This window comes from Chenopodium album, chromosome 14 (genome assembly GCF_948465745.1).
Source record: "Chenopodium album chromosome 14, dcCheAlbu1.1, whole genome shotgun sequence".
Taxonomy (NCBI): domain Eukaryota; kingdom Viridiplantae; phylum Streptophyta; class Magnoliopsida; order Caryophyllales; family Amaranthaceae; genus Chenopodium; species Chenopodium album.
The window spans coordinates 11,507,663-11,579,751 of record NC_137847.1 but is presented as its reverse complement, the minus strand read 5'-3'; the positions used below and the strand labels follow the sequence as shown (position 1 = coordinate 11,579,751).

Here is a 72,089-nt window from a genome sequence, read left to right as displayed (position 1 = left end):
AAAAAAAGAGAGAGAATAGAGCGAAAAAAAAAATCAAGAAACCATTCTAAAAAAAAGTATTATACAAAAAATTTTATTCTCAACAAAAAAAAAAAAAAAAAAAAAGAGAGAATAATGAATGATAAAACCGAGAAAATGATTTACTCATTACTTGGATTTTACGTTCGGAGACAATCATTCTTTTTTCAAACAAATAGTAATTATCCTTTAAAGATGAGCAATATTAGAATCATCATAAAAAAAAATAAAGATCTTTATTGTAATATAAATGATCAACAAATATCATAGTATATTGATCATTTGAAGGAGTGTACTAAGATTGACTAATATTTCTAAAAAGTTGATGAGCATGTCAATCCAACTTTCTTTTTTTCTTTCTTTTCTCCCTTTTTCTAAAACAATTCACTTCAAGTAAATCCTTAGATGATTACCTTGTTGAAGTCAACACAAATCATGACATTCCATTATAGATTGTTTGTGAGTTTTTTGACATTTTTATCAATAAACTTGTTTATAGTGAATTCGTATTACAAGGACAAAAAATAAAAAAAAATTAAAAAAATTAAAAAATAAAAAATAAATAATTTTGACTTTTGATCGTTGTTTGAATGCTTGGCAGAAAAGGTTTAAGTGAACGCGCTCAATTTCTCGTGATACACATTACTAGATCATCTTCCACATTCGCAGACTAGTCCAATCATGGGTGACAAAGCAGCATTGGAGAAACTTAGAGAGGAACTCCAAAACCTAAAGGCCCTATGAGAAGAAGAAGCCCAAATAAAGACTCTTAAAAAAGCAGAAAAGGCTAAAATAAAAGCAGAGAAAGAAAAAGAAAACATTCTGCAAGAAAAAGCAAGAGCCGAAAGAGTAGAGGCCTTGGAGAAACTTGTCCTTCGAGCTAGCTCAGGGAATAAGTACTTCAATTATGAGCTTGCACCACAACTTAGTGGCAAGACTCTCCCAAAAAAGTTCTTGACTATGGATTTACCAACCTTTAAGGTTGCAGACAATCCTAGGAATCACTTAATGAGCTTTATTGGAATTATGGCATTGAAAGGGGTTGAACCAAGCCTATATGCATGTACTTTTCCTCTTTCATTAGACCCAACTGCTAGATCATGGTTTTATAACCTTGATGCAAAACAAAATTCCACTTGGAGTGACGTTGTAAAAGCGTTCTTAACCCAATATGGAGATAACATCGAGCTCACAACTACCTTGTGCAATCTTGAATTGCTTAAGCAAGGGGAAGAAGAAGGCTTTACAGACTTCTTTTTCAGGTGGCGATCAAAGGTTGCTCTTCTTTCACAAAGACCTTTGGATCATGAACTTGTCCCAAAGTTCATAGAAAATATGTCTCCACCATACAAGTGTCATTTACAATACCTTGGTTTAGACACATTTCAAAAAGTCTATACTGTGGGAACATTAATTGAAAGGGACTTGATAAATGAAACCATGAATCATATAGATGGACAAGATTATTAGAGTGGATTTCACCTACGTTGGAAATGGATAAAGCTCGAAGATGCAATCTCAAGAAGTTGTCAACAACTCAAGATGTAGCACCCTAGGTCTTGTTTTGTTACTTTTTCTTTTGTTTTGTTTATGATGGACTAAGAGATTCATGCTTTCGAATCTACTTATTATGTACTCTCATTAATTAATGAATAAATTTTTTTCAAATACGTCTATCTTGTTCTCTTTTCAATCTCTTTGTTGTTATTAGCTCGAATTAAAACATATACATGCAAACAGGCAATATAAAAAAAAAGGCATACATACTCAACACTTTAAAAATCTTGATTAGCTTTGGCTTACAAGATTTACCGAATGAAAAGAGGCCCCTGTAGGGAATAATTTCAAGCATCCCACACTTGAGCCCCACTATGATCATACACTTAAGTATGGTGGCGTCCAAAGGGAAGGAAGCTAGAGTAAAAGAGTCGCCAACAAGTTTCAGGAACTTGTAAACCTTTCACAGGGTGAAGGTTACACCCCTTCACGATTCATGAGATCGCTAACTCCATAGTGGTCTGGAACCATGACTAGATATTCGGGGATGAAGGTACAAATCCAACCTAAAAGAGATTGAACCTGCCCTAAAATAGGCCTCTACTTCATTCTTCTCATATTCATGTACGCTTTCTGACTAACATAAAATCAATAGGTTAACCCTAAACCTGTTTAATCTATGTTGGTTGAATATTAATGCACAAACAAATCTATTATTGGCGATCACTTGAATTATAATCACATTAGCCTAAATAAAATTATTAATTATCTTATTAAGCGTGATTATAAATACAAATTCCCTTTAATCCTGCAAGAGAGGGCGTGATCAAGCAATAACAACAATAATATCAAGCAACGTATAAATATATTAAGACAACAAATCATCATAATCATAATAATCTCAATCTCAATAAAGCATAATAATATTAGCAAGATCCTAGGCATGATACTAACAAGATTAATAACAAATCCTAGCATATCACTAAACAATAAAGATCAAATCTTTACCCTAACATGATACTAACATGATAGAAGAAATAAGAAGCAACCTAAACATGATACTAGAAAGCAATAAAGACATCCTAACATGATAATAGGAATTAAAATAATCTAAGCATGATCCCTATATCAAAAGAATAATTAAGCAATTAAATAACTTACTTCGAGCCTCGTATCTCTTTCTATCAAAACAATACACACGTTAGTAACTTCAAGGAAAATATTAAATAATAAATTTAATTAAAGAATTGAAATAAGATTTGGGACCAAACCCTCATAAATTATCAACCTTTCACGTCTAGGGCGAAGGAAACTTCGAACTTGGCTAGGTGTGTCTAGAACTCGTGAATGCAGTATTGTGTTTGAAAAGGGAAGGCTTATAAAGAGGAGAAAGAAAAGCTTATAGCTTGAGAGAGAAGAGAATAGAATATTGTTGATGATTGTTGATGATTAAAAACAGGGAAATACGTCCCTATTTATAAGAAAATAGCCCGGAAACGATCAGAAAAAAACTGAATCCTATTAGGAGTAAAACTGCCTCTGTCGCAGAACGACAGAGTCAAGTACGATGCGACAGACCTGTCGCTGTGCGACAGGCTTGTCGTTCAGCGCCAGCTTTGTCGTTCCGCGCTGATTCACGTGTTTTATAAAAACCTGTACGAAATCCTTAATCTAATTAAATTCGATTAATAACGTCCGTACTTATCTTTGCAAATCTGATTTAATCTTTTTTAAAAACACTTTTTTTTAAGCCAAATAGAATTCTCTATTTTCGTAAAAGATATAATGATTATTCCTAATCTCATTAGAACTCAAAACAACCTTCTAGATTATTCTAGAAGATTAAAATTAATCCTAATAAATTTAGGAATATTAATTAATGGGCTCTCCACTAGATCATTGGGCCATAAAACCATTTCAGGCCCAATTTAGTATTTTGGCCATAACTTCCTCATTATTCATCGGAATTGGACTTATAATATATCGTTGGAAAGCTCTTTTTGAGCCCAATCTAACTACACCATTATTGGACCCTTATCCGGACCAAAATAAATTGGCCTGGACATATTCATAAATAGAGTTCATTTTCGAAAACAGAAAGAAGAGTTATTTTATTAAAAACAACTGCATCACAAGACTTTTCACACTTTCACTTCGTTCGATAATCAAATGACGTGAAAGGTACTCATCACTAGGTTTAGTTTTTGGGGAGACACAATTAGGTGTCTACAGCCCCTTTATTGGCCCACTAAGAAGAGATATGATGATTACACCAACACAGGAGGCAACTTAAAACTTCACGTAGATAATCCTATGTTAATAACCTTAGAACAATCCATCTTTTTGTTAGCCCTTTTGATTTTCGTCAATTGAGCCTTACTTATTCAACCTACATTATTCAAAACCTTGGGATGAGAATGGTGCAAACAGATACAAATGAAAAAATTGGGGGAACGAAACATAAGAGGGGGACACAAAATTAGTCTAAACCCAAAAAAAAAAAGAAAAAAAGAAAAGGTTGAATGCAAAATCGTTCTAAACCCAAAACCAAGCTTGTCATAAAAGGAGAGAAAAGAAAAAAAAAGAAAGAGAGGGAAGACAAGGAAAAGGCACCTAATGTAGGAGTTGTCACACAAATTAAAAGGATTTAATTGGAGAAGCACCAAAAGTAAGGGATTAAGGGAGTATATTTGAGCCTGTCCATTTTTCATAACCTTGAGCTTAGCCACGTTACAACCCTGGAAAGGCCCTCCTTGAGGTAGACCATAACCATGTACCACGAAAATCATCATTCTAAGAAAATATGGCCCACCTTAGGCCTTTGCACATATGGACCTACTATTGAGTAGTTATGCCCATACATAAAATGCATAAAGTGTTGAGTAATGATTATAGAATCATATAAAAAAAATCAAATAATTTTGATGATTTGACAGCCATCGGCTTGATTACATCATGTTAGTAAAGCAATCGAATCAAACTAAATTCGATGTTTTCCATATCCTTTGCCAAGAAAAATGAGATGACTATCACTTTATTTTCTTTTAATAATAGGGCTATTTATTACCAAGGTGATTCAAGTTCTATATACATTGCCTAGAAAGAAAACGAGTTAATACAGTAAATTGATTATTAGATATATCGACAGCCGTGACGCCAACTTTAGATGTCTTTTACAATTCTTGAGCATTGGTCTTCTCACTTATCATGAGCAACTAATATGTCCGCATGTGTGGGATATCTTCATCCGCTCTAATCGAGGAACATTGATTGAACATGATCGCTACATGAAAGAAATGATCGTTATCGCTATTATACGTATACCTTACTGCCAAGTCATCATGATGATTCAACTATTAAGTCGATAATCCTTGCTTATCGAAGACATGTCTAAAACTTTTCTTTATTCTTCTATGGGAAAGTTGGATTCCCCTTCTTTTTTTTTTTTAATGCAAATCCGTCTTTTTTTTTTTTTGTTTTTCTTTTTTAGGGGGTAAGTCGGGACGATCCCTCCCATTTGGCAACTAAAATACTTGAAAAAAAATATAGTATAATTTTTTTCACTCTCTGCCTCAAACTGGGGGCTAAAAGCCAAGACATCCCCACTTCTCTCTATTTATAGATTTGAACACTATATTTATGCGACGAAAGCAATGTCAGGCAAAGCTTATCATCTCAATAACTTTAAATGACAAAATGAAGAATACCACTTCCTATTATTTGACCAAGATAATTAATTATGTTACTTGATCAAACAGTTCGTGATAAACATATGCAATATTCCACAAATTGAAAGTACAAATCATGGGACTACAAATAAACACGAGAAACATCCCGTAGCATATGAATACGTGAATTACGAAAGTCACCTAAGTCTACTTGGGGGCTACAAAAACATAGGTTTCACCTTAACTATCGTGAGACCATATTTTGGAAAGTGATTCGAATGATTTTATAAATTATTCTAACACTCCATCAAACCTAAGTTTGATAATTATTCATTCTCAAACTACGGTGCTTATATAATTGGAAGAACTTCACTTTCAAAATATGACAATGATGACTAAAACTAAAACTAAAAAGAAAAACATAAACAAAATTTCATATATGAAAGTTTGCTCACATTTTCATATATTTGTTGAAATAAGTTGCAAATTCCAACTTACCTTCATCAATCTTGGACAAAAAAGTCACACTCAATTACGAGCTAGACTTTTCTTCCATTTTGGGTCCAGTTTCGAAAATAATATGATTATGTATTTTGCCCACTAGAAGAGTTGCTTCATTTTATTTTCAAAACAAACTTTCATTAAATTTAATGGACCCCCTAAAAATTTTGAATTCTAGTTCGAAATAACATGTTTCTAAAATATAGTCTTCAAAATTTCCTTTATGAATTTTTGCTTCATTTTCTTAAATAAATAAATTTTCAGATTTTCAATAACCGTTTGGATAATACATGTATATACATAAATATTTCCAAAAGGAATGAACTAAGATTCAACTTCTTCTTGACTCGAACTTGTTCTCGCCTAGTCATCCTGCGAATATTGGCTTAGGGATGGTAAACGAACCACCTACAAGACCAAAAATAAAGATTGATAAGAACGATGAAATCATTTGATCAAATTTGAGAATAATATCACCATAATGATGTTTACGAACGTTTAGACATTAAGATTACTAAACCTTAAATGTAATTGTTTTGGGTTTATAAACTAGGAAAGAACTAACTTGCTTCCTTAAAACATGGCTTTAGCTAAAAGGTGTTAGCCATGTCTTTGTCCTAAAATGTTCTCAAAACACAAAAACATAGGATACATAGGCTCATTCCAACATCATGATGATATGAATGGCCTAAACAAAAGCGAGTCATTAGAACTACCCTAAATTGGGGGCTCCAAGACTTGTGAAATAACAAGAATGCGCATAACCCGACACATGGGGGATCCAATGTCTACAATAAACAAAATGATATATTCATGCCATTCGAGCTACTTTCGAGAATCTCCTAAAATACAAATGTTTTACGTAGATCTCGAGCCTTACAATTTTCAAAAGCATCACAATGATTCAATAATTATTTTGTTCCTTTGAAAACTAAGTTTGCAACTAAACTTGGCCATAGAAACAAACTACAAACATATCACATATTCGAGCCCTTTTCAAGTTCAACTTCAAAAACTAATCTTAGTGCATAATTGTTGTTTCAATACTTCAATTTACTCTAGAGATTAGAGAGTATGACTAGTATAGAGCGAAAGAAACAAAACCATGAGTATCAAAATAGAGTCCAAACGTATACAACATGCCTGCTCATACGAAAGTTAAATACTCAATCATTCATCATGAAAATTGTATCAAGACACTTTATTAACATAAGACAAACAATTTCATGAATTAGAATGTAAATAAAATACTCCTAAATTCTAAATTAAGGAGTCTTCATTTTAAATTGTTCTCCATTGTTGCACACATTGGAATTTCGCAAGGAGGATAACATGTACTTTCTCGAGCTTCAAATCAGTAACAAAATTTGAACTCAAAAGAAAGAATTCGAAAGTAGCAAGAATAGATGAAAAATTTGAACAACATTTCATTTTCCCTCTTACTTGTTCTAATGAATGACCAATATTACTAGACTTAGCAAATTTCCTTTGTTAAAACTATGAATGGTCAAAAACGATCTAAACACACTAGTTTAATAGTTTCCAAGATCCTAGTTGTTATCATAATAAGATGAAACACAGGATTTCTAGAACCAATTCAAGCAACATGAAAGGGTCTAATTATTTAAAACAAACAAGTCTTCGAAGTCACCCAACATTGGGGGCTACAATATTCGAAAACATAAAATGGGGGCTCAAAAGCCTGAAGTATAGCCAATCTACTCTAGTTCGATGATGTTTTGTGCAAATCTTGGAATCACAGTTTTATAAGTGAATAATAATAACCATCGGTTATATATTTTTATCATTGATAAAACCAATTTTGCAACTTACGCATGAAAAAAATAAACATGAACAATTTCATGCTATCATCAAAGTTCAAAATCATTTATAATTTTAATGCATAATTGTTGTTCTAAACACTTCAATTTACATTAAAATTAACAAGTATAGTCTATGTGAGCAAAAAAGAGAAATAAAGTTCAAGCACAAATTCAAAATTAAATGAAAAAAAGAAAAACACATATATGCTTGTACATGCTCATACATGATCAATACTTTACCACTTCACATGAAATTTGTTGCAATATATTGCTTAAACATGTCACAACAACAAAACAAACAAATTCATGAAAACAAGTCGAATAAAAAACTCAAACTTCTAGTTAGGATTATTCATTCGGCTTTCTTCATTTTATTGACCAAGTTCAAAGTCTGGTAAAATAAAAGGAGCAACATTTAATTTCCTTAGCTTCAAACGACAACTAAAAATGGAAAGAGATCGAAATTGGAGAAAGAGGAGAAGAAGAGAGTGGGCTACAGATCGCGCTTCTCCAACTCTTTTTACTAATTAAAATGTTGCGCGCAACTCATCAAATTGCGCGTGGTATCCTAGCGCAACCCAGTTTCTTGCGTGCGCCTGGCCAGCGCGACCTACTAAGGTGCGCGCGAAAACTGGTCACTTAAAAGACCGGTACTTAGATTTTGATCCGTTTTGAACTTTTTTCCCAACGGTTTTGTATGTTGTTAGATGTAATAACGCGCGAATTATCGAAATCTTTCAAAATTTCTTTGCATCTTGTAGTTTATTTTCTTCTTTGATAGTTTTTTTTGCATCATCCTGCATGCACACTGTGCTTTGCACCTTCCCTAAGCATACGTTTTGGACGTTTTTCGTGAGCGTGTCTTAAGACGTTCCGTAGTGGTGCTTTACGTAAAAGCTCCCATAGACAGGTTTTTCATTTTACTGTACTGACTTTAGAAATGTCACGTTCTTTTCTTTTTGTTTGGCGTCCACAGCAAAAAGGATGGTGTTATCATACAGCGTAAAATTGTATGGCGTAGGTGTTGCGTAAAATTTCACCTCTTCCCAGCAACGTGACCTACCTCTCGTAACTAAAACGGTAGAATTACTATCTTTCTGTAGGCTTTAGCTAAAACGAGTCGACTGGCGTGCCGAACCAATCGAGAACAGACACTTCTCGATTGAAAGCAAATACGGTAGTTAGTGAGCTTACTGGCTTACTGGACAGTTACGGTGTCCGTCCACCCCCTGTATAAAGAGCGACGTGCGATGTCGCATCTATTTAGGCACGTGCCCCCAATCTTGAGACAAGTGTTTTCATCTTGTGGACAAAACTGCTGAGAGAGTTGCCGATTTTCTCCTCTCTCACTGGATTTGGATATGTGCCTCTAGTCCTGAGACATGTATTTCTATCTTGTGGACACCGAATACTGCGTTTTGACAAGCGAGTGTCAAGAACTTTATTCACGTGTTAGGCTACGAATTCCAAAACACCTCTCCTTTTATCATCCTTTAAACTATTAAAATCAGACTAAAGTTTCAATGACGTATCGAGGGACTTTAGATCAACGATGCCACAATTGAGAAGATATCATACTCTTTAATCTTTTTAAACCGATATATTCTCATGACATGACATCACTCAGGACAGCCTTTACTTGTAAAAGCGTTCTACATTTGGGATCAATCTAGATTCTTTAGCGCGTTAAGACTAGAAAATACTTTTTCTAGCCTTAATAGCTATTTGTCTCAAACACTTAGCGAATCAAGGATCGTTTCGACATCCTTAACACTAGTGAAAGATTCTCTGTTCTTAGGGAACTTCGCAGAATGAGTCTCGGATTTATTTCCTTAGCTACTTTAATCATCGTCTATTTTAGACTCGATCAAAGTGGGGGCTAACTGTAGACAACTACTTTTGGCCTCCTATCCCGACAGGAAGTGCTATGACAATAAGTAAAACCATCTTTGTGTTGGATCAACGTGAAGAATTCTTATGGACAACTAATTAAGTCACAAGAACGCAAAATGACTAGCCTAACCCAAAAAAAAATGAATTAAGGTCTAAATTAACTAAGCCCGATCATAATTAGGATTAAGCCCGAGGTTAAAACCTAATTATGACATATTTAGAGGCGCCTAGGATAAAAATCAATGCTGCCGCAGAGAAATCCGTGCGCATCTCAATGAGTCGCGTTGGTCTAGTGCGCGCAACTCACAAGGTTGCACGTGACACCCAACAGAACCTCTAGTGATGCGCTTGCGGAAGATTCAGAATTTCATAAAAATATAAAATCGAATCTTACTATAATACATAATACCGTGCGCAAGTGATTTAGATGCGCTGCTATACGCGTAACCCATTCTGATGCGCACGACACCTGCTGCGGCAGAATACTCAAAACCCTAAATGCATCCATTCCCTATAAATAGAGGCTTAATACGAGGCTGAAACAGACAGAAATTAACCTAAAAACTCTAGCAGAAACTTTGTGAACTTGTGTACTCTTAACCCTCTTGTCCTAAACACTCACCCCCCTTAATACTTATTACTACGGTGGAGGTTCCCGAACAAGGAGTCCACAAGTGTTCTAAACGAAGATCTAGCAAGGAGAAGTGGTAAATTCCCGAGCACTTAGATCAATCACCTTAGTTTTCTTGTTTAAATAACCTTTAATTAATTTATTAATTAGTGTTGTTTGATCATTTTAAACGAACTTTTAATTAATTAATTCCACATAGTATCTTGTGTTAAATAAAGAATAGAATCAAATAATTAATTGTTGATTGATCACCTAAGTCAAGGCGAATCTTGTTTATTTATCGTTCTTTTCACGAATATAGATTAAATAAAAGTAACGACCTTTGCAATGTAATTCCTACACGATTGATGCTTGTAAATAAAATCAACTAACTTAGTTTTTAGGTATCACATTACACATATTGTTTAGTGATGAAATTGTTAAAAAGGAAGAGCTAGTAGAGGCCGTACTAGGGGTAGGATAGCGATTCCCCCCTAAAGGGAACGTTATTTTAGTAACCTCGCTCCCGAACTCATTTCTGGTACACGTAGACCAATTTGGGCATGGGCAAACTTACAATTCGTGCTAAATATCCCTTGAACTCTACTTGGGAGAAAGGCATGAATGAGGTTTATGAGTTTTCCTAAAACTCATAAAACTCATTGGCGAATCCTACTTGTTTCTTACAAAAAAGTGTAATGATAGAATCAATTCTAATTCAAGGTCCCCCAAACAGTCAGGAATTAAAATCCAAATACACCCTAACAAGTGTAAAGTCCAAGGCTTTTAAAGGGCCATGGACATTTAAGAAGAAGGATCCCCTACAATGGGCACACCCTCCTTACACATCCCTTCCACCCTTGTAGCTTCTTCCAAAACTTCTCTTTAACACCCTTAGTAATGAATTTCTTTGATCTCCCCACCACCGTTGGCAAGCCCAAATATCTATCATGCACATCCACAACCCGAACCCCTAATAAATTAGCAAGCTCACCATGACTTAGCTCCGGAACACCCTTACTAAAAGAAATCGTAGTCTTATCAAAATTAATTTTTTGACCCGACGATAATTCATAACAATGTAGGACATTTTGAATAGCCTAAACATCCATCACCGCTGCATTCGAAAAAATAATACAATTGTCAGCAAAAAGTAAGTGGCTAATATATGGAGCCGAAGGTGCCACTCAAACTCCTCGAAGGCTGCCTCTTTCTTCTGCCTTTCTAATTAAATGGGAAAAAATTTCAGCACATAGAATAAAGAGATATGGGGTTTCCCTGGCGAATGCCTCTACTTGCAGAAAACTCCTCTGTAGGTTTGCCATTGATCAAAACCTAAAAAGTCACAGACCTCACACAATCCATCACTTGATTACACCAATCCTCATTAAACCCAAATTTTCTCAATACTGCCTCCAGAAAATTCCATTCCACCCTATCATATGCCTTCAACATATCTAGCTTCAAGGCCAAACAACCCTCCTTTTGCGTCAAATTTTTCATATGATGGAACATCTCAAAGGAGACCAAAATATTATCCGTAATCAAACGCCCCGGAGTGAAAGCACTTTGATTAATTGAAATAATTCTATCTAGGAACAATTTTAGCCTATTTGCCAACACTTTCGAAACCAATTTATAAATCACATTACACAAGGAAATAGGTCTAAAATCCATCATTCTATCAACATTTGCTTTTTTCGGAATCAAAGCAATAAAAGTTCTATTCATAAAGGAAGGAATAGGCGCACCTAGAAGAATATCTAGCACCGAACTAGTCACTAACTATCCTACTATATGCCAATATGACTAAAAGAAGAGGGGGCACATCCCTTTCGGGCCCGAAGCTTTGATAAGATGTATCTGACTCAAGGCAATCTTCACCTCCTCAGCTCTATATTCTACTATCAAAATAGCATTCATCTCTGCCGTGACTCTACTTTGGAAATCTTGCAGCACCTGATCAACCAAAGAAGGGCTTGAAGTAGTGAATAACAAACGAAAATAATTTACAGCCACCTCTCCCACTTCCTCATCTCCTGAAAAGCATACATCATTATCATCAAACAACTTCCTAATTTCATTCCTTCTCTTCCTATTTGAAGAATGCTGATGAAAGAACTTAGTATTTTTCCCCCTCTTCCAACCACAAGATGCGAGATCGCTGTTTCCAAAAAACTTCTTCATGGTGAACAAGCCCCGCTATGTCTCTAAGAAAACGCCGTCTCTTCTTAAGTTGGGCAGCCATGAGCTTACCTCATTTAAGTTTCTTTAATTTTTTTCCTTTTTTTTTTCTCAACTCACGAAAAGTAGCCCCAAAAGTATGAGAGCTCCAATCCTTTAAGTCACCTGCGCACAATGCTAATTTGGCCTTTAAAGAGAGCCACCAATCCACTCATTTTCAACAAAATTCTCGCACCCATCATTAGCCTGCCAAAACTGCTCGCAGCGAAATGACCTTTCACCAATTTTTCTATTCAACAAATTGCGCAACACAAGTTTGATAAGGGAATGGTTTTACCACTCCCTATCAATATGAACAACATGAGTATCCGAAAACAACCCCTTCCAGCTATCAGTAACCGTGGCTCGATCAAGGCGACACTGAGTATTCTCCTCTCCCTCTCTACCATTATCAAAAGTGAACTCATACTTTGAGTAAACAACACTACTCAAACCACAAAAATTTCCCGCATCTCTAAAGTTTTCCATTTGCCATTTGGCCTGATCATTCTTACCCGGTTGCTCCGAAGAAAAAAGAATCTCATTAAAGTCACCAATGCATACCCAAGGCATCCCCGATTGAGCAAAAAGATCCTTCAACAAACTCCAAGAGATATGTCTATTATGAGTTTCTGGCCAACCATAGAAACCAATCAATCTCCACCCATCCACCTCTAACCCCCCCACCCACCTCTACATTAATATGATGAACCGACATAGAACGAAGAGAAATAACAACCCCTTTTCTCCGAAGAAGAGCCAAACCTCCCGACCTCCCCATAGAATCAACTGCTTACCCCTCAAACTTCCCAAGCTTATCATGTACCTTCTTGAACTCCACACTACTAAGTTTCGTCTCTGACAAGAAAATCACAGGCGGGGCCTCTCTTCGGATTAAATCCCAAAGACCAGAAACTACAGAGGGGTTGCCCAATTGACCCTCTACAGTATAGGCTTAAAATACTCATTGAGCTCGGTGGAGCTTTTCATCGACAGCCTCCACCATCCGCAATCCAATTCAATCATTTTAACAGTTGATCTTTTTAGTAAAATTTTCCAATTCCTCACTGTCCCCTTCTCTCTCCCTGCCTCTCTTCCCCAGCTCAGAACTTCCTTCAAACTCTATTTTATTTTCTTTACTGATCCCCTGCACCCTCAAAGCTTTTCTCCCTTTTTTTGCTATATTTTTTCCTCCCTTATCACCCAGCTCTATCACAAACTCCCCAACACTCGACACATCATCCCCAACAATTTGTGAACTCCCACCTGCTCCACTCAAAGATTCAAACGCATCTGGTAAGACCCTGAAATCCGAATTACGATGACTGATTTTTTTCAAAGCAAGCACCCCTACGCTCGTATTTACTTCGTCTTCACCAAAGTCATCCACAGCTTTCTCTCTTGACTCCTCCACCTTCTCCCCTGCTTTTGAAATTTTCATGATGAACAATTGCTTTCTCATAGCAAGAAAAGCATCTAACTCCTCCACCTCATTCAGTCTATCATTACGAGGTAAAGCTTTAAGCTATGTTCCCCATCCCATCTTCTTCTTCTTGCTTTCTTCGACACTTTAACACAATCTCGCTCCGAGTGCCCAATTACACCACATGCAAAACAGAAGTGGGGAAGCCTTTTATACGAAAATTCTACATAAGTCTCATTCCCCTTCTTATCCCGAATTCTTTGAAACCTCCTCAAAGGTTTTGTCATGTTCAGTATTATTCTAACACGTCGGAATTGTTCCAGCCCTAATATATCCTCTTTGATTTCAATAACATCCCCCAAGTTACTCATCAATTCCCTCACCTCACATCATTGTCTGATCTACAATTGAACAGTAAGTTTTTAATACGTACCCAAACCGGAAAGTGATACAACAAAACTTTTTCGGGCTGCTCATCTCCTTCAAATTCCTTCAAAACAAGCAGCATATTATCAAAGCACCAAGATCTACCCTTCAATAATAATTTCTCCTTATCCCTCCATTGGAAGAATTGAAAGGCATAAAGATTCGGGCTAAGCACCCTAATAACAAGTTTATCAGCCAACGCCCACACTTAGCTCATTGTCAATTTGAAGGCTTCTACGTTATATGTACGTTCAGTAGCAATCCTCCTAATAAGCATGAGGTTAAATTTCTCATTCGAACCATCAGACTCAACGGCCCCTTTATTTTCCTTTCCCTTTATTTCTCGTATTTTTAGTAAATTTATTTTAGTTTTTAAATTTTATCTGAAATTTTCAATATCTTTATGTGTTCCTTTTTTTGTTTGGTAAATCTTGATTTATTTTTGATTACTAATAATGGGTTGATGGGAGAATCGAATATACAGTTTATATGTATTATTCTATACCAATTTTACCATTTTTGTGATTAATATTACGATCTTAAAGATATGTTTCTCTATAATTTGTAGGTAATAATTTTTGTGAATGTATGTTCATCTGCCAATTGTGTTTGCTATCATATGTATTAGTATTTTTTAAAAGTTTCAATTGATTCCTCACATTATGCTTAATTTTATTCCACTACTTAGAAACAATTTTTTTTGTACACCCATTTGGCAAAAATTTAGTATAAGGACTAATCCTGCAAATGAACAATCCTTAAGAAAAAAAATAGTAAATAATTTAACCCGTGCATTGCACAGGCTAAATGCTAGTTTTATTCAAATCATAAGATATGATGATGACACATTCACACTAGATAGATTTATTTCATGTTTACAAACATAATTTCAACAGTGAATTTCCCTGATTTCGAGAACAATCAATTTAAATATACTTGATACAACTCATAAAAGGATCACGTACTAGAAACAAAAACAAAATACTTTGTAAGTAATTTGAGAAAAATAAAAGGAAAAGAGTAAATGCAACAAAAGCAGCAATGCAATCCTTCTGTATATTGTAAAACTTAAAGCTTCCCAATTATTTTTTTCATTCTTTAACAAGGACTCCTCCACGACCTCAAAACATTGATGAATCGATGCCAAAGGATCCAACACGCGCACAATACACTTGATAACCCAAATCAACATACACAAATGGTCGAAAAGAGATATACTCCTCCGTCTCTAAAAGTTTTTATTTATTATTTTGTCTTTTTGTGAGACAATCATTGTCTAAACAGGATGAACTTTTGGAAACAAAGGGAGTATTTATTTCTTTTCATTCTTATAACGCTTATACTTTTCTAAGTAAAACCGTGACAGCATAGTGCCGAACAAGCTGATCTTGAGCCAAATGTTGGAATACACAATGTGTGAATTTTTCATGGAAAAGGGTTATTATTTCGTCTCCAAAATGATGTGAAATTACTGATTCCGAAAATGCTCTAATGAAGTTGGTAACTATCTGTGATCTTTCCCATTTGTCCTCAATTTTAGATGCAATATCAAGTGGCCTTGTCTCTGAATGTTCAAATGCAAATGACCCTTCCTTTTGCACTATGCTTTCTAGTTCATCTGTGCTTGCCAAAGAGCAAGGGAAATCGAAATTATCTAGCTTCTCTTCCTTGATTAACCCCTGAAAAATACCCATTGTAAGCTATCTTTGATAATTTCGTGTGACATCCAAAAATATTAATCTATAAATATACACCAGTGTTATATTTTAAAATAGTCATTTTAGAGAAGTATTTGCAATTAAAAAATATTAAATTGATATTATTGGTGCCAACAAGGTCACAACTATCAATTAACACATAACAGTCTTAACCGGGAGGGGGGGTAGGCTTTTTAAAACAGTCCTAATTTTTAGAACAATCCCCCTAAAGTTAGAACTACTCTGAGTTATTGATAGTTGTGACTGTTTAAAGATGACCGACCATAGTTGGGACTATTGGCATCAGCAGTTCCTAAAAAATGAAGGGAGTAACATTTCCTAAAAAGTTATGATAAGAGGAGATAGTGTAAGACCTCTGAAACAAGACAAAGAAGGGTCTTAGTCAACAGTTTAAACACTTACAACCTCCAAATCGATGAACTCGTAGAAGAACATGGTGAGCCAGTAAGTGTTAAGAGCATAAATCCATTGGATACCACTTCTTTGGAGCGACATTTGAGAAACAGGTTGAAGTCTTGTTCAAATTGATCCCAATAAGCTTTTGCTACTAGTTTAGGACTTGTTTCGGCTATATAAATGTTTTTCTTGTTTATTGACATACCTTGATCATCATAAAGCGCTGGTGGTATCTATACATTTTAAAAAGTCGTGAAATTGATTGATCGACTACAAATAAATATACTCTCAATTAAAAGAAGAAATAGAACGAACCTTGGATAACTTGTGAAGAGCATAATTAGAATGAACAAAGTGCAAACTGTTGCGAGGAAAAAGCATGTCATAGTAAGAACCGGGAACACCCATCAAGAAGCACAAGGGCTCACGGTCGTCATCTTTTCTTTTTAAAACCTCCAAATTCAGCAAATTCTTAAACAAACAAGCTAAAATCATTTGAGGGAAGGTCATTCATATACATATGAAGTTTAGGTTGTTGATGAACTTGACTATCAAGCTTCAACTCCTTGTACTTCCTTTGCATGATTTCAATCACCAATGATACTAGAGCCAATGGAACTGGGCCCACTCCACATCTTAAATCAGCTACATTAAGACCTTTTATTAAGCCTTTATTCTCCGAGATTAGAGATTCAATTGACTTCTCTAATATATGTTGGTTCGTTAGCCATACTCCCTTCTGTTACAACAATATACATGAACATAAATATAGTTGCAGAAGACTTTTAAATGATTATTTCAAAATTGTAGTCATTATAACTAAAGATTTAAACCGTTTAATTTATATAAGATCTTGTTAAATAATTTCATTGAAAGTTTCATATATTTAATAAGTACATAATAATACAAATCTAATGAAATCTCATTTGATGATTTTAAATCATTAGGATTAATGTAAAAAAAAAGTCACAGCTTATACAAAGACAAAAACATACATTATTTTAGATAATGGATGAGAGTGCTGGAATTAGAATGCAATGCATAAAACATAAAGCAAAACTTTGAAATAAATTTACTGCATTCTCATTCAAATACTCTAATTGAGTCATGCCTTTTTATAGGTTACAAATGTAACTGACAAATAAATAAAAAGCAACTAATTGGCATGCAAATCCTAATTACGTGGGATTGTTGTTCATAGTGCCAATATTCTAACCCACTACTACTACCATTACTAACTTACTAGTTTGACTAAGTAAATAACAATATTAAAAACTAAATATCTAATAACTAACTTTGAAGCACTAACTCGCTCTAACACACCCCTTTGCTTCAAAGTTTGATAAAAATAAATTAATGAAGCACTTCTCTTCATCTACACAAATGTTGTTGTTGCACATTATCATCAACCATCAATGTTTACTTGTTGATGCACATCTCATAAACACACTCTTCAAATTTTGGAGTACTTCCCTCCATGGTGCACTTCTCACCCACAACCTAAAATAGATTCTCTTCCACGGCCACTTGTGCCATGGTCTCTTGCTCTTCACCTTTGGACTTACAATTTCTTGCCAAATGCCCAAATTTTTGACAGTTGTAGCACTTAGGTTTCCCCTTACGCCAACAATCTTTTCCCTCATGGCCAGTTTTATGACAAATGTTGCATTGGAGGGACTTGCCTTTCCCCTTTTGATAAGGAGACCTTGCTAGAAATGCTTTTTCGTTCTTATTTTCACCATTTTCATTTCTCATGGACCTCCTTTGATCCACCGCATGTAGTGAATTGATCAACTCAGAAATTGTCAACTTTGAAAGATCTTTAGTATCTTCAATTGAAGAAAGTTTAGTTTCATACCTTTTTGGAAGACTAACAAGAAGTTTGTCCACCACTCTTTGATTGTCAAATTCTCCACCAAGTAATTTGATTTGATTTGCGATGGACATTAGTCGACTCCCGTATTCCTTGACACCTTCACTACTATTCATTCCCATCATCTCAAACTCCCTCTTAAGGTTCAAAATTTGCATTTATTTGGTTTGCTGATTTCCTTCAAACTCCTCTTTAATTTTCTCCCATGCTTCTTTGGGAGATTCACAACTCATAATAGTTGTGAAAATTTCTTCCGACACGGCCCCATCTAGACACGCAAGTGCCTGTGGCTTTCTAGCCATCTCTTCATCATATTTTTTGATTTGGGCTAGTGTGGGATTTTGTGGAAGAGAAGTAGGATCAATATCACTCTCAATTACATCCCATAAACTCACAGCTTTTAAATAAGATTTCATTTTAACAACCCATGATTGATGATTTTCACCTTTGAAAATGGGAATTGAAAGAGAAAAATTGTTTGAGGACATTTTGGTTTTTATTTTTTAATGAACACTCACAAATTTGTTAAACCTCACAAGCCCTAGAATAACCTGGCTCTTGATACCATGTTGGAATTAGAATGCAATGCAAAAAACAGAAAGCAAAACGTTGAAATAAATTTACTGCATTCTCATTCAAATACTCTAATGGAGTCATGCCTTTTTATAGGCTACAAATGTAACTCACAAAATAAATAAAAAGCAACTAATTGGCATGCAAATCCTAATTACGTGGGATTGTTGTTGATAGTGCCAATATTCTAGCCCACTACTACTACCATTGCTAACTTACTAGTTTGACTAAGTAAATAACAATATTAAAAACTAAATGTCTAATAACTAACTTTAAAGCACTAACTCTAACAGAGAGGTTTATGGGAAAAACCTACATCACATGACATTCATGCATGATTTTATTTACTCTATAATCTATATGTACTTAATTATTTGGAAATTTTGACATTTGTTACCAGGGAAAACACCTTGCTTCACATTTGTTACCGGTTAAATTTTTTTTTTTTTTTTTTTTTACTTTGCTACCGCCTGAATCAGAGTTTGTTAAAAATCACTACTGATGTCTTACATTGTTACTATTTCCGTTAGTGGCGCCCAACCACCGTCCAGCCACCACTCCGTCCCCAACTACCTCCCTTTTCCCAATCAACGCTGCCCAATGCCGTCCCCACCCGTGGCTGCCGGCAACCACTACATCCACCACCCCCTCCCTCCCTTCCCCCTAACCGACACCCAACCATGCCGAAAACGACCAAACTAACAACCCGAACTACCTAGCAGCCTTACGCCACTAATCAGTTACCCCTATCCTCTCCCTTCCCCCAAACCGACACCCAACCATGCTGGAAACACCGTCAGCTGCAAAACAGCCGCAAATCACCCACCAATCAGCCACCATAGCACCGGAATATCAACCCGCATCTTTCTTCACCGTAATAGAGCAGCAATCAGCCGCGTAAAGGAGTTCCCCAGCCACCCAAAACCACCATAAGAGAAACCCGAAACCCTAAAACCCATTTAGGGTGGTTCCGGGCTGGTGGTTTAGGGTTAGAGGTTTCAGTTTTTGGGTAGGGGAAGCCGGGAAGGGAAGAGATTCGATTCAGGGGCGTCGGCCACCGGCAAGGGGAGGGGGAGGGTGGCTGACGAGAGGGGTTGGGGTTTTGTTAATGGTGGCTGATTTTTTTTTTTTTTTTTTGAATAAACTTAACAGATTCCGTTAAGTGGTAGTGATTTTTAACAAACTCTGATTTAAGCGGTAGCAAAGTAAAAAAAAAAAAATTTAACCGTTAGCAAATGTAAAGCAAGGTGTTTTCCCTGGTAGCAAATATCAAAATTTCCTAATTATTTTTATGGTAAGGAAAAAGACTTTAACCATAAGATATCGAATTTTTACGGATCATATCTACAAAAATAGACGTGGTTAATAGACATTAATATTGTAATCTAATAGAGTATTGCACACAATTACACAAGTGATCATCTTAATTGATCAAGGAGTACATAAAATTAAACAATTAGTAAATATTGAGATATAAAAACCAAATTTAAACTTAGAGTTACCTGGACAAAGGAATTCTGAACATAACTGAGCTCACCATCACCTTTATTCATATGAAGAAATTCATTGACTTTATAATGTGCAACATTATGTATATTGTTTGTTTATTAGGTTGTGTAATGAATCTAATGTTCTCTAAAGATGTTAGTGGTTTGGCAGACATGTAGTTTGTAAAGCTTATAATAAATCTCAAAAAAAAAAAAAAGAAAAAAGTTGAATAAAAGAACAAGTACTCGTGCTAATCAATTTAATATTTGAGGCATGAAATGTGATTAGTGGGGTAGTACTATACAATTTAACGTGGCACAACAAAACACCGGTAAAACACTTATCAATAAATATTTGCCGTGTGAAACACTCTTTAATTGTAAGTACGTACTGTTTAGTTGACAGAGGCATTGTCTTTAAAAATAAAAAGAACGAAGCAGCAAATTCTCTAGTGAATGAAGAAGACAAAATTGGCATGAATCATGAGTTCATGACCATTTTCCAAGGATTTACAAAAAGAGTAAAAATCTATCTTAGCTTTAGGCACTAGCTAATGCCAAACCCCACATTCTTTTTCACATTTATCTCTTTACATTTAAGAAATTAAAGGTGGAAACAAGTACTAAACTTTTGTAAGAATTTGTTCTTTTAAACCTTTACAACAAATGTTAGATATAAATGTAAAAATTTTCAATTCAATTATGGTGAGAAATGTGTTGTTTAGGTTTTTTTACAAGTAATTATTTTTGAGATTAGAATAATAAAGATGGATCATATTTGAGTTTATTGCTAAATACAAACAGACGATGCAATCAGTTTATACATTGGATATAGACAACCGTTGTTTATACCTAATATGAATAATACAAAAAAGTTTAAACTACGTATTAAAGTATTTTTTCCCTGTTATCCACTTGGTTTACCTTTTAGGCTAATTCGGATTTGATAATTAGTTTTGCATGGTTAGGTTTCAATTCCCTCCTTATTATTATTGCTAGTAATCGAACATGCAGTCTTTTCCTACCAAATGCAATCTCAAGGACCACTGCAATCTCAAGGACCATTGCACCAACATTCCAAGTATTGTGAGACGAAGGGAGTATCATCTACATTTTTCTTATGTATAATTCACAATCATTAGTCAAAGTATGTTTAGTGAATAATGCCAAAAACTCCAAATGGGACACTAAAAAAAAAAAAGTACAACTATTCTATCCTAAAGTTGGCCAATTACGAACTTTATACCATTCTTTAAATGAAAATATTATACAAAGCCCTTAGGGCTACATATAAGCATTAAATTTACACTTGAAAATCGTAAAAAGTTAAGAAATCATCAAAATATAAACCCTAATAACACAGATTTACGCGTGTTTTTGTCATGAATTCCTAATTTTATACAATTTCCAAGAGTATATTTAATACTTATATATATTCCTTAGGGCTACATATAACATTACCCTTCTTTAAAACTTCACTAAAGAAAAGAACGACATATTTACAAAATTAAGAAAATCTTTTAATTTTTTTAAATATAAAAGAAAATAAAAAGGAGGACCTATTATTTAAAATAGGAATTACTTAAAGAAATAGAATAAGTAATGTCTGTTTGTCATTACAAAATATATTAGCTCCCAACTAACAATTCTTTACTAGACACTTTTACACATATAATAAGTACAATCATTTAGTCAATTCAACTAATATAAACAACTAATACCTCTTGCTTAACGGATAATTGATTACCCCTTTCATTTTCATTTCTTTGTCCATTAAAAATCTTCAGAGATCCCAATACAAATGAAATCTATCTATAATATTATTAAAACTTATGGGGACAATACTGTAAAATCAGAAATTATATAAATTGGTATGTGGGCCGAATTTGTTTAATGTATGAATAAAGTTGTGACGTGTTTAGAACACTGTCTTAGAAGCAAAATTCGCCCTGACTATGGTGCAATCGGAGATGGCGTTGCTCCCCCAGATTGAACACAGCTATCTCTCTTAATGTGCACTCAAAAAGAGAAATTAGGAACTCATAATATGCTCAGAACTAAGTTAGAGGAAAACAGGAAGAATAGAGAAAGAGAAAGGAAAATGTTTCTGTGTGTTTTCAAAAGCCACGAAAAACTCAGTTTTATAGAAGAAGAAAATCGTAACTGATGGAGAAAATCAAGCCACAGAATAAATCGTTGGAGTAAAATCAGGGACAGTTACAAACGTTCAAAAAACCGAGTCAAACGTTGTTGCAGGCTTCGTAACTGAACGATCTCATAAAAACTGGAACGTCAGTTACGACTTGGCCCAAAAAGGTAGCCCCACCACACCGCGCACGTGCCACGAACACGAACCGAACCGGCCAGACGGCGGCGGCGCGCGCATGGGGATGCCCCCTTCTAGCCCACAACAATAGGGAAAGCACTTCAAACATCATAGTACAAACACACATATTTAAACTAGTAAAACCTTCCTTATCCCACCAATGTGGGACAAAGAGTTTTCCTCCAAAAATAAAGAACTTTCTTTGCATTATTTCCAACACAACATGCTAATAACATATATCACCCATGTGCCACATATGCGCTACATGCCTACATGTCATCTTACGTGTCACCCCTCTTCTCTCACCATATTGAATTGTATTGATGTTTAGTCTCTTTAACAAAAACTTTTCATTGGCCTAACTTCAATGCTATATAATAATGTTTAATTTGATTGAAAAACTTTTCATATGTATAATCTCTTATTATATTTTTATTTAATTGTTGTAATATTGTTCAATATTAACTCTTCTAAATTAATTTGATCAAACCTATAAATTTATAATGATTCGGGGCATCGCCCATGCCAATAACTAGTTTAAATTTAAACAATGTTTCTATATTCAACGCATATGTACGTCTGGCCAAAACACATCGTGTGGCCACTGTAAAAAGCAAAGTAATCCTTGAAACACTAACTCATTAATCCTTGTAACACTGATCGACTAACCTATAAAATACTTCAATAAATCTAGTTAATTTCCTCAAATGCAATAATGCTGTAGAAATATGTCATTTAGATACAAATTAAAATTTTAATTAGCTTCAATTATATTTTCTTACTAATAAAGTTGATTAGTGAGTTAGGTCTTGTTTAGTTCACCTTATTTTTTACTTATTTCTGAAGAAAAAAAAAAAATTCAGACCAGATTAGATCAAAAAAAATAAATTCAGATCAGATCTTCATTTTATGTGCAGTTTTTTATCGCTAATTACCTTTCATTCCGTAACAAAAAAAATTATGAAAGTTACATATTAATAAAATACACATTATTACGAATCTAACAAGATCCCACTTGATATATTTTTTCCTTATAGATTATGGTATACTTAAAGTAAAAATTTAGTCAAATCAGATAATCAGATCAGATCAGATAAGTTTAAATAAGAAAAAATAAGATAAATCAAACAAGGCCTTAGGGAAGAATGTGTATGTTCGCAACTTGCAAGTAAATAGCTAACCATATTTAGAATATTTTGGTAATAACTAGAGCTGTCAAAAACCGATCCGAACTAATGAATCTGAATCGTTTCAAACTGTTCCGAAAAGGAACCGAATCGCTAAGAAACTGTTATTTTAAAATCGTAAACCGATTCGGCCCTATTTTTAAAACCTGAAACTGAACTGATCCGAATGTTTAAGAACCGTTAATGAACCGTACCCGTTATCAAGCCGAACTGATACAACCCGAAACCGAGAACAACCTGAACCGAGTACTTTCGAACCCAATAGCAACCCGACCTATTGTAAACCGAAACCGTTTAAACTCGACAAAAACCCGATAAACTCAAATCATTTACAACCTGTAACTGGTTAGGATCGAACCGTTTATAACCCATAATAAGTTATGATCGAACTGTTTACAACTCGTAACCAGTTATAACCAAACTTTTTATAACCCGTAATTTTGTAACCCATTATGACCGTAGATTTTTTTATTTTTTTTTTGGTATATTTTATCTATAGTAAAACAAAAGGGTTTAATTTGAATTACGAAATATTTACATTGAATAGGTTTGGAATTTTGATGGCATTGAAACTCTTATGCTAAAATATTATCGTCCTTTTACGAGTAATGGCTTATGAAACACTATATTGTATTAAAGATTTGTTATTATTATTAGATCCTGAAAATCATTATACCAAAAAGAGATATAAAGCTAAACAACTAATTAATACTCCATATGATTTACTGGAATAACTAATTAAAGAATGTTGAGGATATACTAGAAGATATACGTTATAAAACTGCAAAATCAGTTGTCAAACCACTGAGTTTAACTCGAACCGATTATGACTTGAACCGTTTACAACCTGACCCGATTAGGGTCCGATATGTTTTGACCCAAAACCCGCTTTAAACTGACAAACCCCGTTTTTAAACCAACTGAATTTAACCCGAACCGATTATGACCCGAACCAATTATAACCCAACCCGATTAGAATCCAACCCGAAAAGAAACTGTAATAAAAATAAACCAAACCGAACCGATCCGAAATTATTTAAAACCGACCCGAACTGACCTGATAATAATTCCAACTCGTTAAAAACCTACCCGTTACAAACCGAAAACCGATAAACCGAACCCAAAACCGAACTACAAACCTGATTGACACCCCTAATAACAATATCTAAGTTGCGTAATACGTGCAGTATTAAAGTATCATGTTTATCTTTTAATCTCTGAAGTTGCATAATTTATAAAACACAGGGTGGTGTGTAGACGTGCAGTATAAAATTAATCCCCATTCTATTTATAATCACATCGTCTTAAAACATCATTACAACTTTACGAGTACATAACAATGCACTTGATGAGTCGATGATTTGGAGTTTTAATCGGCCATCCTAAAATAGTAGTGAATCGATAAACCACTAATCTATCACATACATTCACAATCACAAATTGTCACGACTTCTCAATGGCTACATTACATTGCCCATGTACACATTTATATTTTATACTAATGTTAGTATTTCGTAAAATGGAAATGGACCTAATTACGCAATTAATAATTTATCAACCAAATTAAACCCATTAGTAACATACTACTAACATTCCATTTTCACAACGTAGTCAAAATTTCTCAATAAAATCCTTTTTTTTTTTTTTTTATTTACAAAAACTATTTTTGACTTTTTGTACTACTAGTCAAAATATGCCTTCATTTTCTTCTTTTTTAACCATATTCACCTTCCTAGCACCGTAAATTCCAGCAAAACACGCAGTAAAACTAATATTAACAGTCAGTAAAAACCCCAAAATTCACAGAATGTGAACCGACTCTTTTCGAATTTCCCAAAAGAAATTTACCCCTTTCTATTTAAACTAAGTATTTAGACAAAGTAGAGTAATTAATTAATTTTACCCTCTTCTAAAACTTGCTCTAAAAACTCACCCCAATCCCAACCATCAACATCCTCCTCCTCACGTGACACCTTCTTGTTGTTGTTGTTGATTCCATCAGACCCAAAAACGTCACCGTTTTGAACACTCAAAAACCCAAAACCGCCACAACCACGAGCACCACCAGCGCAAGTATCAACACTCGCCATGAGAGAAGAATCAGCGTCGGAAAACGACGAACCGCAAGTCTCCTCGTTTCCATTAATGGTGACATAAGAAGAAGACGACTCAACGGGAGAAAGCGGGAGGTAAGGGTAGGAAACGAACCTGACTTTGAAAGGAAACGACGTCGTTTGAGTAGGAGAAGAAGCTAGAAGAAGATTCGAGATGAGTTGTTGGTGGAGTTCTGGTTCGTCTTGATCGTCGATTGAGAAAGCGTCGTGTTGATTGGGTTTGGCTTTTTTGGAGGGGGAGGAGAGAGAAAGAGAGAGGCGTTTGTTGTTGTGGAGGTGGTCTGACATGGGTGGTTGAGGAGAGAGAAAATGAGAGTGTTGGGGAAGTGAAGAGACTATAAATGAAGGAGGGAGAAAAAAAGGGGGGAAGTTGGGGGAGTCGACGTGGTAAACGAGTGTTGCCACGTTTTTAATATTGGGTTTTGTGATGTGGCTCTCTCTTTTTCTGTTTTTTCTTTTTAATAAAGAAAAATGTGTAGATGAAAGTGATGGGAGTGCTTGAATTGATTTCCGAGTCTACCTTAATTAGGGACCTCATTACGGGCCGGGTTGAGGGTTGGGAGTTGAGACAGATTTTGGCGAATAAGTTGTCACGTTTTCAGCCGTTTATTTGGGCTAAAAATAAGGATGGTAATGGGGCGGGTCAAGTAAGATAGATGAAAAAATTGACCTCCCCCATCTCAGTTACACTAGGGTAGGGATTGCTTCCGGTTTGGCGGGTGATGGGAATGGGGATTAAAATTATTTCTAGGCAAGAGTATCATGCATCCATAATTTTTTAAAAAATAAAATTATACTCCGTCCGTCCTTTAATTATATATCTATTTCTTTTAATTATTACTCAAATAATAGAAAAAAATAGACATATAATTAAGGGATGGAGGGAGTATACTTTTCTATTATTATTATTATTATTATTATTATTATTATTATTATTATTATTATTATTATTATTATTATTATTATTATTATATATATATATAACAAAATAAAGTACTTCGTAGTAAATATAATACTTCGTAATAAACTTATAAAATAAATAAATGTGTAATATTATCCATGTTTTTTTTTTATAATCTATATTATGTATTATATTGAGAGGGGCGGATTAGGTGGGTCTTGAGTGAAAATAAATATGTGTAGAACTCCATGTTGGGGATGAGACGGGTATGGTTTTGAATTTGTACCCACTGGGTTGAGGATGGGGATGGCAGGCCAACATCCGTCCTGTTTCGGGTGTTTTTTGGTCCCTCGGGAGAGTTACTTCACCAAGACTGATTCCACGCAGTCTGTACCTGCAAAACATGGAAAGTTCGGTTGGTAGGAGCTCCGCCTCCAACGATCAAGTTAGTATTGGTCGTAGAAGATGAAAAGATGTGGAAAAGGTAAAAGTAAGATCTTCTCGGATTTCGAAATCAGGTGTTTTCTCTGATGTGAGATAATGTAGATATGTTGTAATAAATGAAGGTATCCCCAAAATGGGGGAAATCTCCCTATTTATAAAGTCATTAGAATACGCGTTCATTAGGTCATTCTGACCTAATGGGTTGCGCCGTTTTTTACTTTTCTCGAGAATTGGGCCTTGAAAGCCGCCATTCCATTTTTCATCTTAGGCTGACACGTATCAGCTGGGGAGTGGTCCATGTTGGACTTATCTAAGAATGACATGTGTCCCTCTCTGATTGGGCCACGTGTATATGGTATTTTTACCCTAAACATTTGCCCCTCACAAGGATAACGTGGCAGGCCATGGGGCGCCTATGACACGCGTCCCCCTGTAAGTGGTGAACATTAACAAACGGTTCACATTAGGTTAAAGTAACGGGGATGCCCCCGTTTTAACCCCTTTATAAATAGGGTTTTACCCCCCTCCTTCTCCCTCATTGTTTTTTTTTAGAGAGAAAGTTTAGAGAGAAAGCGCACTATGGAAGTCTAGACAGAGAGTTTTTTAGAGAGAGACACTCTGTTACCGCTTATAGCTGCTTTTCAGAAATTTTTCCGTCTGCAGTTTTCGTGGACATAGCTGGTCATCGTTTGAGGCATTTTTTTCATAATTTAATCAGAGGTAACCGTCTCTCCTCTTTTCAACTCTTTCAAATTTTTTCGTTTGTACTTTTATAATTTTTCAATAAATGGATTAACCATCAACACACACGGCACAACCTAGGACAGTAGTCAGCCTAGAGCGGCTGAGTCTAGGACTAGGGGTGTCGTTTCTGGGTGCATGGACCTATTTTGCTCATCCTCGAATCCCACCGTCTCTGTGTTTGTGCAGGACACAATTGCGAGGGTTAAACAGACGGCTATAAAGCCAAGAAGGAGAAGGCGCACTATGAAAGTGCCTGCTGATGAGGTAACCTCAGACAGGTAGCATCAGGAATCGGATGAGCAAGCAGAGTTCTCTCCGCGTGCCCCCATCACTCCAGTGATGGGATTCTAGAAGAGTTAGACGGCGAAGGATCCGCCTATGTTCAAAGTCCTCATAATGAGTCAGATGGCAAAAAAGCCACTAACAGGTCCAGCTCTGAGGCATCCAGCTCCCATCAAGAGGATGCCGGTTATGAGTATCAACCGGCGGCAAAGGCGCCGTCTATACCCAACCCAACCGAAACAGACATGTCCTCCAAAAATATTGCCACCTTAGAGGGTAGTTTTGAGACCTTTAATGATAAACACCCAATAGGGGGCAATTGGGACATAAGGGTGTCGTCTTTGGAGGCGACGGTGGCTTGGGATGATGATATCGAGCATGCTGGTGACTATTTCGGCTGCTACGAGGCGGTGTTCAAAGCCGATCTCCGCTTCCCCCTTCACCGAGGAAAAAGGGCCATCCTAAGTGGATATGAGTTAGGCGTATGGCAGCTTACACCCAATTCGTGGGTTAACATATTAAGCTATATTGCCGCCTGCGAAATGCAGAATGTGACGCCTAGCTTTGAGGCGTTTGCTCATATGCATTATATGAGCCGTGTCCCATGCGGGTGGGGAGCGTGGTATACTCTGACCACTCACCCGGATTTTATGATGACGCTTGACAAGGCGTCTAAATGGAGCAATTTGAGGTAGAAGTTCTACTTGGTGTCTTCTCCTACTTTGCGCCAAAATCGGTTTCTCCGCCGGTATAATAAGGATCCGGCTCTATTGGGAAGAAACTATGCCCGCCCACACATTTCGAAAAAGGCTTGGATGGAAATAATGAAGCCGGGTCTGGCACCGAGATAATTGTGCCTAAATACTGGATTCCTCATCCGGAGTGGCTAAAAAACGAGACGTTTCTCTCCGCTTGTGGTCTTAGTACAATGTTTGAGAGACGTATGTAACCGTTCAACCAGAAATTTTGCATGTTTGCCTTTTCATTTCTCGATTCATCATTTATCTAATTGGTTGATTTCCTTTTCCAGCAACTGCTTTGAAAATGGTTGACGCCGACAAGATGCCTGCCAAATCTGCCACTCAGGTCTAAAAGGATATTCTGGAACAAAAGAAGCTCAGGCGGCGGCCAGGAAAGATGGGGTAAGGCCCGCCTGTGCTCATAGCTTGTAAAGATTTATTTTTACCGAACTAACTTGCCGGTTGTCCTGTCTCACAGTGGGAGCAAGGTGGTTCCCAGGTCGATCACCAAGATGCTCAAACGAGTTAGGCATGAGGATTCTAAGAAAACACCCGTCAAAGTGGCCAAGAGTCAACAAACCCAAACGGTCTCTTCAGTGTCGTCTGGGCAAAAAAAGGCCAATAACTGCGGGAAAAAGCCCGGCTGCTCTGAAAGCTCTCAGCGAAAGCGCTGAGATTGGCAGCAAAGAGTCGGACGTCTCTGAGACGCCGAAGGGTGGCATGCCACCCGGTGCTGTATCCGATTCTACAGCGGCTGTGGGTGCAGAGAACCCCCAGCCTGAAGTCCAAGGTATGAATTGCTGCTTTGAACTCCCATGGTTGCATGACTATTTGATACAAGTCAAATCCCAGACTTCTCAATCGGGAGATTCGCCAGGCAGCCGGCACAACATTGGTGTCGTCTATGCTGCTTCCTTACAAAACCCCTCTTCTGGTGCAGATACCTCCCAGAGATGGCCAGACATCCAGCAGTACGTTAGGAGGATGTTGAGAACTCTCTCCCGGTCTAATAAGAACCGGGTCCTTGGGCTGCAGCAGGTCAACTTCGACCAGATCCTTGCCCTGCTGGCTAAGGTAACTAAATTCATTTTGAAAATGTTGCTTTTTAGATTTCTCATTTAACATCTTTTCCGTTTGTGTTCTACAGACGATGCTGAGGGTAGACATGCTCAAAGTCCCGTTTAGGAGAAAGCAAGAGGAGGTAAGAGATGCCAAAAACCGGACGACTAATGCCCTTAAATCTACTGAATATCGATCTATTATTGGTGAGCTTGAAACTAAAGCCATAAAGTTGAAACAGGAGGAACTTATCAAAGAGCTCACGGCTGCGGTGGAGACAACCAACAACAAGGTCACCACCCTGGAACATGAGCTTAAAAATGCAAGGTCTGACCTTAAGGCCTTGGAGGCAGCTGACACCAAGAACACCAAGCTTAGGACGGACGTCAACCGGCTCCAAGTTGATATGGCCAATATGCAGACGGCGCATGGGACTAAGCTTAAGCAGGAGCAGGAGCGGCTGGTGGCGAAAAATGAGAAAGACTACGAGGAGTGCATGAAGCTAAATTGGAAGCTCATTGATCCAAAAACCGACTGGGAGTACTTCAATTTGAGGTATCAGTATGCCACTGAGGTATATGATGCCCAACAATTAAACCAGCCGGCGCCGCCTCCTTTCAAGGAGTGGGCCTCCTCCCAAGGCATTGAGATTGCCTCAGACGAGGAAGATGAGGGGGAAAATCCAAATGACCAAGCTCCGATTGACCCTAACCAGGCTCAACCTGAGCAAACTGAAGCTGACCTCCCTCCGAACCAAACCCAGACGGTGCCTCCTCCCCACCAGCCTTAAGTTTTCAGCGGCACTATGTCAAGTGTTTTCTCCGGCCTGTGTGCCGTGTATCTTTGTACTTTTTACCGACTGGGAAGTCGGGTAATTCAACAATCACTTATTTTGTATTTCCCCGGATGCTGGGTTAACATTATCGCCTGGCCATTTGATCAGGTAAAGTTTATGAAATATGCCGACTGAGTCGATTTAGTGTATTTTTTTTTTTTTTTTTTTGCATTTTAAATCTTTGCATATATACCTGAATTTTTGCCTAACTTATTAAAAGCATGCGACAATAGGCAAACCAGCTATACTCTGCCCCTAGGCAGCTGTGTGGTTGGTTTCAAAGTTTGATTGATTGATTTGGGAACTTTTGATACTTCAAAGAGTATGAGATGTTCCTAAATCAATTAATCACAGTAGTGATTGCCCCAAACCAAGTACACAACCGTCCAATAGCACAAGCGAATTAGCCGTTGACCCAGGCGGTTTACGTAGTTATATCGAACTATTTTCCCACCGTGTGGGGTGTCCGCAATCCAATTATACTCTATGTCCGTTTGTCCCATTAGGAGGATTTGTATAATTTCATAAAATAATCTAAGTTAAAACTGTGTTCGGTCACTGGCTGATGTCTTTAGACATCCGGTTCTCGTAGAATTAGTTGTTCACTTTAAATTACTTGGGTCAGACGGCTATGAGTTGTTCAATATTTGTCGTCTGCATGCATTTGTAAAGCAATGTGCCACCCGAACGGGAGATTCTCTCTGCGACGAATTCACCCAGATGGGGGTCACCGGACACCATACTCATGTTGGAGCAGACAGATTTATAAATTTGAATATCATCTGGCCATTGGCCTCGTGTCTTTTTGAGACATTTGTTTAGCCACTAAGTTTCTAAACTTAGCTTATATTTATTACGTATAAGTGAACCGACTGCATATTGCACAGGCGGCACTTCAGTCATTCCGCATGTATGTAAAGCAATAAATAAAAGAAATGGAAACAAAAAGCGACTTTTCATTGATAGACTTTTCATTTACAAAAATTTGCAACTCTTAGAAGTAGTACTTTTTTAAGTTGTCTACATTCCAAGTTTTGGGCAGCCGCCTATTGTCTGGGGTTTCCAGGCGGTAGGTGTCGTCTCTTACTTCTTCATAAATCTGGTACAGACCTTTCCATTGCCCCTACCAGTTGCTAGGGGTGTTCAGATCCGGATACCCTGTTTTTCAGGTACCCGAAACAGCGGGTACCCGGATCTCCGGATAGTTTAAAACTCCGGTAAGTATTTCGCATGCAATTCCTCGAGAACTTCTTTCCCCTTTTTAGGGGTAACACACTTCAACAACAGCTTCAAGAAACCTATTTTGAAGTTTGCATCCCGTTTTTTCATGACAGCCGCTTCCAGTGGTGAATCAGGCAGCGTGCCGTCTTATAAGTATGTCCGGATGCCATCCATCCAGGTAGAGCTTTGGTCAAGTACTCTAATGGGATCTTATTCAGTAATGCTTCGTTTTCCACAACTTCCCAAAAGACTGACCGAGGCGTAACACAAGAGGCGGATGATTGTTTTCTGACCTGGACATTTGACTCAGATGGAATTCTTCAAGTGTCTCAACTTCAGCTTTGACCGCCTGAAAGTATTTGATCATAGCCGGATGGGTGGCCTCATAGTCACCATGGTATTGGTTAATGACCAACTGTGAATCAGAGTAGGCGTCAATTTTGGTTGCCCCTGCCGCCTTACACAAGCGGATATTGGCTAGCAGGGCTTCATACTCTACCTCATTATTTGACGCCTGTAACTTGAACCGTAGTGCATACTCGTACTTGTCTCCCTCAGGAGACTGACAGATAACGCCTGCACCACAACCGTTCATGGTAGAGCTCCCGTCTACATACACTTTCCAAACCTGATCAGTATTGTCCGGTGCAACCAAGCGCGTCATTTTGGCAATGAAGTCGGCGAACGCATGACCCTTCACTGCCTTACTTGGTTCAAAAGTGATTTCAAGACTTTGTATTTCAATAGCCCATTTGAGCATCGTACCGGATGTCTCCAAGTTTATCATTGGCCGTTTAAGAGGTTGGTCTATGTAAACCACAACCGGGTGTGCCAGGAAGTAAGGTTTCAATTTATTGACAGCCATATAAATAGCTAGGCTAAATTTTTCAACCATGGGGTACCGTAGTTCAGCATTTCTGAACACATGGCTAATGAAATAGACCGGGAGCTGAATGCCTTCTCTCTCAGCAAGGAGAACAGCACTGAGGGCATGATCTGAGACGATTAAGTACATGTAAAGCGTCTCTTTAAAAAGAGGGCTAACAAGCCTTGGCAAAGAGTGTAGATGTTCTTTCAATTTTTGAAAGGTCGCCTCAACATCATTCCCCCATTCAACCCTTGTCTTCTTTTTGATCGCTTGGAAGAAATACAGGCACTTGTCACCTGACCGGTTAAGGAATCTCCCCAATACAGCCGGGCAACTAGTAAGTTTCTGAACTTCCCTTACAGTACGGGGTGACTTCATGTAAATCACCGCCTATATCTTCTCTGGGTTAGCCTCTATCCCCCTTTGATCAATTAAAAATCTGAGAAACTTTCCAAACTTAACACTAAATACACACTTCTTGGGATTGAGCATGACCTAGTGCCGTCTGAGTGTGGTAAAGGTTTCTCATAGATCAGCAAGATAATCCATCTGTTGCTTGAATTTGACTATCATGTCATCAATGCACGCCTCTACATTCCTCCCAATTTGATTTATGAAGACAGTATTAATCATCCATTGGAAAATAACAGGCGTATTCTTCAAGCAAAACGACATAACAGTATAACAGAATAACCCCTGATCTGTGACGAAATCCATCTACTCTTGATCTTTTTTCCACAGGGGAATCTGATGGAAACCTGAGTAGGCATCCATATAACTCATAAAGGCATGCCCGGCTGTAAAGTCGACTAGGCTGTCGATTTTTGGAAGCGGGTAACTGTCCTTTGGACATGACTTGTTCAAGTCTGTGTAATCTACACACATGCGCCAGGTACCATTCGACTTCTTTACAAGCACAACATTCGCAGCCAAATCAGGGAAGTTACATGGCCGAATGAACCTTGCGTCTAACAGCTTTTTGACCTCGGCAGCTGCCGCCTGACTTCTCTCCTCGCCGTGATTTCTTTTCTTTTGCCGGATGAGCTTCTTTTTAGAATCAACGGCGAGTTTGTGGACAGCGAGATCCGGGCTGATACCTGGCATCTCTTCTACCTCAAAGGCAAAAATGTCTTTGATTCATTCAGCAGAAGGTGCAAATTTGTACCCAACCTTGCAAAAGCAACGTCTCCACCTTAACAGTTCGCTTGTCATCCAGAGGAATATCAATGTGATCACCAGCCGGCTGGGGACGGAGTTCATCTGACCGTTCCCCGGTCAGTGATTGCTATTTCTTTTCCTTCTTCACCTCTACCAGCTGATCAGGTTTTCTTCTCTTGGCGGCTAGTGGGGCTGGATCAGGATCCTTAACATCGTCAAGGTCTATTGGCTCCTTCCCCTACCCGGGCGCTGCAGCCGTGGGTTTGACGTATGAGAGATAGCACTACCTAGCCGTCTTCTGATCCCCATTCAGGGAGCCAACAAAGCCATCATCCCTTTTATACTTGATCAGCATGAGAGCTGGGATGATGACGGCCTTGCACTCGTTTAGAGTAGGACAACCCAAAATAAGGTTATAAGCGGTCACCTCTTGAAGTTGTCAATACATCCGACTGGCAGGTTGTCAAACCATTGTTAGGCTATGCCCTTCAAGGTAGCCGGGAATCATCTGCACAACATGACATCATCTAACCCCTGCATGTGCATAAGGTTGGTGTAGGCCGTAAGGTGATCCTCAAGGTTGGTGGTACCATCATAGGCACCAACCAAGACATTCTTAACCTTAGCCGGTTGTGACGCCTCACTTATTTCCTTAGTGAACGCAAAGTTTTGTTCACCATGTCTGAGCATCCGGAGCTGCCAGTCTAGGGGTTGGACATTGTATGCCTCCTGTCCTCCAAAGAGGGTCGGCTGCATGAATGGTGGGACATATTGCTCGTATGGCATCTAAGGCGCATACGGGGATGATCCGATCATTTAAAGGCCGGAGTGGACGGTCTTGCTGCCTGTATGGCTCTCATGCAAGGATTGAGAATTCCTTGCGAAGGTGTTTTTGAAGCTGTCTGGGAAGCTTGACGTAGAAGCCGACTCAGACAGCTGCTGGTTTCTTTTGTTCTCGATGATGTGTCGAGCGTCAGATAATGATTTTTTACTACCATCCAGTTGAACTTGGCGGATGACCTTTCTTGTACCCTTCTGGGAGAGTAGAACTTTCGACCAATCAATTGCAGGTTTGGCCTTCTCCTATGGGTGTGGAGTAGGTTATCTGTCTCTGACTGGCTTTCTCCTCTCAGCTTAAGGAGTCTTCTTGGGTGACTGACCCGTGCTGGAGACAGCCGTACTTTTGTTGATCAGGTCCTTGATTTCACCCTTGAAACTTGTCATGAATTTCATGAATTCGTCTCGGGAGATTGGAGCTTGACCCGTTGTCGTCTGGGTTTCCCCAGGCGGTGGTCTAATAGATATACTGGGACCAACTTCATTATTGCTCCATTCTAATTTATCGCTGAGGCGGATGCGCTTAGAGATATACTGGGACCACATGGGTTTCGACTTCACAGTCGTTGTCTGTATCTTGGTCTGAATAGACCTCTCCATCGACTCTAGGCCGAATGGGTTTAGGTGGCGGTACAAACTCTTCAACCATCTTAGTGGTACTCTCCCCAAAGAGGGCGCCAAATGTTTTGGGTGTTTTTTAGTCCCTCGGGAGAGTCACGTTACCAAGACTGATTCCATGCAGTCTATACCTGCAAAACACGGAGACTTTGGTTGGTAGGAGCTCCACCTCCGACGATCAAGTTAGTATTGGTCGTAGAAGATGAAAAGGTGCGGAAAAGGTAAAAGTGAGATCTTCTCGTATTCCGAGATCAAGTGGTTTCTCTGATGTGAGAGAATGTAGGTATGTTGTAATAAATGAAGGTGTCCCTAAAATGAGAAAAATCTCCCTATTTATAGGGTCATTGGAATACACGCTTATTAGGTCATTCTGACCTTATGGGCTGCGCCGTTTTTGCAGCTTTTCTCGGAAATTGGGCCTTGAAGGCCGCTATTCCATTTGTCATCTAAGGCTGACATGTGTCAAGTGGAGGAGTGGTCCATGTTGGACCTATCTATGAATGACATGTGTCCCTCTCTGATTGGGCCACGTATCTAGGGTATTTTTACTCTAAACACGTCCCACCTCCGTTATCCCTAGCCAAAAAGTTAAGAGAAGCTATTGCGTGCAGATGCCCGCACGCAAATTTCCATGCGGCTGCTTGGTTGATATGTTTTATGTGTGGGCTTATATGTTTCATGTGCTTGCTGATATGATTTTGTTTTGGCTAATATATTCTTTTTGTTGGCATATATATATATATATTTTATATTTTAATTGTTGGCTTATATGTTTCATTTTTTTAGCTGATGTATATATATATATTTTAATTGTTGGCTTATATGTTTCATTTTGTTAGCTGATATGTTTATTTTGTTGACTTACTTGTTGCTTTTGTTTGCTGATTTCATCCTTTTGTTAGCTGATACGCTTCATTTGTTGGCTGGTACGTTCCATCTCTTGGCTAATAAATACCTATTGTTGGCTGATATATTCCTCTTGTTGGCTGATACGTATCTTTTGTTGGCTGATAGGTTCTTTTTGTTGGCTGGTATGTTTTTATTAATGTCTAATATGTCCAAAATATTAACTTATATCAAACATTTACTAGCTAATATGTTGATTTTTTTTGGCTTATATGCATATTTTACTCCATTTTCTCCTCTCCACTCACGTATCTCTCATGTTGCCCCAAAGAAAATTACACTTACAATCAGCCAACAAAATCCCACGACACCCCTCACTCCCTCTTCTTCATCAAAACCAGTTAAAAATCCACGCTACCCCACCGCACCCACCATCCACCGAACCCACCTACTGAACCACCAACCTAGCAGGGCACTACTGCTACACTGTCCAACCACCTCTCTCCTAAACACCGGGTCAAACCCTGTTACTAGGACCCTGCACAGCCACACAGCAACTCCTATCGGAGCCTAGCTCAGTCACGGCTAGCTGTAAACCCACCGCACGCAAACCATACCTCACTTCGATCTGATTTGTTGTAATGGATCTTGAATCAGAGGGTAGTGTTTCAAGATTATCATATTTGATTTTTTGATTTTTTCTGATAATCTTAAACTCCACCAACCAGCCATTGCTTCAAATCTAGGATTTCAATCGCCCACCATTACCGTCAACGTCGTCTTTAGGTCTTCGGATGCACAAACAGTACACTTGGGTGTGGGTGCCCACACCCAATAGTTTGTGAAAAGTTAAGCCCAAATCCGTTATTTCATGTTAAAGATAGCAATTTTTTAAATCATTTTTTGCATCGAAAAATTATAGTTCGTTCGAATTCTAACTTAATTTTCATTTGGAGTATTTAACAAAAATTATGGAAAATTGATTTTGGCACACCCTTTATTGATTTTGGCACACCCTTATGTGAGAAGAGCATAGAAAATTGTGCCCTCACATAAAAATCAATTAAGGGTGTGCCAAAAACACTTCATTATTTTTGGCAAATAGCTACATTTTAATATTATCTCTCTTTTCTTATGGTCCCAACCAAACTCATTACTACTTTTCCCATTTTTAAATACTTGTTCCATTTCTCCATGCGCAGAGTTTTAAGAGAAATTAGAGAAATAAAATATGGAGGTAGTGGGGTATGGGGAAAAATAAAAAATTGTAAAAAGTAAAAATAGTTGAGAGAATTGGAGGAGAGAGAATATGAAATTAATAAAATATGATTTTTATTGGGTCTACTAGGTGAGAGAAATTAATTAAATATTATCAAAGATTTCCAAATAAAGAAATAGAACAAGTATTTAAAAACGGCCGGAAAAGAAAAGTGGAGCAAGTATTTAAAAACGAAGGGAATACTTTTTTATATATATTATTTATTTCCACTCGCATCCATTACTTTTAAATAAACTGTTAATCCTATTATCTTTCTTTACAATTTTTAAATAATCTAACTACCTACTTACCCCCCCCCCCCCTCTCTCTCTCTCTCTCTCTTTTTTTTTTTATGTCAATTGAGCAGCTTAAAACTATATCCGGTCAAACTGTAACACTTAAAAAAAAAAAAAACACGGAGGGAGTATGAAAATTACATGGCTAACAATGCTTTGTATACATAAAATTATTCCCGGCCGGTGCATAGATAAATAATTGCTCTAGTCTCTATACATGCGCCTTGTTTGGTAAAGTGCTTTTAACTTATTAAGGCATATAAGATGTTTGACCATTATGAAAAAGCTATTATAAGTGTTTGGGAAACAAATTATTGAAAAAACTTTTTGAATTAATAATTTTTTTAGAAAAATCTTGCAATAAAAACCTTTTTAGATTAGTTTACTAAACATTTAATTGTTCTGTTATTTACATACAATAAATTACTAAAACAACTAACAATCATCATATAATTAATATATAAAGCTAAACTTCTAGCCAGGTCACGAGGCAGTGACACTTGGCGTTTTAATTTTTCGCCAAATGTCGCGCCACGTTAGATAGATTAAAATAGACTTCATAAAATAAAAAATTTAGTTTAGAATTATATTTGGATAGAATTTTAGGATAAAATGGTTAGTTTAGAGTTTTATTTTCGATAAAATACCTATATTTCAGATGTTCAAATTGAATTATAATTTTATTCAAAAAAATATTAATTAGATTATAATTCTCAAAAATTATCATGTAGATTTTTTTATATAATAATATTTTTTTAGAGCGAAAGAATTAGTTCAAAGCGTAAAACATCCATTAATAATATATATTAATCGGTTAAAATAATATACTTCACAATCTAATAGAATTTTATTACTATGTAGACCTGTCAATTAGGGTCAGGTCATAAGTCATATCGGATTGAGTCACTTCAGGTTACGAGTCAAGAAATGTTCAACCCTTGCCCAAAGTTTTGGGTTTGGGTCAACCCAACGGGTTTTGAACATTTATTTTATTTAATTTATTTTTTTGCTTATTTTTTTTTATTTTTTTTAATGTATTAATTCGAACATTTCCACCAAAATTATTATTAGTCATAACATGCCTACTAGATAATATCGTCACAAAAGCACATCAATTTCTAACTAATTTTGTATCAATGATATATTTTAAAATCTGACATATAGATTAAAAATTTACCTTAAAATTCAACAAACAACCCGGGCATCGCACGGGGCACAGAACTAGTTAACTATATACTAAATGACACACTAGTAATGACACGTGTCATCGTCTGGTGTGTCCTTAAATATTTTTTTATTTTCTTTTATTTCCATTAGGTAAAAAAAATTGACTAAAATGTAAATAACCTTAATTGTAAAAATAATTATTTAGATCTTTAATTATAGATTGAATAAAATACAATAACTTTAGGAAAAATCTCATATACGTAGTAGATTATCAACATAAAATTTTAATTATTACACTTATTTTGGTCAAGTGAATTACCTTGATGACAAATATTTGCTTAAGAACATCAATCAATAACTATATAATTTATTGATTGATAACTATTAGTTATTATATAAAATATTACCAAAATAAATTATTAATTAGAGTTCATATTAGGAGAAAAGTTGAATAAGAAATAATATGTTGTCGAAATGATATGTTATAATATTATTTTAGGTTGTACAACTTTGGTTGAAATAATAGAGTGATTTTAATTGTGTATATAAAGAAAATTTATTCGCAAAGTTAGTACATAACTATAAAAATTTTCATTTAGTTAACAACAAAAATAACACTTCAACAATACCACACCAAAAATTAACATGCATGGCACAGGACCTAAACTAGTTAATACTTATATATCACACAATTCTGTAGAACGATTTGCTAAATTGGTGCTAAAAAATAAAGAAATTACTAAAATAGTGTTCACTTTAAAATATTTCTCATAGTAGTGTTCACGTAGGATTGAAAACTTTAAACCTAATTTCTATCGCTTCGTATTTAAAATCTAAATAAAAAAATATTGGAGTCTCAATACTATTCTTTAAGGGTTTTAATTCACCATTGTTCCAAACATTGATGTTTCATGTTATATATATTTTTGACAATTTATATCCATAACAAATATGCTACAAACGGATTGCAGCAATCAATTCACTTATTTGAAGCAGGGGAAGCATGAAATGTCTAGCTTTGGTCATATCATTGTTAGGGACATCCTTAAACTAGCTTCTTTAATTACTCGCAAGTCAGCAGATGTGGGAATGTGGCTGCCGACAAACTTGCTCAAAATAGTACGTAGAAACTATGAGCATCTGAGAGTTTGGGTGGAAGACTATCCTTCTTGTATTAGCTCTGCTATTTTGCTAGATATTTCTAGTTTAGCTTAATAAAATTCTTGGTTACTAGGTCTGCTATTTTGCTAGATATTTCTAGTTTAGCTTAATAATATTCTTGGCAAAAAATTTTGTATACACCCGGTTTACACTAATATTAGTGTATATCGAGCAGTATAAGGGTAACATTTAGCTAATTTTAGGGTAACTTTAAACATAATATAATTTTTATATAAATAGACAACAAAAAAAGTTTTATAAAGGTAATTTAATTACATTCAATCACTAATAATTGATTTTTAGTCATTTAAAATGTGATTCTTTACTAATAAAGCGTAGATAATTTTTATTTGTATTTGGTTACTTTTATGCATATTGGGGTAACTTTTATTCATTTCAGGGGTAACTTTTGATCACTTTAAGCTATCTTGGTTACTTGCTGTCAAAGAAAAAAAATGCTAGAAAATTTTTAAACATTTATATTACTGCATCATATTCATACTCCATAGTGCTTAATTCCATTTTTACTATTAATAAAATACAAAAGCATTAATGATGAGACTCAATGCTAAATAAAATTAAGATATCGTAAGCATTATTTAAGATAAAAATTTTGATGTTTGACTTCATAAAGATATATCTTATATGCATAAATGAAAGTTTAAATTGAAGAAATCCTACCTACTGTAATTTCTTATGTTCTCCTTGATTAAGGTTTGAGTAACTAATAGAAAAAACCCTCTTCGTGTCAAAAAACATAAAAAAATAAAAAATAATTTGATGGTATACATATTTTTAGGATTTTATTATAAAAAAGTTCTCTTCAATGATTTTTTAACCATAACCTAGGTTCGTAAATTTCCGAACCTACATGGACACTAAATTGAGAAATATTTTTAAGTGGACACTATTTTAGTAATTTCTTTATTTTTCAACACCACATGGGCAAATCGTTCCAATTCTGAAAAACCAACTATTTACAAAAATTACAACCAATTAATAAAATCAACTAATACAACCAATTATCAATTAGCTATTAAAGCCTCTGTAAAAAGGAAGAATTTTTTTAAAGAGCTTCCATTAGATTCTTGTACTGTGTAATTCGCATAAGTAAAATTGTATAATCACCTAAAACTAGTCTAATTTACTTTACCCATACAAATACACTCAAATCTTGTCCCATATGAACACCAATGCCTACTTATACGTGCAGAAGTTCTACAGTAGCTAACACCACTGATCAAATATAAATAGATCTTGAGCAAATTCGATTATATAGGCTCATAGAACCAGGGTAAGGCGGTAAGCTAACAAACAAGTCATCAATCGCCTCGGCAATTCATTAGTATCCCTGGGCTTATTTCGTTCCATGTACCAGTCTGACACTCTGACCAAGTTTAATGCCAGAACAACCGCCATTGATTCCCATTATAGAGAACTAGACCAAACAATGCCCTCACAACCCGTTTACTAGTCAGTAATAAATAACGGTAATGGGAATAATTTCACAAGTAACATCCTTGTGTCCATTAGTGATGCACCCCTAATTTGTGTTTTTCATCATAATTATCAGTTATCCCCCAATGATAATAATTTTGAAAATTTGTGAGAAAAAAAGAGATCATTTGGGGTGAACTAGAATCACCATGAGAATAAACATTGATTTTTCTTACAAATTTATCCATCATTTTATTCCCATTACCACCATTTATTAACACTAACCAAATGTGCTGACCACACTTCTGACTTTCTGAATCAAGCAGCTGCAAGATTCTTAATCTCATCCTACTCAATGAGAGTATTATAGTCTCTGGAATCTGGAAGAAAATAGCACAATCCAAATGAAAACGAAGAGCCACATAATTAAGAAAAAAAATGGAATGACGGGAAAGGGTAATTAAAATCCACACATAAGGCATTTCGGGTACTGATACATGAAGACAAGAAAACATGACTTTGAAGTTCATATAACAACCAAATATGATTTTAAGTTCATATATATAAGGTGACTCTTAATGGTAAAGAAATGAGTACAAGAACAAATCAAGGAAAAAGAACTTAAAAAAACTGAATGGTGAAGGCAATGACAAAGAGCAAGGTGCTACCCAACCAAAAATGTGGTCACAGGACACACAACTCTAGCACCACCATCACATCAAAGGGTGGACACGGCCATAAGAAGAAAGTGCTATGCTAGTCAAGTTCTTCGCTTCACCTCAAGTACCCATAGCCATAGTCCAATCCTTTAACTATCTAACAAGGGTATGAATGCTTGACCATTCATTTTGGGCTGCAATAAAATTTTATCAGAATATAACTATATTGAACACCTGTACACGTAACTGTGTTGACATGAGTATCTGAGTTTCAGTAAAATTGGAAGAAAGAACATCTCTAAATTTATATTACTGCTCAGTAATGGAAATTATATAAAGACACAGACACATTTCTAATGGCATAATACATTGCCGCAACCACACCAAGTGACAATCCACAATATCATGATTATATCCCAGAAACATGCTAACTGTCAATTTGCCCCTAAAATCATTCAGCCACAGAAGATTTGTTTTGAAAGATGATGAAATTTGCAGGTATTTTACTTACCGATTGAATAATGTTAAACCATAAGGACCTTAAGAGCAGAATGCCCCTATTGTAAGCTTTTTCCAAGTTCAGCACACATCACAAAGTCCAATGCCTGATATCATTCCCAATATTAGCAATTAGAAATTATAAAAAAAATAAAAAATAAAAAAATAAAAAATAAAAAAAAACAAGAAAAGCAGAATTTTAACCAAAAAGCTCCAACCCTACCACATTGGCGAATGACTTTCATGCATATAACCTTTTTATATTCGCTTCTCAAAATTGAAAGAAATCGGTCAAAAGCAGTAATCAACTGCAGACCAAAGTTCAGATAGAAACAAACTAGTACGGACCTGCATGACCACACCGGACAAGAAGATTTTTGGTTAAACAGGCATAGCACTAGGCAACTCGACCCCAGATTGACACTGACAAAGAAAAAGAAACAGATAAAACCCTCTAACGTAAAGATCAAAAACAATCCTGGTAAGATCAACACTAGATTCAAGTATATATGAATTTTTTGGTCCATATAAGCCACAAGGGCATACAAACTATAAATGAGGGTGTGGAATTTCAACCAGCAATCTTATGTACACAGCACCCCTGAGTCTTAACCACTAGGCTAAGACCTCATTGGCACTAGATTCAAGTATATGTCTCAGCATCTTCACAGCCCAGAACCTTTCTTCTACCTAAACAGAAAAATATAAAACATTCAATTCAGGGATGTTTTTAAAAATGGTTACCCTGTGTGGCTGTACCTTTTCCCATTTCGAGACATGTGGCCTACTATTTTTTTTCATTCGCTTACCGTTTTTATTAATATAATATAAATATCCTTACTCTATTGGGTCCACTACTTATTTTTTAAACTAATTATTTCTTTCATCCATTTATTCCATTTCCCTCTCTTAATTTCGAATCATTTCTTTTGGTTGAAAAAAAAGTAAAGTGTAACAAATTTTAAAACAGAGCGAGTATAATGAAGCAATTTCTCACCTAAGAAAGTAGGCAAATAGCAGAACTTCCATGTCCCAGATACTATCAAAGAAACTCTTTCAGCATATGGCAACTGCAAAAGCCAGCCAGCCAACACCCCCCCCCCCCCCTCCCTCCGTATATAATTGACTCAATCTGAGAAAATTAAGTTAAAGTAGTCAATCACTACCCTGATAGTCTAACATGCAATCCTAGCAAAATTTTCCACTTAAATCACTTAGAGATTTAGCCTATAGATTCTAGTGTGAAAAAGCTTGTCTGAAGCATACTTAGACGGAAAGATGGGCAACGGGCCGTGCCGTGCCATGCCGGCTCCGCGGTGGGCCGTGCCGTGCCTAAATTTGGCACACCCCAGCCCACGGCACAGCACGGCCCACGTGCCTGGCGGGCCGTGCCGGGCTGCGGGCCAGACCGTGCCACTTTTTTTTTTTTTTTTTATTTAAATGTAAATTAAAAACGATATATATATATATTAGTACAACTTAATTTTATATAAATAATGTTATTAATTTATGTTTATGTTAATATATTTTGTTTTGAACAACTTTATTTTAATTAAGGTTATATAAATTATTTATCTAATTATATTTAAGTTTATATAAATAATTCTATTAATTTAGCAAAAAAAAACAAAAATACATATAATAAAAAAAAATTATGAGTGTCGTGCTGGACCGTGCCCGGCCGTGCCACGTGCCGTGCCGGCGTGCTGACCCACGAGCCGACCACCGTGCCGCCCGTCGCGCCCGTGCCGATTCCCAGATTTTTGTTCACGACACGGCCACGGCCCACAAGTGGGCCGCCGTGCCGTGTCGTGCCGGGCCCGTGCCCATCTTTACTTAGACGTAAGGTTATAAGGGTCATGCATAAAGAGATTTTGATGAAGCGCTCATCTAGGAGCACCTTTTAAGGCGAACAGCATTTTTTCACTATTTTTTTTTTAGGGAAAAAACTGTGTATTAAGAGAGCTTCACTTTATTGAGGCACACCTAAGCACAGAAAAATTCAAATCGCCTTGGTGCACCTTAGCCTTTTCATACATTGCTATAGTTTATATATTTATGCAGAGTAAGCTTATTGGTTGCCCATGTTTCTATTCAATGTCAGATGCAAATTTAACTAAAGACTAGCTCATTTTAACATTTGCATTTTTAAAAGTAAAACTCAAGGTAAGAAATATTTTTGTTGAATGTTGCTGATAACTTACTTCAAGAACAACAAAACATGATAGCATCATGCTGAGTTCCTACTTTTCCCTCAAAAGTCTCTGCTCTTGTACCAACTGAAAGGAAAATTAATATATGAATCAGAACAGCATTTAAGCGATTTCAAGTAAAAATACTATACAAAAATGTTTACGTCGTCCCTTCATCCGTAGAGTTTAGGCCCTAAACTTGTCAAAGCTCCCAATGTACTTCCTCTGTCCCCAATTGTTTGCCCCAAACCATAAATCCACTTTATTAAGGTTTTGGGCAAAAAATAGTGCACATAGGTTGACACAAATATCAATGAGGAGAGAGATAGAGAGAGTGCAAGTGGGAAAACATGCCAAAAGTAATATGGGGCAATCTTTTGGGGACACCTTAAAAAGGAAAGTGGAGCAAACAATTAGGGACAGAGGGAGTAATTTTTAAAACTCACAATATACCAAAGTTGCATCACATGCCACGAAGAAAAGTGTAAATTTCGTACACTTACTTTTTAATTCCACAAAGTATGTTGCATTTCCGGATAACATCTTGTGAATCATCTGCAAATAATAGTGAATATGAAATTGTATAAATTGAAAAAGAAAAATAATGTCCTAATAAGAGTGCATTGAAACAAAATTCCAAATGCATCAAAAAAATTATTATCTTTTGAGTAATTATTTGCTACTTTGAGAGTAATGCAATATGTTCAAACCTCTCAAAAGCAGATATTGTTAGTTGGTTGATCCAGCTTATAAGATGACCAGTATAGGCCAGAAATATATATCTCAGATGATAATATTTTCTCATGCATACTACCTAAGAAAACAAAAACCTAACGTAACTGAATTTTGGACCAAGTATTTTCTGATTTACCAAGGCAAATGAATAAAGATGAAAGCTTGATGTTTGATTGATAATGGCAAAAGAGGTTACAAATGATAAGTGTATTACTCTCTAAATAGCTTTAGACTATTACTCTTTATTTACCATAGGATATTACTCTCAACTAGTAGTTTTATGCTACAAATCTATCACAAAAGTTCTCTCAAAATTTTCACATAACGCCCTATTGCTTATATAACACCCCGACCCCAAACAAATTAGGGAGGGGCCTATTGTCACGAAATGCGCATCAAGGGCCAACAACTGTCCCCACATACCAATACAAGTCCTTCCAACGCATTTTGTCCTCACTCATGTGCACCCCAAGAAAACTTCCTAGGAGGTCACCCATCCCAAGACTACTCCCAACCAAGCATGCTTAATTGTGGACTATCTTAGCATATGAGCTCCCTAAAAGGAAGATACATCTTGTTGATATAAGTAGTATATTAAGTCCCTTTAAAGCAATCATGAGGGGTATTACAGCTTATGCTACTGCTCCTTATAAAATTTCGCAAGGTCACAAAAGATAACCCCAAAACGGAAAGTGAGTCAAACTTTGGGAAATAGAGGGAGAATTTATCTCTTATAATTAGTGTCCATAATTTTAAACATATTTTGCTGACAGCTAAAGCTAAATATTTACATAGACATTTCAAATACAAAGCATAATAGATCAAAGAATCAATGAGAATTTTGACCTTCTACAAGAATTGTCAATCAAAATCATAGCAGCAATTAGAAATGAACAGTAGCTCATACAAGTATGAATTTAACTAACCTCCAAGCAATAGTAACAGAGCTAACCCATTGATTTTGATTTTAGGAGCTAAAACCATTTATCAGCTTGCTCAATGTGTGAACTGCACTTTCTTAGCTTTCAATATACCATGTTTTAATTTTGACTTCAGTGATCTGGTTATTTGATCAGGCTGTAAACCCTGTGCAGTCATCGCATCAAAAAGTGTCTCAGCTGTGTCCACATCTTGTACTCTATAACAGCCAGAAAGGAGAGCTGTATACGTCACATTATCAGGCTGCAGACCATTATCCATCATTTCTCTGAACAACTTAATAGCATCCTTGATATCATTCATCTTGCAGCGTTTGTCAATCAACACAGTATAACAGGCAACATCAGGTTTCAGCTGCAATTCTGACATCTCAGATTCAAATTCTGTGGCTTTCTCACATAGAGACATGTTTGGGCGCGAACGAGAATTCTTTAAGCTTGACTTTACACAACCATCTATCAAAACTGTGAAAGTGACCACATCAGGCAAAATACCGTTGTCCTTCATAGCACCTAAAAGCTCCCAGGCCTCCGACATAAGATTAGACTTGCAAAACCCATTAATCATTATTGTGTACATAATGGCATCAGGTTTCAACCCTTTATTTATCCAATTGTCAAACAACCACCTAGCCTTTTTAATATCTCCAGAATTGCACAATGCTGACATAAGCTTTGAGTACAATTTGATGCAATTATAATCGTCAGAGACTAGCAATGTTTCAAACAAATCAAATGCACTCTCAACTTGACCTTCTATGCAAAGGCTACTAAGCAACTTCCAGCAGGTTTGCTTCAGAAACATTCCGTGCTTGTAAAGGTTGACAAAAAGATTTAACGCCTCCAGTGTATGTCTAGCTTCACAGTACCCGTTAATCATAGCAGAGTAATTATCTGGGTGCTTTTCTGCCAAACTTTTGAAATAGTTTTCAGCTTCTCTTACATTTCCTGCTAAATAGAAGCCTTCAATGATTTTATTATGTGTAGCAGCATCAGGTGTCAAACCTTGTGTTTTCATGTAGTCAAGAAATGACAAAGTCTCTTTTGCAAGCCCCTTTCTAGCAAAACCACCTGCAAGTATATTGTAAGTAATGAGATCAGGCCGAATACCCTTATGTTTCATTTCCTTGTACACGTTCAAAGCATCAAGAAGCTTTCCCTCAAGACAATACCCATTAATCACAGTGGAGTAGTGAATCAGATCCGGGACCAAGTTTTTGTGCTTCATCTCTTGAAGCAGCTCCAGAGCTTTTTCTCCTCTACCCAACTTACACATAGCATTGATCATAATGTTATAACAAACTTCATCAAGAAAAACCCCCATGCCCTTGTATGTTTTAAATTGACTGAGAACATTGGTAAAAGATCCCCTAGAAAATATGCATTGAAGAATGGAACTCACAATGAAACAGTTTGTTTTCACACCTTTTGACAGCATGTCATTTTCTAGACAAAATGCTTTTTGAATATGTCCTCTCTTACAATATGCATGAATCAAAGCACCAAAGCTATACTCATCAGGTGTCAGCCCTTGGTTCTCAATATCAAGCAAAACAGCCTCAGCTTCACTCAACTTATTCTCGTTACAAAAGCCATGAACCACCATGTCATAACTAAAAATGTCAACAGGATCATTATTTTCTCTTAATTGCTTAAGAATTTCATATGCTAAATCTGTTCTTTGAAGTGAACAAAGTCCTTCAATTATAGTGCCATTAGTATATTCATTTGCTTTTACGCCAGCTTTCTCCATCTCCGTAAGTACATCATCTGCTTTCTTAGTATCACCCTTTTTACAAAAAACCTTAAGCATAAGATTGTAAGTATATACATTGGGGTTCAAACCCATCCGCTTAAGTTGTTGGTATATAGCCTCAGCCATGTCCAACTTACCCTTCTCAATCAAGCAATTTATTAAATAGTTACAAGAGTATATACAAGGCACCAAACCCTGTCTTCGTGTTTGAAACAAAACATCAACCGACTCTTCAAACATACCCAAACTGGCATAAGCCTTCACCAAAGCATCAATCACCTTAACCAATGAACCACTATTTTCAACCTCAACCTCTAGTAACCCAAAAACAACCTCCATCAACTCAGTAATGCCAAAACCCAATTCTCCCTCCTTCGACCTAATAACCTCCAACAACAAACCCTCCAACATTCTAGAGTTCCCCCGACTGCACAAAATCCTAATAATCGAGACATAAGTTTCAACGTTGTGTCGAAACCCTCGTTCCTTCAACTCTAAAAAGAACAAAAAGGCCTGTTTCGGGTCACTTCCGAAACCCTTCAAGATTTCAATAACCCTTTTGGTGTCTAACTCATGCACTTGATCCTCTACATCACTACCACTATTACTATTGCTATTACTACAACAACTACTGCTGCTATGATTCGAAACAGTTTGTTCATCAGAGCTAGAATCAGTGAACCAAGAACTCAAAAGGGCAGCAGCATATGCAGATTTCTGTCGAACAAATACAGAGTTCTTGACCTTGAGCCAAGGCAGGAGGGGCAGCCGCCCTCGGCCCAGGGATAAAAATGTCATTTTCATAGTTCCTTCCTGACATTAATTGAAGGGTTCTGCAACACATTAGCAACCAAATTTGAATCAAACTCTTCTTGCTAAAACAATATGAATTCCAAAATTCAACCTTTGAACAATTAAATTACAACCCAATAGTTCAATTAAATTGAATTAAATTAACGATTAACAGTAAATTGTGAATTGATATTCTGTGATTAAATGACAAAAGAAAACCATATTACCTCGGAAGCTACTTCAATGGAAGATAGAAAGCTCACAAGCTGCTTCAATGGAGGACAGATTGAAGAGCATAATGAAGAGAAAACGTTGGTTGTTCTGTATTTTATGTGTGTAGAGCATAGCGGCTGCCGTTCAATAACTGTCTTTTTAAAATGAATGTCCACCCATTTCTGATACTCCGCATAAACTAATCTAATCTAATGTTAAAGGGTTTTAAAAATTGGAAAATTACAATTTAATAATCTCGAGCAATTTACTTCTAATAATATCAATAATCACAATTATGCTATTGTTAGTTTGTCTCCAATGACCCAACCAGTCAACAACCTATTATAATGGGTTTTCATGATACGTATCAACACGTGATTGATCCAAAATTTAAAAAAATTTAACAAATAATTTCCAGCCATCCTTTCCCTGCCGTCAAACCCTAACCCCACCCCTAACCTCGTTGAAAACCGACCAACCACCCCCTCTTAACCATTGAAACCTATCGGCCTTCCACACCCCCTTTGACGATTTGACCCACCACGATCCCCAAAACCACCCACCCTGACCCCTAAAAACCACTAACCCAACCTGTAAACAAAGTGGTGGTTTTTGGGGTCGGGGTTGGCTAGGAGGTGGTTTTGTGGGTCAGGGAGGGTCAATGGGGGTGGTGATGGTGCAGTGTCAATTAGGGGATGGGTTATAAATTAAACTAAGAGATAAGAGTTAGTAATTAAGTTTTTAGTGATGGGTTAGCCATAAAATTAGCCTATGAGGTCACTATGCGTATTAATCTAAATTAGGAAGTCACTTTATAGAAGAAAAAATTTGACCTGTCACCATATAGAATTTCCAAATCTTAAAGGCTAAAATTTCCTAAAAATCTTTTATCAATTATCATACATAGTTTAGATTTGATTTGAGACATTTTTATTAGATTAGATTAGCTTTGGGGAAAAAAATAAATAAATCCTAACCCTAGCAGTTTAGGTAAATTATATATAGCAATGTAGGCTGATGCAAGTGCTAGTCAATTAGAGGGCAATTTGGTCACTACTGTTCCATTGATTTTGGCTAAAGTTGAGCTAATGGGGAATGCTGAGCTGGAAGATGAGCTGGAAGGAGGTGTAACAAATTAGATTCATTATGTTAGACTTTGTTATTTTATTTACAAGTTCAATGCATGTAATGAAGGCTATTTAAAGCCAATTAGTGGTTGTAATCATTTTATGTTGAAATTAATACAAACTCCTTCCTTCTCTCTATCTCTTTCTCTCTCTGCAATTCTCTCTCTATTCGGTTATTACCACCCTTGCTTTGATTATTCCTCTCGAAGTTTCCCTTCTCCCTTGGATTACTTCTGAGATAATCAAGCTGCTACTCATCCATTAAGTTGGATTGGAGCAGAGTGTATTCGGATTCCTCTGTAATCTCTGGGTTACTCGAGTCTAGCTGCGTTATTTGGTATCAGAGCCTCCCAGGTTCTTGGACCTAATATGCCTCCAAAGAAGAACACCGAGGTATATCATGATGATGATGATGAACTTGTCATATCTGCAGAACTATAGAAACTGGAGGTAACTTTGAAAAATATCATAGATGAGCAGAATAAGCATCTACATGAAAACAACCAGAATCATAGCTTGAATATTAGTCAAAATACAAAATCCATATCTGAATTGCATGATCTCATGGTAGGATTATCTGTACAAGTTACTAAGCTGGTATCTGATGTCAATTCACCTAAAAAATCTCCTGTTAAATCCCTTGAAAAATTACTGGAAAAATCTGGACAGTTGGACAATGGTAGTAATGACACTAACTCAAACTATCAATATTCGAGTAGACTCACTAAAATTGAATTCCCTAAGTTCAATGGTGATGATTTAAAGTCATGGCTGTATAAATGCAACCAGTTTTTTGAGCTGGATAATATTGCTGATGCTAAAAAAATCAAGTTAGCAGCAATACACTTAGAAGGAAAGGCACTCCTTTGGCATCAGAATTATGTCAAGGATAAACCACCCCCTAGCTGGGAACAATATATCAAGGACATTAATAGCAGATTTGGTGATTTATATGATGATCCAATGTCAGATCTAAAGGCACTCAAGCAGACTGGTTCCATTCAGGAATACCATGATGCCTTTGATGCTCTAGCTAGCAGGCTGGATTTGTCTACTAGATATCTTCTGAGTTGTTATTTAGGAGGATTGGAGGAAGAAACCCAACTTTCAATGATAATGTTTGCACCTACAACCATTCAGCAGGCACATTACCTAGCTAAGTTACAGGAGGCGGTCCAAAAAGCCAAAAAAACCAGAATCCTACCAAAACCCCAACCCCCCTTACTACCTACCCCTAAACACATAACCCCTTGCCCAAACACTAACCTACCTTGGAAAGGAACAACCCCAAACACATACAAACCACCTAACACTTACAATCCTACCGGAAAAACCCTTAAACCAGCTGAGATGAGTGAGAAGAGAGCTAAGGGCTTGTGCTTTTTGTCTAATGAAAAGTTTAAGCTGGGACATGTATGCAAGGGTAGGAAACCCAGGTTGTATCACATTGAAATGGAGGGTATAGAAGAGGAGGAGGATGATCCAGATACTGAAGAATAGGAGGAGAGTGAGGTTGCTTGTGCTCAAATTTCCTTGCAAGCTTTGGATGGTTATTGTAGTTTCAATACCATGAGAATGATGGGACAACATGGTAAGAAACCTTTGCACATTCTACTTGACTCTGGCAACACACATAACTTCATAGACACTCCAACAGTCTTGAAACTGAACTGTAAGGTAGAAAAGGTGTCACCTATGTGGGTTAAGGTGGCAGATGGTGACCAATTGAGGTGTGATGCTATGATTAAAGGGTTTGAATGGAGAATGCAGGGCTATACTTTTCAGGCTGATATGTTACTACTTCCTTTGAGTGGTAATGATATCGTCTTAGGTATTTAATGGTTTTCAACCTTGGGTCCAATTTTGTGGGACTTTAGAAACTTGACCATGGAATTCAAGCAAGACAATAAGAAGGTGAAGCTAAGGGGTGCAGCTAAGAAGAAAGTGAAGGGAATATTACCAAGACAGCTCAATAAACTATTACAGAATGGGGGAGAATTATCCATGCTGTAGATAATTCACCCTACCATGGAGTGGAGTCCACAGTAGTGTTTGAATATGCTGGAACAACAGGAGTTAAAGTCAGATGAGATGGAGAAATTGTTGACTGACTATTCTGATGTCTTTGAAGCACCAACAGGCTTACCACCTGCTAGAGAAAACTTTGATCACTAGATTCCTTTGACTGCAGGTACAACTACCATCAATATCAGACCATACAGGTATCCTGCTACATAGAAAACTATAATAGAAGAGTTGGTGCAGGAATTGGCTGATCAAGGACAGCAACAGTCCCTTTGTTGCTCCTATAGTCTTGGTGAAGAAGAAAGATGGTGGGTGGAGAATGTGTGTGGACTACAAAGCTTTAAACAAAGCCACTGTTAAGGATAAATTCCCCATACCTGTGCTTGAGGAGTTGCTTGATGAGCTGCAGGGCACTTCTTTTTTCTCAAAACTAGATCTGAAATCTGTTACCACCAGATCAAAATGCATCCTGAAGATATACATAAAACTGCCTTTAAGACACATTTTGGGCATTTTGAGTATTTGGTGATGCCTTTTAGGCTCACAAATGCACCTTCTACTTTTATGAACCATGTATTCAAGAAGCAATTGAGAAAATACATCTTAGTATTCTTTGATGATATTCTGGTATACAGTTCTTCTTGGGAAGAACACTTACAACATCTGCAAGAAGTCTTATCCATTATGAGATCTCATTCATTGAGGGCTAACCTCAAGAAATGCACTTTTGGTGCACAGAAGGTGAACTATTTGGGTCATGTCATCACTTCTAAAGGAGTCTCAACTGAACCTGAGAAAATTCAAGCTATTTTAGAATGGCCTCAACCTCATAATCTTAAGCAGCTCAGGGGATTCTTAGGCTTGACTGGGTATTATAGAAGATTTGTTAAGGACTATGGCAAGATTTGCAAACCCTTGACAAATTTGTTGAAGAAAGATTCATTTAATTGGGGTGAGGAAGCAGAGGGTGCATTTAGATTGCTGAAAGCTGCTATGACCTCTCCACCAGTGCTAGCACTGCCTGATTTCCAAGCACCATTCACCATAGAGACTGATGCCTCATGAATTGGATTGGGAGCTGTCTTAATGCAGAAAGGACACCCCATTGCTTTCATTAGCAAGGCTTTTTCTGAAAGAAATCTGCATTTATCAGCCTATGAGAGGGAGTTATTAGTTATTGTGTATGCAGTCAAGAAATGGCAGCACTACCATATGATCTTACCCTTTGTGATCAAGTCAAATCAGCAAATTTTGAAACATTTGCTTGATCACAAAATAGTTACCCCATTCCAGCAGAAGTGGCTATCCAAATTAGCTGGCATGGACTATGTTATTGAGTATAAGCAAGGGAGTGAGAACAAGGTAGCAGATGCACTCTCTAGGATATCTCATTCTCAAATTAATGGTTATGATTGCTTCAACCATTAATTCCTCACTTTTGGAAGAAATTCAAGGAGTTTGGCAGACTGATCCTAATTTATAAAAAATCATAGCAGACTTGACTGCTAAACCAGACTTACACAAGCACTATAAGTGGCAGGATGGGCAGCTGACTAGGAAGGGCAGATTAGTGGTGGGACATGCTCCTGAACTAAAAGGCAAGATCTTACTTTGGTTGCACAATTCAGTAGTAGGAGGTCATTCTGGAATTGAAGCCACATTGAGGAGAGTAAAAAGTTTGTTCTATTGGTCTGGACTGAAGAAGCAAGTAACAGACTACATTAAACAATGTGAAGTTTGTCAAAATGCAAATATGACCCAAGTGCATACCCTGTTCTATTGCAGCCATTGCCTATACCTGAAAGGGTTTGAGAGGAGGTTACCATGGATTTCATGGAGGGGTTACCTAAATCACTTGGCAAAGAGGTGATTCTGATGGTGATTGACAGGCTGAGCAAATATGCTCACTTCATAGCCCTTTCTCATCCTTATTCAACTCTAAAGGTGGAACAAGCTTACTTAGACAATGTCTATAAGTTGCATGGATTTCAAAAGTCCATCATCTCTGACAAAGATCCAGTCTTTATCAGCTCCTTTTGGAAGGAATTATTGCATCTGCAAGGGATACAACATAAGCTTTCTACTTCTTATCACCCTCAGACTGATGAGCAATCAGAAGTGTTAAATAGATGCTTAGAAACATACCTGAGATGTATGTGCACTGACACACCTTAGGAGTGGGTCAGGTGATTACCTCTTGCTGAATTTTGGTATAACAACACCTACCACTCTACAACCCAAACTACTCCATTTGAGATCTTGTATGGTCAGGCCCTTTCCATTCATGTCCCTTATGTGAAAGGAATGAGCATGATTGATAGTGTAGATAGGAGTTTACAATAGAGGGAGGAAGCTCTTGCTATGATCAAAGACCATTTGAGGAAAGCTCAACATAGGATGAAACAACAAGTTGATAGACACAGAAGTGAAAGATCATTTGAAGAGGGTGGTTGGGTGTATTTGAAATTACAACCTTATAGGCAACAGACTGTTGTTCAAAGGTCCAATCAGAAGTTGGCTGCAAGGTATTTTGGCCCTTATTAGATCATCAAAAAGGTGGGAAGGGTAGCCTATACTCTCAAACTTCCTGCATATTCGAAAGTTCATCCTACATTCCATGTGTCTCAATTAAAGAGATACTATGGTCCTGTTCCCCCTCCTAATGGGTCTTCTAGACTCCCTGCTACTGACCCTGGGGTAGCAAAGTATCCAATTGCTTTGATGAATAAGCGTTCTGTGAAAAGGGGAAATAATGTTGTTGTTCAGTGGTTGATTCATTGGTCAAATGTCTGAGGATGCAAGTTGGGAGGATGCCGAAATGATTGAAGCTCGGTTTTCTAAATTTAATCCTTGGGGTCAAGGATTTTCTCAAGGGGGAGGCATTGATGCAAGTGCTAGTCAGTTAGAGGGCAATTTGGTCACTACTGTTCCATTAATTTTGGCTAAAGTTGAGCTAATGGGGAATGTTGAGCTGAAAGGAGGCGTAATAAATTAAATTCTTTCTGTTAGAGTTTGTTATTTTATTTACAAGTTCAATGCATGTAATGAAGGCTATTTAAAGCCAATTAGTGGTTGTAATCATTTTATGCTGAAATTAATACAAACTCCTTCCTTCTCTGTATCTCTTTCTCTCTCTGCAATTCTCTCTCTATTCGGTTATTACCTCCCTTGCTTTGATTATTCCACTCGAAGTTTCCCTTTTCCCTTGGATTACTTTTGAGATAATCAAGCTGCTACTCATCCATTAAGTTGGATTGGAGCAGAGTGTATTCGGATTCCTCTGTAATTTCTGGGTTACTTGAGTCAAGCTGCATCATAGGCCTTGTTAGACGTGTGAAAAGTTTGGTAGGTTTAGGAGTCTTCCTAGCTATATAAAGTGTATTATAAATAACTAATGACAAATTTAAAACCTTAAGGGGGTGTTTGTATAGAGGGATAAAAAGAGGGGGAATAGGATAAAAGAGGGGGGATTTAAAAAGTCTTTTGTTTGTTTAGAGGGATGGGGATTATGAGGGGGGTTAGGATGGGGATAAGAAAGGGAGTTATCCCTCCAAATTAATAACTAAGGGGGGTGGTATAAGGGATGAGGATTAAATTTAAGGAGTAAAAGACATTTTTACTCTTAATGAAAGAAAAAGAAAAAAGAGAGTGAAGAAAGGATAGTAAGAGTAATTGTGTATTTTTATTAGTTATTCCAATTTAATCTCAACCCAATCCAAACAATGAAATACACTATTTTATCCTTAAACCATCTATTAATTCTACCTTCTTATCCTACCTTTTTATCCCACTTAATCTCATCCCTCTTACCAAACGCCCCGTAAGCTTTTTACTCTGCGCCTGAGCACGCAAGAAGATAAGAATATTGGATGACCAAGAAATTCACATACCAATAGATTTACTAAGAGACACACTAGCAAGGCTACCAGTGAAAAGCCTACTAAGATTCAGGTGTGTTTGTAAACTCTGGTGTTGTCTAATCGATTCCAAAGATTTCAGCCTCAACACAAACAATCGTATAACCACTGATGTACTAGTCATGAGAAGCGTTAAAGGCCACGATGAATTTATATTTACTGTTCGAAGCACTGATACATTTAAGATATGGGATTATTTTCGCTCTTGGCGAGTCAATAGCTGTTTTCAGTTTGTCTTCTTTATGCTTTTGCATATGGGTTATGGATAAGGATAAGGATAATAGAAAAGGTTCGTCGTGGAGGCCATGGCTTTCAAGAGATGCAAATTGTGGGGGATTGTCTACACGATGAATGGTCGTTTTTCAAAGATCTTCTATAATCAGGACCCTGATACATTTATCATTAACCACTGTCAAAAATTGCTTTCTTACAAATTTTCTACTCATCAAATTAAAACTTTGAGATGCTTAGTTCGTGATAATATAACTTTAGATAATTATGTAGAGAGCTTGGTGTTGCACATAGGAACTCAAGGTCAGACTTTGACATCCTTCCCATGATCGACCAAACAGATTTGTAGGCCGTGGCCAAGATCACAGGTAAAATTAATTTACATGTAAAGTTATGATTTGTAGCGTATGCTTTTAATTACAATCCCATATATATACCATCTAAGTTTGTTTAATTTGTACGCTTTTTATAGGAGAATATAATAACAATATGGATGCAATCGGAGATGTATCACGTACAAAACAAATGAAAAGAAAATCAGAGTCCGTCTGGTGATGCACTTTCAATCCTATCCTGCAGTTGTCATATTGGCCTTCTTGTGGTAGTTTGAGGCCTGTAGTTGTACCTTTGTACAATTTTAAGCTTTTCAAACTCTAAACTCTTCCTACAAAGTTGGGCAATGTTTTATTGCTAATTACAGGCTAGCTTATTATAGGAAATTATACAATTGATTTGATTATTCTGAAACATGCAGTTTAAAATTTTACTGAGCTGTTATACTGCATGTACTGCTAGTCTTTTGTGAACGATTCAACTTCTTGATACGTCTATAATTTAATCCCTATAGACCCTATATTTAGTTTTAAATATTTAGCAGAGTTATGCTTGTTAATTTCTGCACAACAGTTGATTACTCTTTCTGCAAATCTTCTGAATTCAGCTACAATATAAACAGGTTACTAACCCTGTAACTGAGGTAAGAAAGTCGCGAATGATTTCTATGAACCTATTAGAATGCTTCATATTAGTCAAGTGCATTCATGTAATCCGTAAGCAGCTCCCATAGAAGTGCCTCTTTGAGGGTGTAACTTGCAATGAAATAAAGGGTGTCTCTTGAATCATAAATATGACTGAACATAAACATACTATTAACTACGGGAGAAATATGATTTTATTTTTGACTGAACATAAACATGCCATAATATTTCCAGTCATATGATTTGAACTACCAGTGTTGATAATCCATTGAGTGGACTTAGTGGAGCTACAACTACCATCAAATTTTCTAATAGCGTAATTGTTTAAAATAGCTATAGCGTACCCAACAATTGTTGCCATTGCATATTCGATAGTTGTGGATCCCTTATGCGATCAATATGTTGCCCAAATGAACAGCCACAGCCAGAGGCAGTTCCAGCAGCATTAGGGGGTGACATTCTTGCAGCCTCCACAGTTTTCACCCTATTCTCTGCAAGACACCAATTGAGGAACTCCAAAAGTTGAAAGCAATTGTCTTGATCATGCCCTACCGTACCACAATGAGTTCATTCATCAGTGGTGCAAGGCCTATCATTCCCCATGCCATGCATAATTACTCACCGAAGAGTAGCACCTTAGGCCGCAAAACCAACAATAAAAGTGATGTATTTTCTCATTCAATGCCTTAAAAAAATGTGTTTGACGGTGATGTTCGTGTTCTTTAACCTAAGGCACAAGCAGGTGTAACATATCTTGTCAATCCATCCCAATTCCCAAATCATCCTCATTTTTCTTATTAGATTCACTTTGAGCAAATGAGCAACACATAATATCTTTTTATATTAACTAGTATAATTGTTTTAATTTTAGTGGAAATATTGATTACTACCCCTCTGTCCCAAATTACATAGGCATGCAAATTGGAGCAAATGGAGTGATAATGATCTTTAAATATGATACAAGGAAAAAAAAAAAAAAAGTAATGAGCAAAATTGGTCACACTATGGACTCCCGTTTATTTTTTCTCTCATTCAATGAATGAGTTACATATAGGGTAAATAGGAAGTGCTATATCAAATCTCCATTCACCAAGGAGTACTTGAACTAGTGGTAAGATTGTTATTTGATAACCATGAGGGGAGTATAAAGGTAATTGGATCAAAATTGGTTTTGTCAAAAGCTTACTAATGCACTGAACATTTCAAAGATCTGCCCTGTACAATCTAATTATGTGCACATTCCCCGCCAATGGCACTGTTCTTCTGAAACAGTACAGAAAGGCACCAAGACAGTTCATACCAGACCAGCCACAACAAAACAATTGAATCTGCTATTAAATAAAATGCATTTAAGCTATAATTAACAAAAACATTGCAGTATCATATACGAAGTATTAAAGATGTGATCCAGTCACAATATCTTGACAAGTAACATTCTGAAAGCACATTAGTACACATCGTGGCCTACACTAACACCTGCAAAATGATATCTTTTTTCTGCACGGGCTGAAGCTCAAGAGTTCAGCTGAACTTGAAGAACATACAAATCTATGGGCACAAAATCTTCCTACCTTGTTCTTCTGCAGTTTTGAGTGGAATCTCACTGATGAATAACCATAAAACCCTAAGTCCTGGCCTTACTGCAGTAATTAGTCGATCTTCACGGAAGAGTAGATCTTTCTTACAAACCAGAAGCATGCATAAAACCCAATGGTGCCGGTGAGTACAAAGAATGCATATGAACCGATTAGCATATATCCAAAGTAAAGGATCCCAGAAACCAGCTTAGTAATTTCCAGCTTTGTGAAGAAATAGAAAATAGAGTACAAGAACAGGTATAGGGCAGAGGACCCTGCTGTCAGGTACGACCTCCACCACCAATGATAATCTTCACTACACAACTGGAAGTAGCATAGCACTATTGTTATTTCAGCACATGTGATGATCAAAATAACGAAGACAATGAACAGGAAGCCGAAGATGTAGTAGAATTGGTTTAGCCATATGGATGTCAGTATAAAGAAAAGCTCAATAAAGACTGCACCAAAAGGAAGGATGCCTCCTATGAGAATAGAGAAAATGGGCTTCATGTACCAAGCCTGCTCAGGAATTTGCCTAGGAATTTTATTAGTTTTGACTGGGTCCTCCATGGGTGGCTTTTTGAATCCGAGGTAACTACCAACAAACACCAATGGAACTGATATGCCAAACCACAACAACATAAGCGCCAACATAGTTCCAAAAGGCACGGCACCAGAAGATTTCTCCCCCCAGATCAAGGCATTCAACACAAAGAAAATGCTAAAGAGTATACCAGGAAACATAAAGGCAGTTTTCAATGTGTTCTTCTTCCATTCAGTGCCTTTGAACATCTTGTACAAACGAGCTGAGGAATAACCACCAAACAAACCCATGAAGACCCACAACAGAACCATAGCAGTCATTAGCCCCCCACGGTTAGATGGTGAAAGGAATCCAAGCAATGCAAACATCATAGTGACCAGAGTCATTGCAAAAATTTGAACCCCAGTTCCAACATACACACACAAGAGGCTAGAGTTTAGAGGTGGCCTGAAAACATCCCCATGAACTAGTTTCCATCCAGTTTCTTCCTGAGCCTCATCTTGAGTCTCCAACTGATTATAGTTGGCTATATCTCTGTAAAGTGTTCGCATCATGATCATGGCAACCATTCCAGATAAGAAAAGGACAATCATCAAGGAGTTAATGATGGAAAACCAATGGATTTGATCATCATTCATTAAAAGATATGTATCCCATCGAGATGCCCATTTAATATCACTCTCCTGAAAAGATAAGATAATAATGAGAGAAAGAGATAATAGTCATAAAATAGTGATATCGATATCTAGAGAATAACATACCTCAAAAGTAACATCATAAGTGAAAACCACCTCCTTATCAGTGTCAACCTCTAGTGGCGGAGTGCCACTTTGAGCAATGTTTTTCGTGCATGTCACCACTTGAGTATCTTGATCTTTCCACTCCTTATACTCATGAGCAACACTGTTACAAGAGCAAAAGAGATTCATACCAGTAGTCAATGCAGATGCATGCACATAGAATTGTAAGCTTAACATTTGCAATGAATAGATGCTAGAATTTTATTTAAATCCAACAGGTCTTTCATCATGAGTTCTTGACTAGATCAGTATTGCAGACAAATTCAAAGCCTAACTGAGCTAAGCATGATTCAAAACATTGATCAACAAAACTGAACCGAATAACCTTGTGGGTCAGTAATTTGTCTCACAGGTAAAGATTTATTAATTCAGAGTGCCACATAAATGAGATTGAACGAAACTTTTCGTCAAATTTAGTAATCTGCTGTTAACCACAAATCCATGAGCACTGAGCATCAAAGTTCTTCAACAAGTTACATACACACTTACAATAAATTTGCATAACTATTCAACAGCGGAAAAAAAAAGGGATAAAAAGGGCTATGAGATTATCTATAGGTATAGAACTATAATAATGTAAGGACTGACAACGCTCAGGCACTCAGCTGCTCACTAGCACAAATACACATTTCCATGCCTTCAAGCAAAATAATTGTATACGAAGCAGATGTATCATGTCGTCTGAAAAGCATAAAGTGTTAGAGCATTCACCAAGAGTGTCACCCATCGCATACAAATATTATAGAATGACACAATGCTGTAGACATCAGCCTTTCACTACACTTGTTCACTTCATAAATCTTTAACACTGCTTCACAAAGCCAAATGATTGCACAAGTTCTTATTCCTTGTTTCTCTATCTATATATCCCCCAATTCAGGAATTGGTGTTTGTCTGCAAGAAGCAATGGTAAATGAAGCCTCACCCCTTCATTGAATCAATCAAAATCCAGCATAAACTTCGCAGGCACTCTTTCAGTTTATATCCTTACAAACTAATTCCTCAAGTGAGGATATGGCATCCTAATCTCCTGAAAGATTACTGACATTAAATACTGGTTCCCAAGTTTGGATATTCTCATCAAATTACAAACACTAAGATCCAAAGGACAGACATAAAATGAACTGCACAATCATATAAAGGTACCAAAGCTCATACCGTCTCACACAAAAATGAGCATAAGAGTATATGTAGCTGACTCCTCTTAAGGAGTATCCCTAGACTTTAAAGTCTAAATTACAAATGGGCCCTCCCTCCCTCCCAATATATATATATATATATATATATATATATATATATATATATATATATATATATATATATATATATATATATATACTTCCTCCATTTTTATTTAGTCGTAACACACCCATTTGGCACGCATTTTAAGGGAGATATTAGATTAGGTAAACGAATAAATTAATTTACAAAATTTTACCACCAATAAGAAGAAAGGGATAAGTTACTACGGTTTAAATTTCATAGCTTAATTCATTTATTTACCTAGTGTAATCACAACCTCAAAAAGCGTGATAAAAGGTGTGTTATAACTATAAAAAAACACAGTAAGTATATATATATATATATATATATATATATATATATATATATAATTCATTATGCCAATTGATAAACTTATAGTCAAAATACAAGCTGGTTGAAGAAAAGTAGTGCTCTTTTTAGCTTTACTTGAGCCACACTTGTGTCACAAACAAATGGAGCTATGTCCTATCCCCCATACTAAAATCAGTTGGAATCTTATAAGTTAAGTTGAGGTTAGAATGTTAGATCAACGCTAAAAACGTTATAACAAGTTTAAATGATGGCTAATAACAATTTACATGAGTTCACATCACTTATAAGTTGAAATTAACAGTTCATCATTATTACTAGAATCATCAGTTCAGGAAGTGCCAGATAATTATCAACACATACTATTCTATTAAAACCCAAAATAATTGACCAACAATTTTCAAAGAATCGTTATCATTGACCCAACAGTTTCTTCCTAAATAAACAGTATGAGCTATGAACCTATGAGGTATACCTCAAATGACAATATGCTTAAAACATGTCTGATATTAACCATTCACAGCAAACTAGATGCAACAATCACTTGTAGTAATAACTTTAAATCCATGGTTCCATCCAACAAACACAGAATATAACATGCAAAAGGCTCTGCTTGAAAAAGTAAGCTAAAATTTGGCCCCTTAGCACAATTCGTGGAGAGTTGAATTACTTGAATGATATAAGTAACAGAATTAATGAGCCAAAAGCTGAAGCAATGAAATTTATGAGGCAAATGAAAAAATAAGAATACATATAATTAGTATACACCCATACAAACAAAAAAGGATGACAAAAGTAATAATCAATGTTTTGAGCAAGGATAGGAAGCAAACCTGTGAGGAGTAACCTCAAAACCAACTATACGAGCAACATCAGTTTCCAGATCCTTGTGGTACATCACTTTGAAGCTTAGATGGTTATGGATAAAGTACTTCTCTTCATTAGTCTGCAACAGCAAGTTTGAGCATCAAGATAGGAAAAAACAGCAGTACAAAATCCACAGGTAGAGGGAATAGCATACAACTTACCCCTGAGTACTTTCCCTTAAATCCTACACGATATCCATGCTCGTAAACCTTGGCCTGTCCATCTCTCCTTTGTCTTATCACAGCAACTGGAAGATTGTCCAGAATCCTATTACAACACAATAGAAATGTAAGCAGGCGTACATAGATACTTTAGCCAAATTTAAAATCTAAACTATTTAAACCGGGGGGGGATTTATGGTGCTCAAGTGTAGATAACAGAAAATTCAGCCAACTAACCACCAGTACTTACATGTTAACTCTATACTCATCATCAATCATTTCCTTAAAATTTTTAGCAGCCTCAGCATCAAGTTTCTGTCGGCAACCAACCTGACAAATCCGCTCCTCTCTCATCTTGAACTGGCTTACCAACAAAAAATGTTAGATTTAAATATCACAATGTAGCTCATACTATGAACTAACACATGACTTGTGGTCCAAAAGCTGATACATTACAGAGAAAATTGTAAAAATAATATCTTAATACATTTTTTTTACAAGAAAATGCAAGCTTACAGTGTACACAGAATTCTCAATACGATCACCACGAAGAACTTCTCCCAAGTTCTCAGCACTGTTGATAATTTTCTGTGGCTTACAATATTTCAGGAAATAGTAGTCATAAGGAAGCTGGGTCTTTGTAGATGAAAGCTTATTGACCTTCACTAGAAGAGGATCTCCCTGCACAAATTTCCAACAAAAAAAAAATCACTTACTGTAATATTTAAGTATTTGTAGCATTCATAAGCATATTACTCAATGAACAACAATTTGCCGAGCTCTACATGACCCATCAAATAAAAAACATGGTATTGCACCTCTAGCCCCGCCAACCCAGTCCACTCCACCCCCAATCACCAATGCTTCCAGGACTCCAAGTCTGATGAGGTCTCAACCAGTTTTCAATGTCATCAAAAGATAATACCCTTAATACAACCTCATAAATTCAAAAATCAATCGAATTTCACAAATGTATCCAACTAATCAAATCAACTGAATGCCGTCCCAACATTCTCACTAACATTCAGATCCTCCACTAATCGAATCAAGGATCAGCTTTTAGCTTCGCGATAACACAGCACATCAATCCACAACTGTATCCATCTTATAAGTGATACCATGGAAATCACAATAAACAGTGCCTCTCAATAGCTCTCAGTGAAATTGTTAGTGAAAATTAGAGATCTTTCTATACTAATCAAATTTCCCAACACCTCAAACCTCAGGATAGTCAAATAAGATAAAAATCACACAATACATAGATCAAATAATCCATAAATAAAACCAGATAATCAGATCCAAATAAAAACCAATAAGAACACGAATTAAACAGTAATCAGATCCTACCTAAAACCCTAATCCCCAAATCAAAACAGATCAACTAACCAACCCCACAAAAATTACAACCCAAAAACGCAAATCAAAAGTAGAAAAGACGAAACAAAAAACAAAATGAAGAGAACCAAAAAAATTACCACTTGGAAATCGCGAGGAGCAACACCAGGAAGGTAAAAGGAATGAGCTTGAGAGAAGAGGAGAAGAGCGCAAAGGAGAGAGAAGATCCATGAGCTTCTGCCATGGAAGCCCATCTCCGATCTTGAGATCGGAGGAGAGAGAAAGATGAAGATGGGTTGATTGATAACAGTGTTTATAGTACGGAGTAGAAGAGAAGAAGACGGGAAGAAATGGCTAAGTAAAGGAAATGAGGGATTCGTGAGATTTAAGTTCTTTTGCTTCTTTATTTTTGTGGAACTAGTCGACTAGTAGGGTGGATTGTCAATTTGTCAATGTTGCCGATAGTGCTAAATAGGGGTATTAATTAAGTCACTCGAATTCGACTCGGTTAAAATTTGGCTCGATTTCGGCTCGACTAGAGAAGTTAACGAAAATGAGTTGACTAAGCTCTAACTCGACTCGGTAAGCTCGTGACCAACTCGATAATATATTTTATTAATATAAAATTTACAAAAAAAGTTATCATGTTTAAACAAATTTAACAATTTTTATTTATATTATCGAAAAAAAAGAGTAAATCTTTAATAATAAATAAAGAAAACTATATAAAGTGAACAAAAAAAAATAAAGGCCTATAATTTAGGGATGACAATTTAATCTGAGTTCGATTCGAATCCGATTCGATCCGAAGAAAAAAAAAATATCCGATCCGAATCCGTTTAAAATTAATTTGAATTCGATAAAATAGATCTGAAACCGAATAGAAGGCAAATCGGACTTGGACCCTACACAAAGTCCGATCCATGTCCGAATCTGAGAGTATGAGCATATGCTTTATAACTTAATTGGCACAATTGTTTGCTTGTTTTGTAGCAAAATTTTGTTATGCAACTTAGTTTATAATTTAAATATGTTATGTTTAAACTTTTTTTGGTATGATAATACAAGCAATTATAGGTATATGACATTACAAAAAAAAATAAATAAAATATTCGAATTATTTTGGAGGTCCATATAAACAGACCGGATTCAGATCCGAAAATTACGAGTTGGATCGGATTTGGACTCGGATTTTTTGGATCCGGACTCGGATTCTTATGTGTCCAATTTATATAGTATTTTACCCCCGTCCCTTGGTCATAATTAGTAGTGTTTTTGGCTCTTTAGAGCCACTTTTATTACTAATTGGTGTTTTCTAGTGCTTTTGTAGTTTTGCTTGAGTTTTATAGGAAATTACATCTTTGGAGCGTTTTCCGGGTTTTTCATGGAGCAACTACGTACATTAGGAGGACACGACCATCTTTGAAGCCCAGGACCAGTTAGAGCCGGTGATTAAGGGCTCGGTGAGTGATACCGGGGCATTTGGACCAAGTATTCAAGACCCGAAGAGGAAATCCAGATTGGGCCGAAGAATCAAGCCCAATTGAAGTCCAAGCCTCGAGGAAGAGACCGGGCCCGATTGGGCAAGCTTACGCCCGATCGGGCGGGCGCGTAGTCAGAGGCATCAGGAAAGGCGCGCCCGATCGGGTGAGCATTAGCCCGATCGGGCGGGGCTACCCAGGAGAGTTGCGAAGAAAAAGGCGGGCCCGATCGGGCGCGTGTTTTTGAGGGTTCAGATTTGCCGAATTCTTAGTTTTTAATTAGGATTGTTTTTAGAGTTGTTTAAGTACGATTTTAGTACGAAATCCTTTTTTTTGTCCTTTCTTTTAGACTTTCTCTCTTTACTTAGATTATTTTCTCTCTCTAAAATTCTCTCAACTTTGTTCTTGCTCAACTTTGTAGTTCCATTGATTCTGGTAACGATTTCTTCTTCTTTAATCTCAGCTATTTATTTTATTTCTTCCATCATGACTTGTTTAATTGCTTTGTTTAGTTTATGTTCGATTATGTCTGAGTAGTTTTCTTTCTAGGGTTTATGGGGATCCATAAATAATATGAAGGGGTAATTTATTGTTGTTGATTGTCAATGCTTGATTAATTTCCTATTGATTGATTTAATGCTCTGTGACTAGATTAGGCCTGATCTTTTATGCATGAGTTTGACAATATTGATTCGAGATTCGAGAGATGAGAATTGATGTTTAGGTCTAGTTTCAATAGGCAGGTTAATTTATAAATGGTTAAGTCGAGATTTGAGAGATGAGATTTAATACCGGTAGATTAATTCCGTGATTGTACTACGTAGCGAAAGCCCTTTATGATCTGATTAATTGATGCATTGATGATTGGTTATTATGTTTTACCCTGGAATATTATTTATTGGTGAACCTATGCCCTAGGTCTTTTATTCATTGATTTTCCTCCTACTTTTATTCCTTTTCACTTTTACTCCTAGTAGTTTAGTTCTCCTTTATCATAACAAATTGGTTACTTGATAATCTAGATTATATAGATTTATTAGGAATAAATTGACTTGTTTCCTTGTGGTTCGACTCTTCTTCCCTTTCTACATAGTTAGTGGATTTAGGTATTATTTTTTATTAGGTGATTACGACTTTAGCCTATCAGATTTTGGCGTCGTTGCCGAGGAAACGGTTTTATTTTTATTTTTGATTGTTTTTATAGTCTAGATTATTTTCTTTCGTCCCAGAGAGTGTAAGTTCTCTGGGACAGTTCTCATTTTTGTCGTCTAGTTCTTTGTGTATGCCCAGGTGTTCCAGATCAGGTTATATCCCATTCGACCCTGAGATCGAACGCTCTTTTTATAGACAAAAGAATCTTTACAGACAAATCCTGGCGGGTTCTGGGGATAACAATAATCGCCGAGACCCTCCATCTGATTCAAGTGATTCAGAAGATCCCTCAAATTCAGAATCAGAGATGACAGCACCTAAGAAGCTCAGTGATTATTCGCAGCCGACGCTTACAGATTTTCCACACCTTACCCCCACTTCGGCTCTTGATGGGGTGCAATTCGAGATTAAACCCCAATTTATCACGATGATAGAAAGGAAGCAATTCAGTGGAGCTAAGGGTGAAGACCCAAATCTTCATATTGCAGACTAATGTCAATATTGCAATAACATCAGGCAAGCTGGAGTCACACAGGACCAAATCAGGGAGATTCTCTTTCCTTTTTCTTTATGTGGAAAAGCCAAATTATGGTATAATGGATTAAATAGAACTACACTTGGTATAACTAACTGGGAGACTCTTGTTTTAAATTTCTATAATAAATATTATCCTGCAGAGAGGACAACTTTGCTAAGAAGCGCAATTCAAAAGTTTGCCCAAGAGCCAGATGAGACTTTGTATGAGGCTTGGGAAAGATTCAAGGATCTGCAGAGGGAGTGTCCCCACCATAATTTAGCACAATGGCAGTTAATCCAAGCCTTTTATAATGGGATTGGAAATTTATCTAGAACAATATTGGATTCTGCAACTAGTGGGAGGTTTATGAACCTTAATGTTGATGATGCGGGTCAAGTTATCGAAGATATGGCAATCCACAATTCCCAATATGGGAATCCTAGAGGGTTTGCTAACAAAGGGAAACATAGTGTCGACTCTGTGTCCTTTTTACAAGCTCAATTAACCTCTATTTGTCAAAAACAATCTTAGTACAGCAAATATAGCTAATGTTTCTGCAATTAATAATAATTCTAATGAGGCTTTCTGTGAAAATTGTGGAATTGTAGGTCATAGGGAGCAAGATTGCAGGAGTTCCATGGAGCAAGTCAATGCCTTTCAAGCTTATAGGCAGAATGACCCATACTCCAACACCTACAATCCTGGGTTCCGGAATCATCCATATCTTTCCTACCGGAGCACCAATGTTCAAAATCCGCCACCTCCACAACAATCACAGGCGCCACAACAACCACAGCAGAAATACTACCATCCCAATGCTGGCCAGAAGAACCAACCACAACAACCCTCCTCATCTTCCGACCCCGCTTTGGTAGAAATTAGAGCGATGCTGGCTAGTATGCAAAAGCACATGGAGAGTAGAGATGCCCAAATTGATTCGATCATAGCATATAATAAAATTGTAGATAATCAAATTGCGCAAATTTCTTCTACTCTACAAGCCCGTCGACAGGGAGCCCTGCCAGCACAGCCAACCAGACCTACGGATCAAGTTTTTGCAATTACTCTAAGGAGTGGTTCACACTATGAAGGGCCCCTTATGCCCAGAGATGATGAACCTGTTATAATGAATAATGCTAATCTTGATTCCATTAAACCTGATGATGTTGCTAATAACCCTACAGGGCTAAAGAGTAGTACTAATATTTCTGATAATACATTGCAGGGTACAACTCCAGGGAAAGTAGTAGCTCCAGATAAGAGCAGTAATACTCCAAAGCCGGTTATCAAACTTCCATTCCCCAATCGTCACTTAAAAACAAATTTGGATAAGCAGTTTGGTAAGTTTCTGGAGATGGTTAAAGATTTGCAGGTAACAGTCCCTTTCACAAAACTAATTACACAAATTCCTGCATATGCAAAATTCATGAAGGAAATATTGACTAGGAAGAGATCTATTAGTGAGGTAGAGACACTTGCTTTTACTGCAGAATGTAGTGTCGTACTACAAAATAAATCTCCACCTAAACTGAAAGATCCGGGTAGTTTTTCTATCCCTTGTCATATTGGCAATCTAATGATTGATAATGCATTATGTGATTTGGGTGCTAGCGTTAGTGCCATGCCATTGTCTGTGTGTTCCAAGTTAAATATGGGTAAATTAAAAGCTACTAATATTACTCTACAAATGGCCGATCGTTCTTTTAAATATCCCTTGGGTGTTTTGGAGGATGTTCCTGTTAGAGTAGGTAAATTTTACGTACCTATTGATTTTGTTGTTCTTGATATGGCTGAAGATATGCAAACCCCAATTATTTTGGGTAGACCATTCCTTAACACTGCAGGAGCAATTATAGATGTGAAATGTGGCAAATTGACACTATCAGTAGCCAGTAGGGGATGATAAAATTACTTTCAATATGAATAATACCCCTAAAATCCCCATGACATAGGAGAAGTGTTTTAGTGTTAATGTGGTTCATAATTGTTCTAATAAGCCCCAAGCTCTTGTAAAAGACCCCTTGGAGGCGGTATCTTGTGTTGCATCTTCTACAGATGAAATAGACAAATGGCAAAAGGAAGTTGATGCAATAGAAAGAGCCCTCTACACTGTCGGTCTTGTCTTTGAAGATGAGAAGGTGGAAATAAACAAGCAAGTTGTGGAAACTGAGCCTATAGTGAGTGTTCCACCAGATCGAGTTGCAACTGCTCAATCCAGTGACAATTTGAAGCAACCATCGGTAAAAAAGGGGCCTCTTGTGTGTAGTAGTGAAGAACCCCTAGTTCACGACAAGGAGGATCTACCAGATAAGGTGAATTGGCGTCCCACAGGGTATGTTAGGAAGCCGCGTCGTGGTCTAAACACCGCTCGACAGGGTGAGAAACCACCCGACCAAGCAGTAGGCCAAAGGTCCTAATTTTTAGTCTTGAAGTAAGAGGGTCGTGCGGGACCTAGATAAACCAGCGCTTTGCGGGAGGCAACCCGTATTTCTTGCTTTCTAGACTAGTTTTTCCTTCTTTTTTTTTTAATTTTTTTTTAGAGAGGTGAGGAGAGTGCAATTTTACCTTTCCAAAGTGTTTTTGTACAGGTATTAGATCAATAAGTAAGGAGATTTAAAGAGAAAAAGTTAGAAGAATAAGCATTCCGATTTGGGTACGGGACCGATCGGGCAAGGCTCGCCCGATTGGGCGCGCACCTAAGGGTCGAAATCGAGCGAAAATGCGCCCGATCTGGCAAGGAGTCCCTATCGGGCGCGCAAATGAAGATTTGTCGGAGCTTTATTTCGCCCGATCGGGCGCGCAAGTGAGGAAGAAAAATCAAGGGAAGCCTCCCGATCGGGCGGATTTTTGGAGAAATCGAGTGAAGAAAAAATATTTGTCGGGCGAACAAAGGGCGAATTTTTGTTTGAGTTCGCGCCCGATCGGGCGACCTCCGCCCGATCGGACGCGCAACTACGCAATTCCAGATGTCTTTATCTCGCCCGATCGGGCGCGCCTATTTTGGCAGGGCCTTTATTTCCTTTTCTCCTCCCTTCTTTTCTTTTTCCTCTTTATTTCTTCTTCTTCATTCACACCTTCTCTCTAAAACCTCCATTTTTACACCTTCAAACTCACTTTCCTTCCAAGATCTCCTCAAATTCATCCATTAAAACTCCAAAATTTTCACATATTCTTCATCCTTACACCTTCCTCTACATTCCCCACTAAATTTCTACCACTTTCTCTCAAGATTTCTTAAAACCCTTAGAGAGAGAAAGCTTCAAAAATCCTACCATTCACATAAAATGGCTTCCAAAAGATCAAGACAACAAAGGGGTGAGGGTTCGAGGCAACAACAACAACCGATGGTTGACCCGGAACTTCAAATTCCGGGATGGAACGAAGTAGTCATCACCTCGACCGAGCAACACACTAGGATGCTTAACCTCATTGAGAGGCAGGTAATCTCTACACGTTTTGTTCACCGCCCCACTTTGTCTAGATTAGGGCTTGATAAACCGGTAGAAAAATTATTCAAGGGTATTGGAATGAGTGGATTTTTTCAAATGCATTATGACACCTATGATTGTTTGACTTTGGAATTTGTTTCTAGTTTCAATGTTATTAAAACTAATGCTTTGATTACTCATGTTCAATTCCGATTGCTAAACAATGATGTGCTTTTAACTTTAAAAGAATTTGGAAAATTGTTTGAGCTTAAATCGGATAAACCCATTGAACCCCCTCAAGACCACATTGCTGTGGTCTATAGAAAACTAACCGGGGAGGGATTAACCAACCTCCAACATGCCAAAGGGACGTGGATTCAACATCCCGTCCCAAAGTTTTGGCAAAGGTTTGCCAGCCTCACAATCTTTGGGAGGCATGAACCGGCAAATGTTAGGAGGGATGATCTTGAGTTGTTGGCCTCCTACATGATCCCTAGTGCTGAGAAGTTAAACATACCGCATAGGATAGCCCAACACTTCCAAAGGGCGGCCAATGCGGCTGAGGAGGGTAGGTCTAGGGCGCCTATCTATTTTAGGGGGTTGGTTACCCATATAGCGGTAAAACACCTAGGATGGACACCGACCGGCCATAGGAAAGTGGACGGTTCTACCCTTATGGACCTAGCCTACCTAGGAGGCCTTAACTGGGTTCAACCCAGTGGAGGTGGGACATGGTGGATAGTCCACCGGGAGTCGGGTAGGAGAGATCAAGCTTTTACGCTACCCAACCCCGCCTTGACCAAATTTGAGAAGGGAAAGCCTTCCTACACCTTTGAGTTAGACGGTCAAGGAGAGGCTCAAGAGCCTCACCATTCACCACCACCCCACCCTTCACCCCAATACCATCCACCACCCCAACCATACACATATGGCATCCCAACCTCCTCCGTAGATTACAACATAG

At 37.1% G+C, this 72,089-nt stretch overlaps 2 protein-coding genes, 1 long non-coding RNA gene and 1 pseudogene across 6 annotated transcripts; 1 reads left to right on the top strand and 3 right to left on the bottom strand.

Moving 5' to 3' along the window:
- Positions 1–15,419: 15,419 nt before the first annotated feature.
- On the bottom strand, positions 15,420–25,732 carry LOC145577778 (3,7-dimethylxanthine N-methyltransferase TCS1-like; annotated as a pseudogene).
- A 15,459-nt stretch (positions 25,733–41,191) lies between these two features.
- Positions 41,192–49,579, bottom strand: LOC145580063 (uncharacterized). 4 transcript variants are annotated; one of them, XM_081637386.1, is made up of 7 exons: positions 49,426–49,579; positions 46,639–49,239; positions 45,481–45,532; positions 44,990–45,064; positions 43,009–43,133; positions 42,799–42,892; positions 41,192–42,008 (listed from the first exon to the last, which is right to left on the bottom strand). In XM_081637386.1, exon 2 carries the CDS (start codon positions 49,208–49,210, stop codon positions 46,709–46,711), a length of 2,502 nt encoding a protein of 833 aa, XP_081493512.1. In that variant the 5' UTR covers positions 49,211–49,239; positions 49,426–49,579; the 3' UTR covers positions 41,192–42,008; positions 42,799–42,892; positions 43,009–43,133; positions 44,990–45,064; positions 45,481–45,532; positions 46,639–46,708. The 4 variants fall into 4 exon arrangements, with proteins under 4 accessions (XP_081493512.1, XP_081493511.1, XP_081493513.1 ...); XM_081637385.1 differs by lacking the exon at positions 43,009–43,133; XM_081637387.1 differs by lacking the exons at positions 41,192–42,008; positions 43,009–43,133 and adding an exon at positions 42,055–42,481.
- A 6,969-nt stretch (positions 49,580–56,548) lies between these two features.
- LOC145578912 (uncharacterized) lies at positions 56,549–57,477 on the top strand. The gene is made up of 2 exons (XR_014098943.1): positions 56,549–57,079; positions 57,184–57,477. It is a non-coding gene; the product is annotated as an uncharacterized LOC145578912 (long non-coding RNA).
- Positions 57,478–59,017: 1,540 nt separating this feature from the next.
- Positions 59,018–64,971, bottom strand: LOC145580061 (transmembrane 9 superfamily member 7-like). The gene is made up of 7 exons (XM_081637384.1): positions 64,688–64,971; positions 63,729–63,893; positions 63,463–63,572; positions 63,213–63,318; positions 63,018–63,130; positions 60,574–60,715; positions 59,018–60,495 (listed from the first exon to the last, which is right to left on the bottom strand). Exons 1-7 carry the CDS (start codon positions 64,799–64,801, stop codon positions 59,338–59,340), a joined length of 1,908 nt encoding a protein of 635 aa, XP_081493510.1. The 5' UTR covers positions 64,802–64,971; the 3' UTR covers positions 59,018–59,337.
- Positions 64,972–72,089: the final 7,118 nt, after the last annotated feature.

What these genes read in the sequence shown, in the direction of transcription:
- LOC145580061 (XM_081637384.1), bottom strand. Translation starts at nt 64,801, where the DNA reads ATGGGCTTCCATGGCAGAAGCTCATGGATCTTCTCTCTCCTTTGCGCT. An exon ending in TTGAGAATTCTGTGTACACT is followed by an intron (nt 63,573 to 63,728) that starts GTAAGCTTGCAT and finishes TTGGTAAGCCAG; the next exon opens with TTCAAGATGAGAGAGGAGCG. An exon ending in GATGAGTATAGAGTTAACAT is followed by an intron (nt 63,319 to 63,462) that starts GTAAGTACTGGT and finishes GTGTTGTAATAG; the next exon opens with GATTCTGGACAATCTTCCAG.
- LOC145580063 (XM_081637386.1), bottom strand. Translation starts at nt 49,210, where the DNA reads ATGAAAATGACATTTTTATCCCTGGGCCGAGGGCGGCTGCCCCTCCTG.